Source organism: Mustela nigripes, chromosome 6 (assembly GCF_022355385.1).
Source record: "Mustela nigripes isolate SB6536 chromosome 6, MUSNIG.SB6536, whole genome shotgun sequence".
Lineage (NCBI taxonomy): Eukaryota > Metazoa > Chordata > Mammalia > Carnivora > Mustelidae > Mustela > Mustela nigripes.
This window is the reverse complement of record NC_081562.1, coordinates 130,934,034-131,006,122: the sequence shown is the minus strand read 5'-3', so window position 1 is coordinate 131,006,122 and position 72,089 is coordinate 130,934,034. Positions and strand designations below refer to the sequence as shown.

At 38.3% G+C, this 72,089-nt stretch overlaps 3 protein-coding genes across 4 annotated transcripts in view; 2 read left to right on the top strand and 1 right to left on the bottom strand.

Annotated features, from left to right (window-relative positions):
- Window positions 1-29,217, bottom strand: part of NSUN6 (NOP2/Sun RNA methyltransferase 6) — a 62,333-nt gene extending 33,116 nt beyond the window's left edge. Inside the window, exons 1-5 of the mRNA XM_059405008.1 lie at window positions 28,705-29,217; window positions 26,025-26,180; window positions 24,491-24,570; window positions 9,409-9,518; window positions 7,439-7,592 (exon numbers count right to left, since the gene is read on the bottom strand). Coding sequence (XP_059260991.1) covers window positions 7,439-7,592; window positions 9,409-9,518; window positions 24,491-24,570; window positions 26,025-26,180; window positions 28,705-28,779 — 575 coding nt within the window. The 5' untranslated portion in view covers window positions 28,780-29,217. The remainder of the gene's footprint in view (window positions 1-7,438; window positions 7,593-9,408; window positions 9,519-24,490; window positions 24,571-26,024; window positions 26,181-28,704) is intronic.
- LOC132020901 (glycerol kinase-like) lies at window positions 15,874-17,772 on the top strand. Of its 2 annotated transcripts, XM_059405007.1 has the most exons (2): window positions 15,874-17,473; window positions 17,561-17,772. In XM_059405007.1, the coding sequence occupies exons 1-2, from the start codon at window positions 15,910-15,912 to the stop codon at window positions 17,569-17,571; spliced, it is 1,575 nt and encodes a 524-aa protein (XP_059260990.1). In that variant the 5' UTR covers window positions 15,874-15,909; the 3' UTR covers window positions 17,572-17,772. The 2 variants fall into 2 exon arrangements, with proteins under 2 accessions (XP_059260990.1, XP_059260989.1); XM_059405006.1 differs by having other exon boundaries at window positions 15,874-17,571.
- A 5,507-nt stretch (window positions 29,218-34,724) lies between the features above and the next one.
- ARL5B (ADP ribosylation factor like GTPase 5B) lies at window positions 34,725-65,660 on the top strand. The gene is made up of 6 exons (XM_059404222.1): window positions 34,725-35,057; window positions 50,481-50,541; window positions 52,111-52,258; window positions 55,803-55,886; window positions 57,334-57,485; window positions 59,221-65,660. The coding sequence occupies exons 1-6, from the start codon at window positions 35,009-35,011 to the stop codon at window positions 59,267-59,269; spliced, it is 543 nt and encodes a 180-aa protein (XP_059260205.1). The 5' UTR covers window positions 34,725-35,008; the 3' UTR covers window positions 59,270-65,660.
- The last annotated feature ends 6,429 nt before the right edge of the window (window positions 65,661-72,089 follow it).

The window sequence follows — 72,089 nt, the reverse complement described above, 5'->3', positions numbered from 1 at the left end:
GAGCAGGAAGGGCCTGGACCCAGGAGAACATGGTGGCCAATGATTCATTAGCACAAACATTGCCATCTGGGAGTGGCTATCAGAGACCATCACAGGGAAGAGAAAGCACACAAATACTGTTGGCTTATCAGGCCATGCCACTGAGAGCAAGAAAAAAGGGAAATCAACACCATGTTCCAGGGATTAGAGGGGCATAGAAAAAGTGCATTCTGGTAATAAAGGCAAGATTAAGAATCTGGATTTAAAACCAGGTACAGGAGTACAAGCAAGGAAGAGAGTCTGAACAGGGAGAACAAGAACAAACTCCTCCGGTCCAGTACAGTAGATGAGGTCAGAGCTTCTGAACCAGTGTTCGCAGAGAAGCATCTACATGGATGGTTTGCACTCAGCTTTATGTAGGGAGGTGGGCTCATTTTACCCATAATACTCCTGACACCAAATGTGTGGCATTTTCTCTCACGCCAGCTGGGAGTCCTCCACTCCAGTTCAGTCCTGACACAATCTGCCAGGGGTTACTATGAGATGCCATGGGCTCAACAGTTGGATCCGACACAACGAGTGTCACTCCAGATGCCAGTGGCATGTCTGGGCTGCCGTCTGTACTTTCTCCTCAATGGGCTGCAAATTTGGGGGTTTCCACACTGCCCTCCTCGGGTTTGAAAATTCACTAGAACAACTCACAGAACTCAGAACAACACTTACTAGTACGGTTTACCATGGAGAATACAACTTAGAAATGGCCAAAGGAAAGAGATGCACGGGAGAAGGTAAGGGAGAGGTATATGGGTCACCACTCCCCCCGTGCCTGGATGTGTTCACCAACCTGAACCCCACCATCTAGGAGTCTTTATGGAGGTTTCATGACATAGGCATGATTGATTATTTCACTGACCACTGGATATGAACTCAATTTCCAGGCCCTCTCCCCTCCCTAGAGGTTTGGGGGTAGAGCTACAAGTTCCAACATTCTACATACAAGGTTGGTTCCTCCAGCAAGTGCCTTCCAGAAGCTATCAAGGGACCCCCAGCTACCAGTCACCTCATTAGCATATAAAAGACACTCATCACTGCAGAGATTCCAAGGATTTGAGGAGCTGTGAGCCAGAAACCCAAAGAACAAATTATTATTATGCCACAACAGGATCAGTTTACACTGCTCTTTAGATGAAATGATTTCTGTCGATACTCGTGGACTGCAACTGCAGTGGTTAGGACTACGATGTCCACTCGGTTCTAACATCCTTTGTCATACAATAAATGTTAATTCCTTTCTCCTTCTACCCATCCCTTTTATCCTCACTCGTTTGTTTACCACTTGATATGTCTGAATCTATACTTTTAATCAGACTTAGTTAATCAGTTAGTCTTTGGTCCTTGCTCCAGCCAGGATCAAATCTAAACATTTCCCACAAAGTTCCTGCCCCTGACCAGAAAAAATACAAAGGAACCTTCTGAAAAGTCACAGCCTCACATTCAAAAGTCAGTCGTTTGTTGACACAACAGTGCACTCATCTTGATCAACACCTCAGCCCCAGCCCAGTCTGGACCCACTACTGGACACCTTGAATTCCATGACCTGCTCACTCTTTCATAATTTAAATGACTTTCTGACTTGAGGACACTAGTCCTCAGAAAAATACTCAAACGTTAACATTTATATGTCTGCCTTTCTAATCCAGTTCCTACCTAGCGCTTCAAGTTCTATTTCTTTGAGTACTCCTTCTGACCACCATCACAAGTAGTCCATCTTTCCAGTATTCAACTTAAAACAACAAGGAATAATTTAAACGAATTACTGTTCCAGTATGGGATTGTTTCTTTCTTTTTGACTATTTGGGGGGCGGGGAGAATAGGGCAAATTTTATTTTTTAAAATTTTTAAGGTTTTATTTTTATTTATTTGAGAGAGAGCATGGGCATGGGGACCGTACAGGGAGAGGGAGAAGAAGGCTCCCTGCTGAGCAAGGTGCCCAATGCAGGGCTCTATCCCAGGACCCGGGGATGATGACCCGAGCCAAAGGCAGATGCTTGACCAACTAAGCCACCCAGGCACCCCACAAAAAAATCTTTAATAAAAAATAAAACTGTTTTTGTAATATGTATCTCCATATAATAATGCAAAGCACCAGATCTCACATGATAAAAAGGCTGTTAGTAAATTAATCTACCTCTATGAAGTCTACGACTGAACTCCACTGTAATTTAAGAAAACAGAGTGCAAATTTACTAGTTCAATAACAAAGTACCACTAGTAGACATAGTTCTAAAATTTTATAATAAGAAACATGATATATGCATAGCGTTTCTTTGTTATGGAAGCATGCTCTTCCTCATATAGGCAGAAAAAGAAATCCTAAGAGCATACTGAATGCTGAGTTTAAAAGTTGAGTTAAAAAAAAACTGGGGCACCTAGGTGGCTCAGTGGGTTAAAGCCTCTGCCTTAGGCTCATGTTCCTGGGGTCCTGGGATTGAGCCCCGCACTGGGTGCTCTGCTTAGCGGGGAGCCTATTTCCCCCCCTCTCTCTGCCTACTTGTCATCTCTGTCAAATAAATAAATAAAATCTTTAAAAAAAAAAATCAACAACTTTCTGAAAGATGGCTGTCTGCTACTTCTACCAACAAACAGTACTCAGAAAGGTCTGTCAGCAAAGTTACTGGAACTACTACATTGAATAATATAAGAGAATGAAGAGTGGAAGATGGCAGAATAATAAGGATCTGAGCTCACCTCCTACCCCAAACGTAACAGACTGAACAGGACCTAGAAAATGGGTGAAGAGAGCCCTCACAACAAGGGACAACACCAAGATGAGAAGAAGAGGCAAAAATATAGTCTTGCTAAGGCAAAAACTACAACTCTGGAGCATCATTCCACGGTCAGAACAGACCTTAAAGAAAGGTTACCTCCTTGAGGAGAGATTCAAACTCCACATCTGACAACCCAACCCTTAGATAATGCATTAAGAGATGAGCTTCCAAAACATCTGGCCTTAAAAACCAATACAAAGTATGTCCAGGAAAACTACAAAACTGTAAGGAAAAGAAACCCCACTCATAAAGAGCTTGCACAGAAACTCAACCCAGAAACCAGAACAAATGGTTTCAAATCAGATCAAAACCACATCAAAAAGATCAAAAAAGATCAAAAGCTAGATCAAAAAGCACATAGACCATAGGTGAAGTAGGCCTACTTACTAATCTTGGAGCACCTGATGAAGGGGATGGGGGAGGGGAGCCCTCCTGAGGAGTAAGACACTGCTGACAGCCATTTTTGCTATCTTGTTCTGCCCTGCTGATGCTGGAGATGACAGACACCATTTTGAAATTCTCTCTCTATAATGCTACTGCCAGGGTGTACGCCCCACTGAGAGTCCCATACAACCCTGTGCCTCAGAAAAGCCTCGCAGTCTATAAGACTCCATCCACCAGCACACCTGTATCCATCAAGAAAAGGCCTCCAGCTAACTAGGCAGGGGAGGGAAGCCAGCATCACCCAAGAGTGCACCTGCAGCTGTCAAGGGGCTGCCATAAGAGAAGGACACACACAGCCCACTCAGGAGACACCCCTGAAGCACCTGTGTCTGGGTACCAGGGTAAGAGAATTGCACTACTGGGCCCGACAGGACATCACTTATGTAAAAGCCACTCCTTCAGAGCCAGGAGTTGTAGATGAACTACCTAATACACAGAAACACAGAGTTAGGCATAATGAGGAGACAGAAGAATATGTTCCAAACAAAAGAATAACACAAAACATCAGAGAAAGAACTAAACAGAATGGAAATAAACAATTTATCCAATAGAAAGTCCAAAGTAATCGCCATAAAATTGCTCATCAAACTCGGGACAAAAAAGGATAAACACAGTAAGAAATTCAATAAAAAGAAAAGATTAAAAAGTTCCAATCAGAGCTGAAGAATAACAGAAATAAAAATACACTATAGGGAACAAACAGCAGATTAGTAATATAGAAGAACAGGGCAGTGCTCTGGAAAACAAGTAGTAAAAAAAAAAGATCACCCAAACTGAACAAAAAGAAAAAGGAATTTTAACAATGAGAATAGTTTAAGGGACCTGTGAGCTAACATCAGGTGCACTAACATTCCCTGTATAGGAGTCCCCAAAAGAGGAGAGAGATAGAGAAAGGAGCTGAAATTTTATTTGAGAAATAACAGATGAAAACTTCCATCATCTGGCAAAGGAAACAAATGTCCAGATCTAGGGAAAAGAGTATCCCAAAAATGATGAACCCAAAGAGATCCACATCAAGATACATTATAATTAAAGGGTCAAAAATTTAAAATAATGACAGACCTTTAAAAGCAGCAGGAAAAAAACATAGTTATATACATGGGAACCCCCATAAGGCTATCAGCTGATTTCTCAGCACAAACTTTGCAGGCCAGGAGAGAATGAGCGGCACAACACATTCAGAGTGCTTACAATCAACAATACTAAGCAAGGTCATCATTCACAATTGATGATGGAGATAAAGTTTCCCAGAGAAGCAGAAGTTAAAGGAGTTCATCACCCCTGACCTAGTTTTATAATATTAAACAGACTTCTACAAGGAAAGGCCATAACTAGAAATAAAACACATGAAAGAAAAAAATCTAACTGGTAACTATATCTTAACGGTAGTGGATCTACCACTTACAGAGCTAGTCTGAAGGTTAAAAGATAAGAGTAGTAAAGTCAACTATATCTATAATAATTAGTTAAGGAATGCATAAAATAAAAAGATGTAAAATATAATGGCGGCGAGGAGGGGAAAAACGTTTTGGAATGTGTTCATATTTAAACAACCACACATTAAATGGACAGCTATATACATAGGTTACTACAGACAAATCTCATGGTTACTACAAACTGAAAACCTATAATAGGTACACAAAAAATAAAGAGGAAATAATCCAAGCATAACACTAAAATAACCAAATCCCAAGAGAAGAACAGAGGATTACAAAAACATTCAGAAAGCAAACAACAAAATGGCAATAGGTACACATATATCAGTAATTACTTTAAAGGAAAGTGAACTAAACAATCCAAGCAAAACACAAAGCATGAAGGAATGGACCCATCTATAAGCTGACTACAAGAGATTCAAGTCAGAACCAAAGACAAATACAGACTGAAAGTACAGGGTTACAAAAAAATATTCTATGCGAATGAAAATGAAAAGAAAGCAGGGGTAGCAATACATGCAGGACACAAAACAGACTTTAAAACAAAAGCTGTAATAAGAGACAAAGAGCATTACATAATCATAAAGAGAATCATTAATAATAGTAATGATTATAGTAGGGGACTTTAACACCACATTTACATCAGAGGATAGATCACAAAGACAGAAAATAATGCAATAACAGCAAACAACATATCAAACCACATGGACTTGATACATACAGGATATTCAATCCCCAAACAGCAAACAAACAAACAAAAAACAAATGGCAGAATACACATTCTTCTAAACCGCCCATGTAACATTTTCCTGGATAGATCATGTTATGCCACAAAACAAATACTAATTAAACAAGACTGAAATCATATCAAGCTTCTCTTCCTACCACAACAATACGAAACTAGAAATCAATTTTTTTTAAAGATTTTATTTATTTATCTGACAGAGATCACAAGTAGGCAGAGAGGTAGGCAGAGAGCAAGGGGGCCAGTAGCAGGCTTCCCGCTGGGCCCAATGTGGGGCTCGATCCCAGGACCCTGAGATCATGACCTGAGCCGAAGGCAGAGGCTTAACACACTGAGCCACCCAGACACCCCAGAAACTAGAAATCAATTATAAGAAAGTAGAAATTTTAAAATGTAGAAGTTCTACATTAAAAAATGTAGAATTTCTACATTAAAAAATGTAGAAATCCACCACAGGAAGAAACAAGTCCACAGATAAATGAATGGATTAAGAAAATGTGGTACACACCCACACATACACACACACAAAGGAATATTAGTCATAAGAATAATATTTTGCCAACATGACAACATAGACTGTCCCAGAGAGTATTATGCTAAGTGAAGTAAGTCAGACAAAGACAAATACCATATGATTTCACTTATATGTGGAATCTAAAAAACAAATGAACAAACAAAACAAACAGAAACATAGACACCGAGATCTGATGGGTGCTACAGAGAAGGGTTGGGGTAACGAATAAGGTGAAAAAGACTAACTTTCCAGTTATAAATGAGTTACGGGGACTAAATAAATTATAAACAAGATGAAATAAGTTATCAAGACAACACGGGGATGTAAGGTACATCACAGGAAATATAGTTAATAATATTGTTAACTTTGTATAACCACAGATGGTAATGCCTTATTGTGGTGACCACTTCCTAATGCATATGAATATTGAATCACTGTATTGTACACCTGAAATACAGTATTATATATCAATTATAATTCAGGAAAAAAAAAATCAAGCCAGTCACAAAAAAAGAGAGGGTGAAGAGTGTACCACTAATAGCAGAACCAAAGAAGGAAGTCAAAATGTCAATTTTCTATTACAGACCTAAAGATAAACAGAACATATATAAGCTTTATCTTTATATTCATAAAATCTGAGGAAAATAAAATCTTTGCTCTTGGCCACTTGGAAAGTACTGCTATCCACAGTTAGTTAATCCAATAATCTGTCTCTTCAAAGGAATTAATTTCAACTATAAACCCAGACTGCTGCAACATGAAAACTGTCCCAGGAATCAGGGATGTAGTCCAGTTCTGCACAGATAAATTCAGTTTTCAGCACATCTACATCAGCTGTCAATGGTGGAGTAATGGAGCTGTCCACACAACTCCTTTAACAGACTGAAAATATGAAGCAAAATGACTCTGGATCGCCAACAGATTTAATTTATTTAGAATCAGTAGCAACTCAGGATGATTTAAAACTGTTTTTTAATTTGGTTTGAGTAAATCCAAATGTTCTTTTTTTAAAAAAAAAGATTCGAAAGAGAGCATGTGGGAGCATGAGCCAGGAAGGGGCAGAGAAAGATCTAAAACAGACTCCACACTGAGCGTGGAGCCTGAAATGGGGACCGATCCCACAACCATGAGATCATGACCTGAGCTGAAATCAAGAGTTGGACGCTCAACCGACTGAGCTACCCAGGCACCCCAGATTCATGTATTAATTCTTGACCACAGTAGCCATGTGACTCCTGGCTTTCTGATAAAAAAAATTTTTTTAATAAAAACCTCAATTTGAAATTTAATTTAAAAACTTTAATTTAAACATTTACTTTTACCCAAAAGTAATTTTTCAAAAAAACATGGAAATAGGCATTGAGCAATTATTTTCCAGTCAAATTGATACCAAAAAATTTTATAGTGCAATTAGATATATTTTTACATTGTTTTTATTTTCCTCAAACCACCAGAAAGAATGCATATTTCCCCCAAATATTTGATGACATACTTTAGTTCAGGTACTCCACTGAAGATTTCTTTGCGGCTTAGTTCAGAAATCCCATTTCCAAGAAATACTTTTGTTCCATCAAATTCTTTGGCTCCTTTTTTGCATTTGCCTTTAATATCAGAGTATATAGAAATAACATCTCCAGCTTTCATAACTAAGAAAAAAGAAAAGCGACTTATACTAATTAGACCGTATTTTGGTAGAAGAATAGTGAAAATTCTTTAAGCTAAACTCGGGACGTCTAAGGGCATCAACAGTGGGCATGAAGAGGACTAAACTGGCTCATTATCTCAAAATAACCCCTTATACTTTTAAATGTTCATAATCTATCTAATGGGAGATTATTTTTCTAGGAGAACAAAAAAATACAAGTTTCAAAACATCATATCTAAATTGGAACCCTTTGGCAAAGCAGAAAATGAAGGATATTTAATATTTAAATTGTTTTTTCCAAACCTAACATTCCCTAAACAATTTCATGTAAGTTTTGGTATCTTTGGCTCACTCCTCAAAGTTCTAAGTTTTCTTTAAAAAGATTCATCAAAAATGTACACTAAAATCCCTCAAAGAAAATAACCCTGTTGTTATTTCTCTGGTTTTCTATTATAGAAATTAAGGCAGAGACTTTAATGATAAGTACATTCATATATATGTCTATGTGTATGTATGTATATACATGAGTGTGTGTATACATAGGAACATGTACCTACGTGTGTGTGTATACATATATATATATATATATATATGTATGTACATTACTCAGAACACCTTGAAACTACACAGCATATGGAGTTGATTCTTATGGCTGATTAAGTTTATGTTTTGTATCCATTTCATTAAATGATTTTCAGTAACCAATCCCACTGACTTTAATAATGGGAAACTCAATTCCACTTTCATGTTCTTAGACATAGCCTGTCATAAATTTGTCTAGCCCATTAACTTGGGAACAGTAGTGAGCAATCTGTCAACTAGGGCATTCGAAGGACTCTTCAAATCACATAGATCAAACGTCAATGAACTTTTCCTACAAAGGGCAAGTGAATTCCTTGGGCTTTGTGACCCACATAAGGTCTCTTGGCATATTCTTTGTATTTTTGTAAAACAATCTTTTCAAAATGGAAAACCCATTTTCAGCTGTGAGTCATGCAAAAACAGACATGGGCCAGACTTGGCCAGTAGTTTAGCACAACCTAATATAGGTCAAATTGTTCGTTTCACAGATAAAATAACTTAAGTCCACAGACCGAATAACTTTTGAAAAGATCAAAACCCATGTGGCTTGACTTCAAGCCCAATAAATTAAGACTGAACCACAGTGACTAGCTTATTAAGCACATGTCATCAACTGAGTGAGTAAATTAAGAATACTGGCTTTTATTCCAATATTAAGATCCCAAGTTCTAAAGGTTATCCTCACAAATAACGGAAGTCTGAGGGCAATGGAGTTAAGACTACAAAATAAAATTTCACTGACATCTTACACTCTATTAATCAGTAATGATCCTATAAACATCATCTCACACACTCTTTTATGGAAAAAAAAATGGCAAAAAAACATATACAGATGCCCAATTTGTTAGACCATATCAGATAAATCTCTTTCGAGCTATCCCAAATGTAAAACTTGGAAAATATCTGATAAAAGTAAATTTGAAATGCATCTGAATGATAGTTTCATACGTTTTCCACTTGATAATGTATACAGATTTTAAAGAATCTTTTCTTGTACAGGGAGGCTGAAACACTGCACTTACTTTTTTTTTCTTTTCCTTTAAAGACCCTATTCATTTACTTGACAGACAGAAATCACAAGTAGGCAGAGAGGCAGGCAGAGAGAGAGGAGGAAGCAGGCTCCCTGCTGAGCAGAGAGCCCGAAGCGGGGCTCAATCCCAGGACCCCGGGACCTCGACCTGAGCCGAAGGCAGAGGCTTTAACCCACTGAGCCACCCAGGCGCCCCTGCACTTACATTTTGAAGCTGACACAATTCCTGGAACATAGACGTGGGCTCCTCTTAACACTGCATTGCCACATTGTGCTCCAACAATTGCTTCACAATGTTGTTTTTTTATATTCTTCCTAGAGAAGTAAGATGAGCAATTTTGACAGAGTAATACACCTCCAACCCCCACTGAACTTTTTAATGTTTCAATCTAAACCCTAAATAACCCCTTTACTCCTGACTGTCCCAAGATCATGCCACGAATGAATAAATAAGAAAAAGAAGTTGAAAAAAAGGATAAATATAGAGGAAGTGGTTTAGAGAGGGGAATGGAGCACACTTGAGAAAAGAAAAAGTAGAGCTCTATCTGGTAGAAAGCAATAAAGTATCACCAAAAACTGCTTAATAATTCAAAGAGCACCAGTTTCCATGGTGGATTTAGAAGGGAAAAATAAGGTCCTTATCTTCAAAGACTGAAAGAGACAATATAAACATTTCTAAATGGTATATTGCTGCATGGTCAACTAGTCATTTTTTAAACCAGAGGATTTTATTCTTCCTTTACTGTCCAACTTTTTTGTTTTCCAATTTCTCACCTTCTATTCATTCCATTAGACCACTAACATCTGAGTATTACTTCTAATTCACAGAAAAGATGTTTTCAAAAGTCAGGGGATGCCTACGTGATCAGCCCTGAATAAAGACCTTAAGCACTGAGTCTCTTATGCATGTCCGTGCTGGCAATATTGCACGTGTTGTCACATCTCCTTGCTGCGGCAAAGAAGTGAGTCCTCTCTTTCTTCCATGATCTCCAGATGGTCAAATCTCACAGAGCTTCTCGGTTTTATACCACTTGTTTCTCATGTTCTACCTGCTCATTCCCTATCTACTTCTTAAAGAGGTCCATTCCCCCAAGTTCCAAAACATGCTGCATCTCTTCTCACCTCGGATTCTACTCTCAGCGATCTCAGACTTTCAATAATCACTTACAAAAATGACCTATGTGTTCTCATGCTTGGCCCTTCTAGACTTTGAATTGGTATTTCTAATCACCCACTACCATGTGTATGTGTATGTAGGCTATGTGTATGTAGGTTTCTCGTGGTTACTTCCAACTCAGCAAGTCCTAAACAATGTTACCTTTCCCCTGACCCTCCATCTTTGGCACATCCCAAATCTTTCCATCGTTCCGTTGCCAATCTTGAACTAAGTGTTGTCATCTGCCTCGATAACCAAACTGGAAGCCTCAACGTCTTCCTAAATCCTCAAACGTAATACTTGCAGTGTTACCAAATCACACCACCCCTAATTCTCTGATAGGTCTTCCAGAACCAGCCTCCAACATCAGACATCTATCAGCTTCTAACTTGATCATTGAAATAACTTCTTGCCTTTTTTACCTTTAACAGTTTTCAGATCTTTATGTCTTTGGTGTTCTGCAGTTTCATTCTGAGGTAGACATGGAATTATTTTTACTTTTGGCTTTAGACTCATTATACTTTTTTTTTCTTAAGATTTTATTTATTTTCAAGGGCTGGGGAATAGGAGTATGAGTCAGTCCCAAGCAGACTCAGAGCTAAGCTTAAAGCCCGAACTGGGGCTTGATCCCATGACCTCATGACCGTGACCTAAGCTGAAAACAAGTCAGATGCTCAATCGACTGCACCAACCAGGTGCCCCCAGACTCACTGTACTTCTTAAATCAATTGTGGAAAATTCTTAGTCATTAAATTTCTGAATGCTGTCTCTCATTACTTCTATTCTCTACATTTGCAACCTATTAGAAATATGAAGTATCTTTCCATTCTGTTTTTTACTCGATTCAACTTCACATTTTTATTTATCAATCTCTGCTGCATTCCAGATCATTTCCCATGGGTCTTCTACTTCAATAATTCTCCATCAGTTGGGTCTAAGGTACAATTTAACTCACTGAACAGATTTTTTATTTTAATGATGATATTCTTATTTCTAGACTTTTTTTCAATTCTATTCCTTTCCTCTTGGGATCTTTACACTTTAGATTCTGCTTCTGTTCTTAATCATTTTAAGAAATTTGATTTTAAAGTCTCTACTAGATAGCTCTAATCTGCTAAAGTTTGGGGGGAAATCTGATACTTCAATTTGTGGCTTATGCTCTCACTTATGGTGGTTTGAATCCTCATGTAGCTTTCAACCTCGTGTAGCCTGGATAGAATGTGTGCCTCTCGAAAGCAGTTTTGCCTGGCTTTTGCCAAGCACCTGAGGAACTGGCTTGGGATTAAGTTTTTAAATTAATTTCCCAGATTTTTGGTTTTAAGACCACTTAGGTAGCATGACTTTGAATTCCAAATCTTTATAAAGCATGGAACCATAGTTTCACATTCACAGATCTGTCTTCTTCAACCCAAACCGCAAGACAAGAGAGATCTAAGAGTGCCTGGGTGACTCCATTGGTTAAGCAGCTGCCTTCAGCTCAGGTCATGATCTCGGGGTCCTCAGATCAACTCTATATCAGGCTGCCTGCTCAGCAAGGAGTCTGCTTCTCCCTCTCCCTCTGTCCCCCTCTCTCCCTCTAATAGATAAGTAAACCTGTTTAAAAAGATGAGAGATCTAACTCCTTAATTATTGTCTTGCACTGACTTCTGGATATGTCTCACCTTATCTCCTATATTAAAAGGAAAACCTCTAAATGTAGAAGACCAACCACTTCCTCTCCCCCATCTCCCAAACCCCGAACATTCACTCACAGGCTTACTGTTCTGCTTTCAGTTACTCTTCATTCTAACCCCTGAATATCCACTTACATGGTCAATCACTCAGTTGTGCATTTTATTGCCTTATTTTTTATTTAGTATTCCTAGGTGTATGCAAGTAGAAACATTTTTAGATATCTAGGTTACCAAATTGTTGGAAATAAAACACTCTAAAATGATTTCCTAATTGGTTTCCAGTCTTATAATTTTTCTTTTAAACTTTTTTCACTGTAACCCATAGAAATGCACTTAATATCACAACTCAGGACATATGTGTGTATATATGTATACACATATATATTTATACACATATTTATATCAAACATTTTATGAAACACAATCCGTATATGCAGTACAATAGGATACCTTATGAAATATCCCATTTCTTTTTTAAAATGCTTTAAAAAAAAGGACATTAAATTGATTTTACAACCTTCTAATGGATCATGACCTCCATGTGATTGAAAAAAATAGCTTTATGCTACTATCAGTATTCTTTGGTTCCTATGTTCTAAGCAAAAAACTAAACATTCTTGGGGCACCTGGGTGGCTCAGTGGATTAAAGCCTCTGCCTTCTGCTCAGGTCATGAGCAGATCCCAGGTCCTGGGATCAAGCCCCGCATTGGGCTCTCTGCTCAGTGGGGAGACTGCTTCCTCCTCCCTCTCTCTGCCTGCCTCTCTGCCTACTTGTGATCTCTGTCTGTCAAATAAATAAGGTCTTTAAAAAAAAAATAAAACTAAACATTCCTTAATTAAAAAAAAAGAAAATCTTTTACATTTCACAGCTGGCCTCTCCCAACTTCTTCAACCTCACCGTTTCACCACCCTCTCTGAAAAAGCAACTAAAGAGCCAAACTTGATCACTTTGACACGAGCCAACTTGTATTTTCGGGCGTCGGTACTTCTGCTTTCTCTCCACCTCCCATAACCTTGGCCATCTTACCCCACCAGCCTAATGCCTAAACACGATTCAAGGCTCAAATGAAATAATAACTACTCGAAAATCTTTACCAACTTCCTTTCACTCCATCCTTCCTATTCTGTGCTCTGATACTTTATTAATACCTTCACTGCAGCACTTTTAACAATCCTGATTCATACAAAGGTTTCCTGTTGTTAAACCAATCAACTGCATTTCATTCATCTTTGTAACACCCTTGGGTCTTAGACATAGCACCAATCCGAAAAATGTCTTGGGATATAGAACCTTGCAGTTTTAAGCAGAATGTTTTTATGGGAATAACCATTTCATGGAGATGACAGAAAGACGGGCTACAGAAAAAAAGAGTTAACATAGCAGTCCTGAATTACTGTCCTTTCTTTGGACAGCACTGTCCAAAGGTTGTCCCTGCATTGTATAAGACTGGTCCCTGGCTGCCATCTGGCAACTCAGATTTCAGAAGGATACCCACTATTCACTGATGAGAATAGCTCACTATGCTTAAATCATCTGTACAAATATTACGGTTACAGCCAACAATGACTTTCCTTCTGAGAGGCCAGAATGTGGGCATGTGCCAGGTGTGGAGTGCTTACATGACCAGATGCAAATAAAATCCTGGACGCGAGTTGCTAATGAATTTCCCTGGCTGGCAACATCTTACAGTTTGTCAAGCCTGTTCCTGAGGGAATTAAGTGTTTCCTGTGTGACTCCATCAGAAGAGAATTCTGTAAGCTTTCAACTGGTTCTCCCTGTACTTTTTCCCAGGTGCCCCCTCCCTTTGCTGATTCTGCTTCAGATTACTTCACTGTAATAAATTACAGTCACAAGTACTACTATATGCTGAATCCTATGAGTCGTCCTAGAGTCATCAAGCCAGGGAGTGGTCTTGGGGATCCCTCAACACTAGGACTAATTGTATAAAAACATAAGATCCCAAATATGCAAGTATCAAGGTATAATTCAGCTTTGCTAAAGGGGAAAGTTTGAGGCAGCATAGATAAAGGGAAATGTGAGTTGATGCAGGGCCATAACACATGCTAAAAGTTTATTTTTTTATTGCAATATTTATATATAAAGAAGTAAACATTAAAGAAAGAGGGCCTTCTGATAGTACAGTAATATAGATGGGAGGGAAAAATCATATGAAGGTAGTCAAATTAAGAAAAAAACTAGTAAAATAGCTTTAAAAAATGAGGTGTCTACAAATTAAAGAGTGGGATTATGAGAATGTCCCACTAAAATACATATAAAAATATAAACTTACCCATTTGGCGCTTTTTTTTTTAAGATTTTATTTATTTGAGACAGAGTGTGAGAGAGAAAGCTCTCATTCGAGCACAAGCAGGGGGAGTGGAAGAAGCAGACTCCCCACTAAACAGGGAGCCTGACATGGGGCTCAATCCTGGGACCCTGGGTTCAGGACCTGAACCAAAGGCAGACACATAACCAACCAAGCCACCCAGGCGCCCCTCAATTTGGCATTTTACTGCACATATTGGCAACTCTACACCAATAGGAGATAATGATTATAATTTTAAGATGTTGTATATTATTGCATGCCAACAAATATTTCTTTTTCGGCAGGCCTGCCATCTGTACTAAATCAACCATTTTTGTGCAATTACTTGAACATTCTATTGCATTTACCGTATTATTTCATATACACAAACAGCAATTGAAATATTAAAGTGCTGATACTAGCAAGAATGATGAAAGATGGAAATCAAGCAGGCTCAGAGAGACGAATACAGCCTCATGTGGATCTCAAGAGAATTATGCTACTGGATTAGTTATTCATTGCAAAGGAAAAAAAGAAAATTTTCTGACCTGTTGAAAATATTTTGCTGAGATTTTTGTCAAAAAGGGAGGTACACTAATTTAAAAAAAATGTAGAGATCTTTAAAAATTATGAATTGAATGTTGACCTAAAAAATTCTACTAGTATAAACTCAGTCTTTAGAAAATGAGAAGAGAAGCCTGGCATTCAATTTTCTCCTAAGTTTCTCAAATAATGTTGACATTGATACTGTCAAATTCAACACTACAGCCTTATGTTCAATCTCATGACATTACCAATGATAAAACCTGAAGCAATGTTAAAACAGATTTAATCAGCATATTAAGTATCATATTAAGTAAACTGAGGGAACCAGAATTTATGGTGAGAAATTACTTTTAAAATTATTAATTATCTACAAATACAGTTTCACCTCTATTCGGTATTTTAAATAATTATAGGATATTGAGTATACAGTAAAAGATCAGTAAAAGACAGAGTGTATTTCTTTTTCTCAAGTCTGTACAAAGGAAGAAAGAAACAACGATTTGAGAAGGGCATGCCATTTATAATAAAACTGACCAACACCTATTTTTCCATTGAGGAGGAGTAACTGTCTGACACAGAAATTTGGATCAAACCTAGTTCCTCGACAGGGTATAAATGTCTCTGAAAAAAAAAATCTCACGGAGGCCTAATCAAATATCTATTACTTAGAACCTGGACCGGGGGGGGGGGGGGGAGATTCAGGTTGAGAAATGAGAATCTGAGAAGTTCTTGTTAGTGTCCCGCTCACAGCAGACACACCTGAAAGAGGAACAGAGTCATCAGCACATCTGCGCCTTCCCTGACAAATCTGGATAAACTGCCCGAAAGTAGCTAAGGGAAGAAAAAGCGCAACCAAGTTTAGTGCCCCTCACCAGACTCAACTAAGCAGACGCTATCATTAAATCCCCATGCAAAAAAGTGCCGAGGTTCTGCAGTGCACGCAGCCTCGCCTTCTGGGCTCACCATCTGCCCCTCCCCCGCCCGCCGCCGTCACCGGGGAAACGGGCTGACCCGAAGCTGGTTTCATGGCAGCCGCGAAGAAAGCAGTTTTGGGGCCACTGGTGGGGGCAGTGGACCAGGGCACCAGCTCAACGCGCTTTTTTGTTTTCAATTCAAAAACAGCCGAACTACTTAGTCATCATCAAGTGGAAATAAAACAAGAGTTTCCAAGAGAAGGATGGGTGGAACAAGATCCTAAGGAAATTCTGCAGTCTGTCTACCAGTGTATAGAGAAAACATGTGAGAAACTTGGGCAGCTCAATGTTGATATTTCCAACATAAAAGCTATTGGTGTCAGTAACCAGAGGGAAACCACTGTAGTCTGGGACAAGTTAACCGGAGAGCCTCTCTACAATGCTGTGGTGTGGCTTGACCTAAGAACCCAGTTTACTGTTGAGACTCTTAGTAAAAGAATTCCAGGTAATAATAACTTTGTCAAGTCCAAGACAGGCCTTCCACTTAGCACTTACTTTAGTGCGGTGAAACTTCGTTGGCTCCTTGACAATGAGAGAAAAGTTCAAAGGGCTGTTGAAGAAAATAGAGCTCTTTTTGGGACCATTGATTCATGGCTTATTTGGAGTTTGACAGGAGGGGCCAATGGAGGTGTCCACTGTACGGATGTAACAAATGCAAGTAGGACAATGCTTTTCAACATTCACTCTCTGGAATGGGATAAAGAGCTCTGCGAATTTTTTGAAATTCCGATGAAGATTCTTCCAAATGTCCGGAGTTCTTCTGAGATCTATGGCCTAATGAAAGCTGGGGCCTTGGAAGGTGTGCCAATATCTGGGTGTTTGGGGGACCAGTCTGCTGCACTGGTGGGACAAATGTGCTTCCAGGATGGTCAAGCCAAAAATACATATGGAACAGGCTGTTTCTTACTATGTAATACAGGTCACAAATGTGTGTTTTCTGAGCATGGCCTTCTGACCACAGTGGCTTATAAGCTTGGCAGAGACAAACCAGTGTATTATGCCTTGGAAGGTTCTGTAGCTATAGCTGGTGCTGTTATTCGCTGGCTAAGAGACAATCTTGGAATTATAAAGACCTCAGAGGAAATCGAAAAACTTGCTAAAGAAGTAGGTACCTCTTACGGCTGCTACTTCGTCCCCGCGTTTTCGGGGTTGTATGCGCCTTACTGGGAGCCGAGTGCAAGAGGGATCATCTGTGGGCTTACTCAGTTCACCAATAAATGCCATATTGCTTTTGCTGCATTAGAAGCTGTTTGTTTCCAGACCCGGGAGATTTTGGATGCCATGAACCGCGACTGTGGAATTCCACTCAGTCATTTGCAGGTAGACGGAGGAATGACCAACAACAAAATTCTTATGCAGCTGCAGGCAGACATTCTGTATATCCCAGTAGTGAAGCCTTCAATGCCCGAAACAACTGCCCTCGGGGCGGCCATGGCGGCGGGGGCCGCGGAAGGAGTTGGCGTTTGGAGTCTCGAACCCGAAGATCTGTCAGCGGTCACAATGGAGCGGTTTGAACCACAAATCAATGCTGAAGAAAGTGAAATTCGTTACTCTACATGGAAGAAAGCTGTGATGAAGTCAGTGGGCTGGGTTACAACTCAGTCTTCAGAAAGTGGTGACCCTAGTATCTTCTATAGTCTACCCTTGGGCTTTTTTATAGTGAGTAGCATGGTAATGTTAATCGGAGCAAGGTACATCTCAGGTATCCCATAAATGACACCAACTCACGGATTCCAAAGATGCAAGCTCTTTGCCTAATGAGAGAATCCAGCGATTGTCTCTTAATGTGATGACTCTATTCATAGACTCTGATTTTATTTATAAGCCACTTGCTGCATGACCCTCCAAGTAGACCTGTGACTTGAAATAAAGAAAATGCAGCAGAAAGAATCCTATAGAAACATTTGGTGTGTTTTTTAACATCAGGAGTTAAGATTGGACCAGCCACCTTGGGGGCTGACCCCTCCTTTGCCATCGTGTCCTGCCCCATTCCCTCTGAGATCTAGGAAGAATACAGGTCCTTCATTTCATTGGAATCTTTCATCAAACACACTAAAACGCCAATGATGGTCTAGGATTTGGTTCTCTCCACTACACACACTTGACTAAGGGATGATTACTAACCAGCTAAAAATGAGTGGCTTTTTGTTCTGTTTCTTTTTAACAGACCCTAAAAGTCCTCTTTACTGCATATTAAGGAGGCCACAACATCTTCCCTGAATGTTTAAATGGACACCTCTATGGAATTCTTAAAATGCAAATTGAGTACTCTCATAGCTTAAGACATTTTCCAGAAAGGTATTTGCCAAAACTGAAATTCTTCAGAAACTTTACGTGGTCTCACTCATTCACTGAATTGCTGTCTGGATCTTCTAGGCAAGGACACTTTTTCCTCTCTTTTTTCATCTCTCCTTTGTATATTTTTCATTTTGTATGTATAACATACATGCCTATATATATTTTATATAGTGAGGGCAGTCCATTTATAAATCAAGAGTACATTTTACATGATCTCACTAATACACAGAATATCTGTTTGGATCTTACAGGGAAGAACACTTTTTTCTTTTCATCTCTCCTTTTCATATTTCTTACTTGTATGTCTAACATACATGCCTCTATATTTTATATACAGAGGGTAGCCCATTTATAAATTCAGAGCACATTGTATTCAGTAGGTTATAATGGGGCTGGTCTTAAGTGGACCACTGTGTGTATAAATATTTTGGGGAAATCACTGTATACATTTTTGGGCAACGGTTATACAAATTTAAAAGGAGAAACTTTTTCTTAAGAGAGCCAGCATTTAAAGTTTAAGTATATGTTCTTAGTAAAAGAAAATGTACTTCATCGTGACTTCAGCTATATTTCTTATACCTTTTTATTTAATTTTTTTTAGCTGGATACCTGTCTTTAAAAAAAAAAGGAAAAAACAAAACTGTGGAATACTATGGTAAATACTGTTTTCAAACAAGCACTAGTCCATATCAAGTTATCTTCCTTTGACATAATTTTAGAAATATTTGGGATTGTTTAGAGGGGATAGCAAAAAAGCCTAAACACTGAAGTAGAAGAAAACCTTGGGAATAAAGCCAATAATCTCTTTGTATCCAAATATGTTATTAGTTGCTCGTAAGCAAGTATAATTTCTCTTTGGGATCACAGAGCCTTATCTCCAGTTACTGTCCTAATACAACTGAAGAAAGGTTTGCAATTAGAAATGGCTTCCAAGGGAGCCTGGGTGGCTCAGTGGCGTAAAGCCTCTGCCTTCGTCTCAGGTCGTGGTCCCAGCGTCCTGGGATGGAGCCCTGCATTGGGCTCTCTGCTTAGCGGGGAGCCTGCTTCCTCCTCTCTCTCTGCCTGCTTCTCTGCCTACTTGTGATCTCTGTCAAATAAATAAAATCTTTAAAAAAAAAAAAAAAAAGAAACGGCTTCCAGTGAAATAAAGAATTTCTCAAAATAGTATTACATGTTATAAAAACCTACCTAATCTAGCATCTTAATGTCAATTTTTTAAAATCCTAAAATTAATTTGCTTACTACAAATAAAATACTATCTCCTAATATTTTCTTCAACCAGTGCTGAAAATGGGGAAATATTTATATATTAGTATAAAAGGTCTTGTTTTGTTTGGTGTTAATGGTGGCTTGCATTTGCAGTTGATTATGCTGTTTCTAAATTATTCAATCTACTTGGGTCTTATTGCTGCAGCTGCCACTTGAGTGACAAAAATATTATAGAAAGGTACTGTGAAATTATTACTTTGTGATGAGGGTACTTTTAAACATAATTATGTTTCTACAAAATCAGTTAGTTGTAAATAATTGTTAAATCACTGTTCAGATAATTTTAAGATTCCATTAATTTTCTATAAATTGAAATATTTATAAATGTTTGAAACTGTGCATATTGGTATTTAATGATGAAATGACTTAAAATAAATTGACCCTCATTCTTAAAAAAAAAAAAACAAAAAAGTGCTGAGAGCTGGAACCCTTCACAGAGAACCTCGGTCTTTATCAGCTGTGCTCACCAGGACTAGAACCGTGCCACTAGGGAAAACTCCGTGAAACCATTTTTTAAAAACACATCTGTTTAGCTGTATAGGGATAGAGTTCACACCATTCTGTATCATTTTTGAGCAAACTGCATACTCGAAGAAGCTATATGAATTCAAGTGTTTCCCTCCAGTGAGTTAGAGAAGCAGAAAGGATTCATTCAACTCAGGACCTAGACATATATAGTAGCAAAATGAAACAAAAACAAAAACCCAAAGAAAAAAAATTTCGAATGGGTCATTATATTTTCAAAAACAAACCAAAAGGAATAACTCAAAATGGAATCTAAGAAAAACTAGATAAAATAGTAGTGAACTGGGGGCGCCTGGGTGGCTCAGTGGGTTAAAGCCTCTGCCTTTGGCTCAGATCATGATCCCAGAGTCCTGGGATCGAGCCCCGCATCGGGCTCTCTGCTTAGTGGGGAGTCTACTTCCTCCTCTCTCTATGCCTGCTTCTCTGCCTGCTTGTGATCTCTGTCTGTCAAATAAATAAATAAAATCTTAAAAAAAAAAAAAGTAGTGAACTGGAAAATAAACAGTAAGAAAGTCTCGGAAATAAGAGAGAACACAATAGGCTTGAGACTGCTATTTTTAGAAAGGTCTGCTTGAAAGATCAACCCTTGGCAGGCATCTGCAACTGTGACTGGAAAACCGTTCCCAGGACTAACTGAAAACCTTCTGTAATGATAAGAGTGGATTATTGTTCCTAAATATTTGTACAAGCAATGTGCTTTGTTCTGAACACCTGTTCTCCTTTCCAGAGGCTGAAATTTTGGTATATGCAGGGCAGTGGGTGCCAACATGACCAGCACCCGATAAAACACTTGCTACTGAGTCTCTAATAAGCTTCCCTCCTAGACATCTATTCAACTCTTGTCAAAACTCATTGCTAGAGGAATTATGCATGTCCTAGTAACTCCATTGGACAAAGGTCTCTTGGAAGCTTGTGCCTGGCTTCCTCCAGGCTTTGCCCCATATACCCTTCCCTTTGCAGTTTTTTGTGTCCTTTATTGTAATAAATCTTCACCATGAGCACAACTACATGATGAGTCCTGTGGGTCCTTCTTGCCAATCACCAAACCTGGGGGCTATCTTGGGGTGCCCCAACACAGGGGGTATCTGCAATGGAAATCCAACCTATAGCCCTAGTGGGGTTTTTAAAAATATTTTTATTTATTCATTTGCAAGATAGAGGGCGCACATGAGCAAGCACATGAGCACAGGTGAAGGGAGAAGGAGAAACAGACTGTCCAAACAGCAGGGAATCCTCCAGGGGGTTCATGGGGCTTGATCCCACACATGAGCTGGAAACACTTAACTGACTGAGCCACCCAGGCGCCCCCTTATACAGAATACAGAATAGAGAAAAATATGATACTGAAAGACTCCTAACTAAAGAGTTACACTGTTTCATTAAAAAATAAGAAAGAATGGCACAAAACAAACTAAGGGTGCTGGGGGGAGAGGAGGTATGGAAGGGTGGTTGCATTATGGATACGGGGGAGGGTATGTGCTATGGTGAGTGCTGTGAAATGTGTATGTCTGATGATTCACAGACCTGTACCCCTGAGGCAAATAACACATTGTATGTTAATAAAAATAATTAAAAAACTAAGAAAGAATGGTAAAAAAAAAAAAAAAAAAAAATCAAGCTATCAAGTTTCTAAAGTTTTGGAGAAACTTTAGTTTAGTGATAGAAAACCTGTAGATCTCCAAGCAAAAACTAAGATACTGTTCGCTGGGGCCTCTGATTTTTTTCACAGCAACACTTGATGACATAACATTCCAAAAGCAATGTCTACAAAGGGAATTATATTCCCTTAGCAATGTCTGCTAAGGGAAATAATATAGGACCTGAAAGTACTATAATCAGCCAATCTATTGTTTAAATATAAAGGCAACAGGCAATTCTGAAGCAAGAGTGTAAATACTTTGGAAATGAGAATACTTACTTTGGAGACGGGAAACAGGTGTTGCAGACCTGATAAATGACTAAGGTCACCAACCAAGAGTAATCAAGACAAAGAACTCAGGAATGAACTGTTAGGACTAAAAGTAAGCACAGCATTCATTTGAATTGTGCTTCTAGAATAACAATGTTATAAGCCTGTGCAATGCTTAAAGAACACAGTAAATAAAAATTGGCTGGTGGATGTTTTAGGGGATAAAATTTAAGTGTAAGATTTTTAAAAAACTAAGTATAAGAACTTCCTCATTTTTCATAATGAAAAGGAATATAATAATAATAATATGGATAATGAGTTTTAAAAACAAAAAAGAACTGATTTGCTCCTTTTAGAAGTGAATAGTAGGTATGCAAATCTATAATCCTAAATGATTTTTGAACTTTTCTGTCATAACCCATCATTTATGTCTTATAATTCACTTTTTTTTTTTTTAGATTTTATTTATTTATTTGACAGACGGAGATCACAAGTAGGCAGAGAGGCAGGCAGAGAGAGGAGGAAGCAGGCTCCCTGCCGAGCAGAGAACCCAAGTCAGGGCTTGATCCCAAGACCCTGGGATCATGACCTGAGCCGAAGGCAGAGGCTCTAACCCACTGAGCCACCCAGGTGCCCCTAATTCACTAACGTTCTAATGAGTGTCTAGATCACTACAAAGAATAGGATGAAAGGGTACTAAGTTCAGAAAATAAAGTTAAATCATCTAAATACTTCAAAAGAACTAGCATGGCCAGTATTAGTGAGAATGAAAGATTGATACTCTCTCATATACTGCTAAAAACATTAAATGGTAACTTTATAGAAGGCACTATATCTCAAACTAAAATATGCACAGACCAATGAACCAATGATTCTATGCTGTACCAGTTTATCCTGTAGACCTGCTTACACAAATTTACAAAGAAACATCCTTAGAATATTTACTGTTGGTAATAATGAAAAACAGGAAAAAAATAAATGCCTATCTATATTACAGGGATGAATAAATGTTTTAAAAGTATGCACATATTAAAAAGAATGAAATAGGGCCAACTGGGTGGCTCAGTTGATTAAGTGTCTGCCTTCGGCTCAGGTCATGATCCCAGGCTTCTGGCACGGAGCCCAGAATCCGGCTCCCACTATGGAAAGTCTGCTTCTGCTTCTCCTCTGCCCCACAACCCATTCATGTGCTATCTCACAAATAAATAAAATATTTAAAAAAATAAATAAAGGGGCACCTGAGTGGGTCAAGGCTCTGCCTTCGGCTCAGGTCATGATCTCAGGGTCCTGAGGTCTGCTGAGCAGAGAGCCTGCTTCCCCCTCTCTCTCTCTGCCTGCCTCTCTGCCTACTTGTGATCTCTCCCTGTGTCAAATAAATAAAATCTTTAAAAAACATAAAAATAAAATAAATAAATAAATAAAATTTTAAAAATGAAATGAGTTCTATTAGGGAGAATTATGGACTTCTTTCTACCTTGATTGGGATAGGTCTTGTACACAGCTGTACAAATGTGGAGAAATTCAGCAAACAGTACACTTCATTAAAATCTCTTCATTTCACTGTCTACACAGTTTATCTTAAAAAACAGAATAAGGAACTCACAAAATCTTTTTTTAATTGCCAAAGGAATACATGCTTATAGTAAAAATAACACAGAAATGTCACAAATGAAAATCTCTTACCCCTTCTCTCCCAATCCGAACTCTTCAGAGTTAACCACTCAAAATTAACCTCTATTAATAGCTGGGTATATTAAAGCCTTTGGACCTTTTCCTGTATATAAGTAAATATACATAAATGTGTAGTTGTTTTTTGTAATTGCAAAAAAAAAGTGTAATTATCCCATACATAACAATCTCTTTTTGATACTTAATTGTGCCTATCTTCTCTTACCGGTACATGTAACTCTTCCTTATTAAAGTCCATATTCCACTGCACGATAAACCATAATTTACTGAACCACGGCTTTACTGACCACTAAATTACTTTCAAGCTTTAACAAAATGAACATTTTTCTATTTTCTATTTTATTTCTATTTAATATCTTTCTTAGGGGTATAAAAAATTAAATCATAATTAGGGATTTAAAAATATTCCTTGGAAGTTGAACTCCCATTACTCCCATTAAAATATGAAAGCCCCCCCACCCCCCATTTTCAAACATATGCCTTCCAAATACATAAATGAGAACAATGCCTGTTCTACTCATAGAGCATACATAGTAAATCAAAGTAACTGTGAATTACCGAATAAAATTTTACAAACACATTAACTAGGAAAGCAGGAAAAATGTTATATATTTTAGTGGCAGCTCAAAAAAAGTTTTAAATTAGCCTTGGAACCTCTTAATACATATAAGTAAACAAATGAAGTTTCTTACTAAGTAGGAGGAAAAGTCACCAATCACTGCACCAAATGGACTAAAAGGCATTACTTTCAAGGTATCTGGACCCATTCCTACTCTTTTATAATATCTTCTAAGACAGAATACGAAGTTGCATTTATGAATTTATGAACTGTCTATATGAAATTGCTAATAATAGAGAAATTTAGTATCACCAAACAGTAAGAAAAAAAACCTATGACAAATTTTTAGAAAAATTTCATTTGAAAATAAAATAATTACAAACCTAGGTCCAATAACAGGAATAAGTAAGACATCCTGAAGGTCTGGATGTTGAAGAATAGGAACATTTAATCCATTAAACTGCTGTTAAAAATAAACAAACAGAATTATGGATCCATCAATATAATTGACAGATTTCAATTTACAGTTCTTTTCATTGTCATTACCTAGCAGAGCATGAAGCTTGGTTTAGGATATTCTTACTTTATACCACATAACACTATAAAAGACAAAGACTTCAAAACAATTATGTTTTCTCTGTGTTTTATTCTGAAGTATCTCGATTTCTTTATAAGGTTCAATTTTGTTTATAATTTGGCTTTATAAAGACAACCCATGTTTACCTTAGGTGACTTATTTTGAAAACATATAACCAATACAGAATTACACATCGTACTCTTATTTTATTTTTTTTTTAAGATTTTATTTATTTGACACAGAGAGAGAGATCACGAGTAGGCAGAGAGGCAGGCAGAGAGAAAGGAGGAAGCAGGCTCCCCGCTGAGCAGAGAGCCTGATGTGGGGCTCGATCCTAGGACACCGAGACCATGACCTGAGCCAAGACAGAGGCTTAACCTTACACTGAGCCACCCAGGCGCCCTCATCGTACTCTTTTAAGGAAACATTCTGAATAGGACATTAAGGTTTGAGATTATTAAATACTATTTATTAAACACCACCAATACTGAATGCCATGTCAGTTTTGCTAAGGGAAATAATGCTTTTTGGCAAAAGTTCAGGATTTTCAGTATCCTCTATCATACTTGGTCTTTAAACTGGAAATGGGTGCATGACCAGGAGTGTGGGTGTCAAGGCCAGCTCACACAGTCTCAGGAGAACCAACTATGTGCATGTCTGTCCAATTTCAAGGTCACACTGGTAACTTGAAATTGACAGCAGTGGGAGTATTTACACCACTGAAATCAGCAAATGCTACAAAGGGTTGTTTTTCTCAGAAAGTGGGCTTTTCAATATGTACCAGAACACTACTATTGCAGAAGAAAATAACAGGGCACTGCACTCATCAAAATAAAGAGCAGAATAGTGGAAGGGATATCAAGAATACTACAGTCTTAGGGGAGCTACATGCAAGTATTTCAGAACAAGTCTTGGCCATGAACTTTAAATCGTGAATTTTCACATACTATATGAAAGAATAGTAACAATAATAGGTATTTCCACTGCCCTGTGGCATCCGTATACTACCTAGAAAAACTCTCAAAAATCAATTTATTTCCAAGTTGCTGAGAGAAAAAATTTGTATTTTAGCAATCTATATTTCTACCATATCAAGAACTCTCCTGACTTTTGCTTCTTCCAGGCAAAGGAGATTTCAGACCAACCTTACTTAACAGATGGCTACTAAGAAATCTGAAATGTAGGGGTGCCTAGGTGGCCCAGTCAGTTAAGCGTCCACTCAGGTCATGGTCCTGGAGTCCTGGGATCGGGCTCCATGTTGGAGAACAACACTCTACAACATTCCACAAGACTGTAGAAATGCAATTATGGATATAATGACATAGAAAATTTGCGCATACCTTCTGAAGTTCATCAAACAACAGATCTTTCACATGTTGCACTGAGGCTAGATGTGTATTTACTCTTACTGTTGTGAATGACGGAGGATGTGACAAGCGATTTAACAGAGTTTCAAATTTCCTTTCTGCTTCTTGTTTTCCAAAAGTAGATACAACCTGAAAAGAGGAAAACAACACGTTAATGTTTCAATGTCACTATAAGAATTAACTAAAAATATTAAGTACATTATGCATACCCGACTAATGAAACATCTTTCAGCAATTATGCAGTTCCATTTCATTTTGCTACTTTAGTTGCATGTTAGTTAACACTAACCGAATGTAATACTTCACAGGGTTTTGGGGTTTAATAGTGGTAATAAACACCTAACAAAATGCCCAACATAAAGGTCTTTGAAAAAACTGCCTCAACTTCAAAGCATTATTAACATTTTGAACATATTAATGTCTGCTATGCTTATTCATATAAATTCATGATTTTATTCTATTTATAATATACCAAATATTATATCGTTCTGTAGAGCTATTTACTTGCTGGCCTCATACCTAGAACAAATTCATTAGCAGCCTTTGAAAACACCAGTATTTGAATATTGATACTGATACTGATATTGATACTGTCATCTAAAGGTCATCCACACCAGCTTTCGAATATGGTATTTTTAAATGTAATAAATACCACCCAAAAAGACAGGTAGCAAAGATAACCTGTCAGAAATGGAGGTTTAAAGATAAAAACAAAAACCAAGTCCCCCTGTGATTAACTGAAGCTTTGGGAGACACGTATTTTCCCATTTTTGTCATCTTTAACTGTACTCTGCTTCACAGCATCATCTTAAACTACCTGCCAGAGTACTCATCCACCAGCCTCAAAGTATTAGTACTTTCTCAAGTTTAGTTTGTTTTTATTAAAACTGAATATAACTTTACTTCCAATACTTATACAAAGGAATGTTTTTTTTCTTTTCTTTTTCTTTTTTTTTTTTTTTAAGATTTTATTTGACAGAGATCACAAGCAGACAGAAAGGCAGGCAGAGAGAGAGAGGGGGAAGCAGGCTCCCTGCCGAACAGAGAGCCCGATGCGGGGCTTGATCCCAGGACCTTGGGATCATGACCGGAGTCAAAGGCAGAGGCTTTAACCCACTGAGCCACCCAGGCGCCCAGGAATGGTTTTTTCTAAAATCATTTACAGTTAGCGGGCTTGAAACAGAGATGGTGTCAAAGACAGACATTTGGATCTTCTATAATACAATATTTACCATTTTTAAAATAGTAAAGAAAAACTGCTGAATGCCTCTATTTCTCTTAATATGCTCCTTATATTTTTAGTTCTTTGAAGTCAAGAGAAGGTATTTTCTCTTTCCATACTCTCTAATCCCTTAATCTAATCTTTGGAAATAAAATGCAGAAATCAAATCTAAGAAGTCATTGCTTCAGTAGTATCTTCATACACGAATCACATTTAAGTCTTAGATTTTACTCTGAATAAGAAAAGCAAAAATTTAGAAGATACAAAGTTGCCTAGAGGCACAAAGTAAAATGCAAAGTGCACAAGCCTGACAATCAAAGACAACATTCACTGAGGACTTCTGTGCTAGCTACTGCTCCCACTACATGGAATGAATATTTGTTGAGGACTAATGTGCCAGAACAATACCAGCTGCATTCACTTATGGTTAATATTTTAAAATAACCTTGTAAGGTAAATATTTTTAACATCCTCAGTTTCCACAGAAAAGGATATCAAGGTTAAACGGTATGAAATAATTTACTCAGGGGCGCCTGGGTGGCCCAGTGGGTTAAGCCTCTGCCTTCGGCTCGGGTCATGATCCCAGGGTCCTGGGATCGAGCCCCACATCGGGCTCTCTGCTCAGCGGGGAGCCTGCTTCCTCCTCTCTCTCTGCCTGCCTTTCTGTCTGCTTGTGATCTCTCTCTCTCTGTCAAATAAATAAATAAAATTTAAAAAAAAAAAGAAATAATTTACTCAAAGCACAGGGGCACCCATCAAGGACCTGGGATGCCAAATCTGTATTTTTTTCACTGTATCTGAGCTCTTCAGCTTCAGATTTCAGCCCTATTACTTGATGGCGGTGTCAATCTGGGTCAGCTGCAGGACTCTCGGACCCTCAGCTCTCTCACCTATTAAAATGCAGAAGAAATCTCTTACCCCCCCCAAAAAAAAGAAATTGCTAATATTAAGATGTAAAAGTCTGCATGCAAATCAGCCAGCACAACTAGTGGCATTTAAGAGGCATTGACACATTATCTCTTTCACCTGAGAACCACAGCAAGCGCTATAAGAACACGGGTGTATCTTCTCCACTGGACTTAAATTCTCGAGAACAGGAATCTTTTCCCCTCATTCTTGTAACCCCTTCAGTGCCACGCCTACTGACACGCACATAACCGCTCTCTTCCCTTCCCTTCTGTTCACATTCGTTAAGTGTTGAAACGTAGACCTCATTCACCTCCTATCTCGAAAGCATTAAATGCCCGCAAGAAGGTACTGGCAGTTTTTACATTCCAAAAAGAGTAACAAGAAACAACCGTGTAAAGATTAGGTCTCGCTTTAGGGTTTTTTGGTTTTGTTTTTTTGTTTGTTTTGTTTTTGTTTTTCCTATTTTCCCAGCGTGTGTAAACATGGAATTTTTGCAAGCATCATAAAACAGGTTTGACCTACCTCCTTATTCACAAAACCCTCTTTCAGATACTTTTCAACCTCATGTCTCAACGATATTTTAGGGAACACGGACATTTTCCCTATTGTTTTGTCCTCCAAGAAAAATGTGGGAAAACGGTGACTTTTCTCTTTCCGGATTAACAGTGAGCAGCGTCTTGGCAATGGGTAACCACCCACAGGCGCCGGGACCACCAGCTGGCCGGGAGAACTGCGCCGCTCTTTCCAAGTTCAACTCGGGATTGCGGAGGTACATCCACGCTTTCTCCGGCATTGCCCGTTTAGAGCGGCTTCCTCGCCTCCACCATCGCCGTCTCTGGTGCTTCTTGAGACACGCTCACGGAAATCGCTGTGAGGTCATGTCCCCCGTGCGGCAGAGAATACACAGGTTTAAAAAAAAAAAAGGAAAAAATGACAATCAAATCCGTTGTGAACTGGCCTGGAAAACAGACTGACTTCAGACTTCTGTTCACTCACGTTCAGGGTTCAGACCTCATTTCAAAACCGCGCCCCCAATTTCCCGGCCGAAAGCCGCTTCCGGCTTGCGTCACTTCCGGCGACGCGTCCCACCCTCCCCGGTTCCCCAATCCGCAACCGCGAACCGCCGTACATCTGGTAGGCGGAGTTCCCGAGGTCCGCTGGCTGCAACTCCACGTGCGCGTGGTTTGCCGGACCTCTGAGTGGGGGAGGGAGGCCGCATGGGTGATCTGGCTGATTTAGCGCCTGGGGTGGGTTCCGGGAGAAAGAAGGAAAGGGTGTGGGTAAAATTGAGGTGGCTTGGGGCGCCTGGGTGGCTCAGTGGGTTAAGCCGCTGCCTTCGCTCGGGTCATGATCTCAGGGTCCTGGGATCGAGTCCTGCATCGGGCTCTCTGCTCAGCGGGGAGCCTGCTTCCTCCTCTCTCTCTCTCTCTCTCTGCCTGCCTCTCTGCCTACTTGTGATCTCTCTCTGTCAAATAAATAAATAAAATTAAAAAAAAAATTGAGGTGGCTTGAGTAAACTGGAGGACTAGTTAGTTCACCTGCCTGTTGACCTCCTATGTTAGAAGGAAGCCAGAGTTTATTTGAACGTAAAGCCACCCTTTGCTTCAGACACCTGGCCCTCGGTGGCTACTCATCTGACTTCAGCTGTGAATGATCGCCGTTATTTAAATTTCTGAAAGCTGGGTTAATGGTGTGTTCATACCCATTAATGATCAGTTAAAACTTAAAAAAAAAAAAAAAAACCCGCATATGCAAAATTAGTTGAATGAGGCTAAGGGTTACCTTTATTATAGTTGAGTTGCACTTTAAGGCTCGGAGATGCTTACCCTAATTTATGTATTACAGATGAAGGTAAAGATTCAAAAGAAGATGCATAATGAAATTCAGACATTTTATGATTGAATACGAAACTAAAAATAATTGTCTCTTTGTCCTAGGTTTTTGTTTTTGCAGCTCACCGTGTTAACTGTAGGAAACGGTTTTTTCTAAATCTCACACAGAGGTGTTTAAAAAGTTCAGTTACTTTGTATGATAAGCTGACGAGGTTCTGTATAAAATATTTTAACTTACAGCCACAAAACAACCCTGTAATGTGGTTATATCCCTTTTATGAAAGAGTGAAAAGGCTCCCACAGCTGAAATAAGTCTGTAGCCTCACAGAAAGAAAATAAAGACCACAGCCACCTGCCTTCTAAGTACCAACTCTTTTCACTATGCCATGCTTCTCCAGTAAGTTGATGGGATGCTTCTGTGGCAAAATCATTAAAAGTGATCATCAGGAAGATGTCAAGGGGCCTCTGGATGGGTAGGCTGGTAAGCCTCCGACTCATGGTTTCCACTAAGGTGCTCATCTCACCGTCCAGGTTGAGGTCTGCATTAGAGTCTCTCAGCCCAGAGTCTCCTTAAGACTCCCTTTCCCTCTCCCCCTGCTTCTCCCCACTGTGTGCATGCTTTCTCCCACTCTACAATAAATAAATCTAAAAAACAAACAAACAAAACCGTAATTACAAAAATACCTAGATCAGGCATTTCCAAAAGAATTTTTTTTTAAGATTTTATTTGACAGACAGAGATCACAAGTAGGCAGAGAGACAGGCAGAGAGAGAGGAAAAGAAGCAGGCTTGCAGCTGAGCAAAGAGCCCATTGCAGGGCTCAATCCCAGGACTCTGGGATCATGACCTGAACGGAAGGCAGAGGCTTTAACCCACTGAGCCACCCAGGTGCCCCTCCAAAGGAATTTTTGCAGCCTCAGCATTTTGCCCATGGCACCAATAATGGTTGGAATCTGTATTTAGGAGAAAAGGGAGAAGGAACAAGTTGGACTACATTGTAAATTCCATGAGGGTAGACTTCATCTCATCACTGCATACCCATTGCCTTAACATGTAATAGGCACTTAACTATTAAATGACTAGGTGAACAGATATATGGGTATCTATGTGAACTAGAGAAAGTTCTGATAAAGCATGTATATGCTGGAAATGAGTTCACTAATTAAGCACACATGAAGAGTGCTGAGCACAATTAGCCTATTCTTGTCTAGACGCTATTGCAGTGACAGTTAATGTCGATGAAGAGACCTCTTGGTGTTCCAGGGTTGGGTTCAAGAAAAGTGTATTACAAATCTGAAGTTGGCGTAGTGCAAACTGTCCAAACAAAGGAAGATTTCTATAGGAATACACCCATATAAGGGTCATTTAGGTTGTATATTCTCAGTGGAGCCATATGGCCCCCAATGTGGTGGAGCAAAAAAATCTTAGATATAATCTTAAATCTCAGTTTATGGTGCTCCAAAGTTAACCTTATAAAAAAAATCCAAAATATTTAATTTCATGAAGAAGGTAGGAGAGGATTAGGAAAAAAAAGGTCTAGGAAAGATGGAAACCTTCGATCTCAGCTCATCTGGAGACTAAAGTCAAAGTGGAGATAATCTTAAATGCATAGGAGAGTTGGTTTTAAAGAGTAAATTCAATTCCTAGTTGGCAGAACATGCTGTCCCTAGTTCCCTTGGTTCAAGCCATGCAGGCAATTTATCTTAGCTAACAGTAACAAATTGAATTCAATACCGGCTGTAGGCAATTCTAAGTATTTTCAGAGGTTAATTGATAATTCCTTCTAAGAAATATAGTTTGTTGTTTTTAATTCCCTAGTTCAATGTTTCATTTTTCCTTGAAATTTTAATTTGTTTTGCTCTAAATACATTACACTTTTATCTTTTTTCTTAAAATTTGTTGAATTGGCATTCCATTTTAATTAAAGGAAGTTATTTCCAGTTAACACTTAAGAAAATGAGTCATAATCCTAACACTAGTATTATATTCCTTTTTTATGACTTTTTTTATTTCACAAATTCAAAATATATATTCAAGTAGTAACATTTCAGAGAACTGTGTTTCCTTCTTTGGATCTTTTGAAATTAGTTTTAAATAAATTAAAGGGATATTTTCAGGTAAAAAAAAAGAAGTGTTTTAAGTGCTATATTTAAAAAGTATATTACTCAAAATTCTCTAACATGATTAAATTCTTTTTTTTTTTTTAAAGATTTTATTTATTCTTCAGAGAGAGAGGGAGAGAGAGCGACCACAGGCAGACAGAATAGCAGGCAGAGGCTGAGGGAGAAGCAGGCTCCCTGCTGAGCAAGGAGCCCGATGTGGGACTCCATCCCAGGACACTGGGATCATGACCTGAGCCGAAGGCAGCTGCTTAACCAACTGAGCCACCCAGGCGTCCCAACATGATTAAATTCTTAACAAGTGTTCCTACTATATATAATACAAATGTTCAATATGAACTAAAGTGTATCTTTTCAAAAAATAATTATGGTATATTAGTGTGATTTCTGTTCAGATGATTCACAGCTATATTTTATTATTTTTTTAGTTGTGACTAGTTTTCTTTCCTTCCAGTCAGTAAAAATTTCAAATTCCTAAATGTACAAATAATATTTTCTAATGTGAAAAAATATTTTTAAAATATTACAACAGTCCTGTTGTCAGGTAAATTGTAGAAGAGACAATAAAAATTAGAACAGTTCTTCAACATAAAAGTTTCAAATATTTTGGGGCACCCGGCTGGCTCAGTTGGCAGAGCATACAATTCTTGATCTCGGGATTGTTAGAGCCCCACATTGGGTGTAGAGATTTACTTTAAAAAAAAAAATGTTTCAGACACTTTTGAAAGAGTAGAATCAATAGAAATATTAAATGTCCTGCTCAAATATATTCATTCCACTTAATTAAAAGTGAAACGATGGGGCACTTCGGTGGCTCAGTCGTAAGACATCTGCCTTCGACTCAAGCCCATTGGGCTCTAAGCTCCTCAGGAAGCCTGCTTTTCCCTCTCCCCCTCCCCCTGCTTGTGTTTCCTCTCTTGCTGTGTCTCTTGCTGTCAAATAAGAAAATAAAATCTTTAAAAAACTAAAAGTGAAAAAATAATTCAGATTTACTTTCTAAAGTATCATTAGACCATCATAAAAACATTTAAGAAATATGTAAATTTTTGGCTTCAAAGCTCTGCGAAAAAAAACTGCTTTATTTCAGAAACTGTTTATTGGAAATCTGAAACCCAGAAAAAAATAGAATGTGGTTTATATATATGTCTAACAATTGAAGAAGCTAAGTTACAGAATGTAAAGGGTTTTTTTTATATATAAATAATGAAACTAGGACTAGAAATGTCCCTTCCAGCCTCTGGTTACCCAAGCACAAAATCATCTATATTTGAGCCAATTCATGGTTCTGAAAGATAAACTAATTTTATGTAGTCTCAGCACATACCTTTTCCTCCTTGTGGGAGGTTATAACTTGTCTTTAATAGTCAGAAAATTGGAGCACATTATCCCATATATGTCCTAAAGGTCTTTGAATCATCACCCTGGGAGGACTTCATAAGTCATACACTTCTCTTTGTAAAGGTAATAAAAAAGAGTCTAGCATATCAAAAGGCCGCTCTTGCCTGGGTTAAAATCTACCACTTGACCAAAGTCCATAGCTTTTCAATTAAGTTCTCTCCTGAACTGTGAATTAGGCTTCATCCCAGGCTGTGAAGCTTTTAAAATTTGTTGGTGCTTCAAACTTAACCTTATCAAAAAAACATGGAACCTAACCTGGAAAAGAATTGTGTAATAGCGTTGTCCCATGACAGATGGTGGCCACACCTGCGGTGAGCACGGCAGGATAGGGATGTTGACTCACTACGTTGTCCACCTGAAACCAATGTAACATTGTGTCAACTATCCTCAAATAAAATTAAAAGTTAAATTATAAAGCGGAATGGACACAGGTAGGGGATTAGCTGTTTGATTTAAAAGGTTAGCTGAGTAATAAATCAATTACAGCCGCAGCCAGTTCCTTCTAAGGAATATTAGATACATATTTTCTTAATTGCCTAGTTCGACCTTTTCCCCTGAAATTTCAGTTTCTTTGCTTTAGGTAGAGCATGTTTTCCCCTCTATTTTGTTGAACTCAAGAGATTACTGGGATCCCATTTCAGTTAAAGGAAGTTATTTTATTTCGTGTTATTTGGGCTCCATGAAAATTCGAACGCATGGCCAAACTTGGAGGCTTTCAGTTAATCACATAACTGAACTCCGTGGCTACCGGCATATCATGGCTCGTCCCCCATTAATTCTATTTCGAATCACCGCGGAACCCCAAGCCTGCCTGCCTGCCTGCCCAGGGGTGACAGTTGAAGGAGAAACACCCCTTACTTTCCTGCGGGAACAGGGCAGCGAACGGCGGCTATTCGGTGGGAGGAACTGCAGTTGCCCCTAGGTTTTGAGGGGACAGAGACGCAAGAACCGGAACGTAGCAAACGTTTGCAAACAGTGACCGGTACAAACGCTCACGGAGGGAAACTCCCCGACTCCCACGCCCCGAAACCGCCCACGCAGCGGAGCAGTCTGGAACCCGCCCACCGGAAGTGAAGCCGGAGGAAACGCCACGTCGAAAGCGTGGGTTAACGTAAGCGTGCCGACGTCAGGTCCCGTCCTTCCGGCGATGGGTGGTCGGGACTCGGGAGGGGAGGCGGAGCGGAGGCGGGGCTTGGGGGTGGTTGAAGCTCTGGTGGGTTGGTGGGTTCAGACCGAAGGGACTACGGGTCGGCGTTTGGCTCAGTGGGCTCGAAACAAAGGACTATCCGGTAGGGACTCGGCGCGGTGCCTTCTGACCGGTAGCTGAGCGGCCCATCGAGGTTTCTCGGCCAACCAGTACCCTCACCGCGCGGTCTCAGTAGGCATCTCCTCGGTTCCCTACAGCCAGCGCCGTGGTGGGGGGCCCCGCACAGCGGCACCTGCTGCTGAGGGACCCCGCGGCCCGCCCAGGTGCTCATGATGGGGCTGATCTTCGCTAAACTGTGGAGCCTCTTCTGTAACCAAGGTGAGAAGGATGGAGCTGCGCAACGGCCCGGCTCCGAGGAGGAGAGTCCGGTCGCCTTAGGGGACAGCCAGAGGCAGGGCTGTCGGTGGACGCAAATGTTCTGAGACGCAGAGAAGTGATTTTCTCGAGGGGACGGGTAGAAACTCGGTCATTTCGGCTGGGAGGAGGTGCAGGAGAGACTGGATGTGTGGGAGAAATGAGGAGTGAAAAGAGGAGGCATTCGGGAACCCAGAGTCCGAACTGAGAATTTTTGGATTTTAGCGAAGCAGAGCGGAAAGCACCTAGTGATACCTGGAAGCATTGCGAGGGTCTTTTCGATCTCTAATTAAGTATCCTGTGGCTTTCCCCCAAGATAAGTCCGCCCAGAAACCTATCAACTTTTTTATTATTATTATTATTATTATTATTTTTAGCTTTTTTTTCCCCTACACTGTTCTTGAAGCCATTGCGCCTTCACGTTCCGATTTCGCCTGCTTCCTCGGACTCGGGAATGAGTTGTTCTGTGAGATGCACGGGTTTCCGGAAATCTGCATCCTAACCCCTTTTATTCCTTTCCTAGGTATTATAATGAGAACTAAATGCTTTGGGTTCTGTATAGGAGATTGCGTGTCCGTAATGAGTCTAGAACAGGTTATGAGACATTTTAGAAGTTGGAAGTCCAAAGGGCCAAGAAGTTGTAAAACCTGTTCTGAGTCAGAGAATGAGATGTCATGTCTTCTGAAGAGAGAAAATACACAGACAAAAAAGGGTCTGGCAATAAAGTTTTAGAACTTCTTTGAACAGAATGCTTTCTTAGTAATTAGATCTACTTTTTAAATATAGTTTCGTTTTTCGTTTAACACACTACATAATAAAAACAAGTGTTTTGTAATGACGGCAATTGTAACTGCCAATGTGTTTTTTGTTTTTGCTTTTGTTTTTTGCGGGATTTGAGAAGTGAAGAAAATGAAAGGCTTTAGTTCATTTGTTCCATAGGTCAGAGCACAAAAACCGTCTTTTCCAAACTTATAAACGCAGGTATATGTATATACATATACAAATATGCATGTATATGCAATTATATGTATATATACAGTTACCACATGTATCACGCTTAACGTGATTTCAGAGTTTAACTTCTTAAATATATCTATATATTTAATACATGCTTTTTCAGTTTATATTTTCTAGTCCTCATTACATGAATTCACTAGTATATGTAAAGGAGTATTTTAACATGTTAAAACGTATGAAGATCAACACAGTTATTATCTGCTTATCTTTTCCCATAGTTTAAGAAACAAAACATTACCAAAGTCTGTTTCTCCTTGTGTTACCCATCCAATTCCTCTTTCTCTCGTTTTATTACTGTTGTTTTATTTTCTTGTACTTCTTTTTTTTTCTATTTATTATTATTATTAATAATACTGAGCCTTCCTTAAATCAGACTAGAAGGGAACAGTGGATGTGGGAAATGAAGAAAACATTCATGGGCTGCTTAAAGCCCCATAATTGTTCAGGCCTTTTAAATCCCCATTACTATTTAGAATTTTTCTTTTCCTTTAACTTTCCTGTTGAAAATTTAGACCCAGTGGTTATGCTCTCCTTTTATCCTCATTCATTCATGCAGCTAACATTTAATCAAAGTCCATCACCAATCTTCAGTTAGGCTTGGAGATACAAAGATGAAAAACAAACAGAAAAGATAACAGTTACTCAAAAAGTACTCAAAGATCAGCAAATGAGACCTGTGGGGAGATAAGCAGTGTGGTAACTTTCTTAACAGGTATGTACAAAAGTGTGTTGATGATTACCAAGAAGTGATTAGTTTTTCTCACGTGGTTCTTGGAAGACTTTATGGAAAAAGGTATACTTACACTTGTACTCTGCTGTAAGTGGGAGTTTTCTGGGCATGCTAAGCAGACTGAGTAAAAGGGGCATATTATTCTAGGTTGAAGGACTCCTAATATGCAAATGGGAGAGGAATCAAATACTTGGGTACATTGGAGGAAGCTGAGGATAGTTTAGCTTGGCTGAATCTTAGTTGGCCTGTGGGGGAGTTAGAGGTGTTGAGGTTGGAGAGGTAGCTAGCGCCTGGAACCAGATCACAGAGGGCCTTGTGTGTCAGCCGACTAAGACATTAAACTGTACAGGGCCGTTGAAGAGATTGCTTATTGTATGTTATTTTTTAAGCTGGGGAATAATGCCATCAGACTGTTACTTCAGTCCTGTATTTTTTCCTTTCTATATCAACAAAATTAACTAACATTCTCAGCATTTTCCATTTTCACACTATAATGAAACTAATCCAGAGATACTGATATCACTCAGTCTTGTTTGCATATTAGAATAATAAGCCATGGCCCTATCTCAGACCAATTAGAAATGAATGGGGCAGGGTGGCCTGGGCGTCACTGCCTAGATGATTCAGATTTGGAGTCAGAGTTGAGAACTCCATATTGCTTTACTCTTTCTCCTTATCTGTTTTTCACTATTTGCCTCCCATCTTTTTTTTCCTGTAGCATTTTACAGCACAAAGCATCTTCTTATAAATTTGATACCGGGGCGCCTTGGTGGCTCAGTGGGTTAAGCCGCTGCCTTCGGCTCAGGTCATGATCTCAGAGTCCTGGGATCGAGTCCCGCATCGGGCTCTCTGCTCAGCAGGGAGCCTGCTTCCCCCTCTCTCTCTGCCTGCCTCTCCATCTACTTGTGATTTCTCTCTGTCAAATAAATAAATAAAATCTTTAAAAAAAAATAAAAATAAATTTGATACCTTTCTGAGAATAAGTATGCTAAAGTGTGGTTGTCTAAGTAAAACTATGACAAAGTATACAACCTGAGCAATTTTGTATTACTTCATTATAAGCTAGAAGACATTGCTTGGATGCAGTTATCAATGAAGGAAGTAATTTCCAATCTGATTATCTTTTTTTTTTTTTTTAAGATTTTATTTATTTATTTGACACACAGAGAAATCACAAGTAGGCAGAGAGGCAGGTAGAGAGAGAAGGGGAAGCAGACTCTCTGCTCAGCAGAGAGCCCGACACGGGACTTGATCCCAAGACCCTGAGATCATGACCTGAGCCGAAGGCAGAGGCTCAACCTCCTGAGCCAGCCAGACGCCCCCAATCTGATTATCTTTACAAATTTATGAACATATCTGTTACAGGACATACTTCCATATTTTTTAATTGTATGCATATGTGGACATTTTAAACATTATCATTTGTCTTTTATTGGGATATAATTGACATACAACTATTTGTTTCAGGTGTACTAATCATTTGTCTTAGGGTTAGAAGAGAAATTAGTACTTTTATGCCCTTATCATCCCAAAATACAGTGTTTTGCTTAAACAGTCTTTTCGTTAGTGTGACCGTAAAATTTAGTTACTCCTGTGCCACAGTGTGCTAGAATTATGTTCCCCTTTTTCCTACAATTTTTTCCCCCTAGAGTAAATAATTACAACATCTAATTGCCTTAGTTTTGTTTGTGTGTTTGATTAAGTCATTTCATTCTGTCCCAATACTCTACAAAGTTTCCCCACATCACACTTAATCAGATGTCTTATTCCTTCTCCTGACCCCCTCAGTATTTGCTTCTGTTCTGAACTGAGCTTGCTTCCCTCTGCCTGCTCCACAGCTGTGCCAGACTTGTCTGTGCAGTCATGCCAGGAATTTCCTTTGCTTTTCTGTTTTATTAGAACATATGTCTTTCTTGCTTCACTACTTTTTGTTTGGGTTTTGGGTCTTTTTTTTTTTTTAAGATTTTATATATTTATTTGACAGATCACAAGGAGGCAGAGAGGCAGGCAGAGAGGAAGGGAAGCAGGCTCCCCGCTGAGCAGAGAGCTAGGTGCGGGGGCTCAATCCCAAGACCCTGAGATCGTGACCTGAACTGAAGGCAGAGGCTTTAACCCACTGAGTTACCCAGGTGCCCTGTTTTTTTGAAGCACATTCTACCAAAATTTCCTGCAAAGATGTCCAAAGCGGTAATTTTTTTTTTTCAATTCCAAATGCCTGAAAATGTGTTGGTCTCACTTTGCTTTTGATTTATAATTGGGCTGAATATAAAATTCTGAGTTGGAAAACATTTCTTTCAGCAGGCGTTTAAAGGTATTGTCATGGTCCTCTAGCTTCCAGTGTTGTTAAGACCAGTATCATTCTTATTTTGAGTTTTTCTCTTTTTAGTAGATTTTAGAATTTTTCATTTATTCCTGGGGTTTTTAAATATGCAAGGTGTGTGCCTTGTAATGTGTCTTTTTTTGGTTCATTGTGCTAGGCCTTCCGGAGCTTTTCAACAGAAAGTTGGATGTTTTTTGGTTCTAAGAATTTTTTTAATTAAATTTCGCTTAAGGTGTTTTCCTCTACTTTATCTAAAATCTTATCCGTTGTATTGTGTTGCTTGATTATCTAGCATTTTTCCATTTTACTGTCTTTTTCTCAGTACTTTCTGGGGTATTTCCTTTGTCTTTTAATCTTCTTATTGAATATTTTGATTCCACTATCATATTTATGCCACAGTTTGTTTATTAATTTGCATCATGATGAATTGTAATATGTGAATACTCTCAAGTATGTGAATACTCTTTGTAAACATGTTTTCATTTCTCTTAGATGAGTATCTAGAAGTGCAATTTTTAGATCGTAGACTGAATATATGATTAGTTTAATAAGAAACTATTAGATTGTTTTCCAAATTGTTACACCATTCTCATACTCTCACCAGCAGTGTTGGAGACACCACTTTTTTTTTTTTTTAGATTTTTTTTTTTCAACCTTTACCTTATAGAGAGCGTAGATGCACACACACAAATGGAGAGGGGTGTGGAGTATGGACAGAGGGAGAGAAGCAGACCCCCCTCTGAGTGTGGAACCCAGCACTGAGCTCAGTCCCATGACCAATAAGATCATGACCTGAGCCAAACCAAGAGCCAGCGGCTTAACCGACTTAACCCAGGCACGCCTTAGACTTATGCTTTAACATCCTTACCTACAGATGTCGCCAGTCTTTTTAATTTTAGTTTATTCAGTTAGATGAGTAGCAGTATCTCATTTTGGTTTTAATTTGCATTTTTCTGATGACTTTTGGATGATAAGCACTTTTTCACATGCTGGCTGGCCATTTGTATTTCTTTTGCAGAATGTTCAAATTCTTTTCCTGTTAAATTCTTTTATCTATAAAATTATACATATAATTATTTATATCTTTTGGACTTGAGTCTTTTGTCAGATACGTGTTTTGTGAATATTTTCCTCCAGTCTGTGCTTCCTTATTCATTTTTTTTTTAAAAGATTTTATTTGACAGAGATCACAAGCAGGCAGAGAGAGAGGAGGAAACAGGCTCCCTGCTGAGCACAGAGCCCGATTCGGGGCTCGATCTCAAGACCCTGGGATCATGACCTGAGCTGAAGGCAGAGGCTTTAACCCACTGAGCCACCCAGGTGCCCCCTTATTCATTTTCTGAATGCAGTTTTTGCTGAGTGGAAATTTTAAATTTTGGTGAAGTTCTGGTTTTTCAACTTTTTTTAACAGTTACTGCTTTTTGTGTCCTATTCCTTTCACCTACAAACTTTGGCTTTTATGCTTAGGTCTGTGAGCCATCTCAGATTATTTTGCACTTATGATGTGAGTCAGGGGTTGGGATTCATTATTTATTTGTTTATTTTTACATGGACATCTACTTGTTCTAATAATTTACTGAAGACTTTCCTTTCCCAAGGGATCGCCCTAGAGCCTTTGTTGAAATACCGAGTCTCATCTCTGGACCTTTCTCTTGCATTGTTCTGTATGTCCATCCCAATACCATACTACACTATCTTGATTATTGTACTACTTCCTGATAAATTTTGAAGTCTAATAGTGTCTGTTAGACTATTGGACTAACAGTCAAACATGTCTGGTGATCATTTCAAAGATTTTTGTTTTGTCTGTTTTCTGCTTTTTATTTTACTAATGCCCTGCTGTTTATGTCTTTCCATCTAGTTACTTTGGGCTTACTTGACATCCCCCTCTCCCGTCTTCTCAAGGCTGGGCTGTTCTCAAGGGTGGGGTGCGTGTCATTGTTTTTGTCTCTTATTCCTTTCACATGGAACATTTTAAATCTGAAAGTGTCCCTCCTAAGAATTGTGTTAGCTTCATTCTACAAATTTTAATTTGTTGTATGTCATTCATTCAGTTTGAAATATTTTAATTTTTTTGTGATTTTTTTTTTTTTTTGACCTATGGGTTACTTTTAAGTGTTTAGTTTTCTATTTTTCTAGATAGCTTACTATTCATTCCTAATTTAATTCTATTGTGGTCAGAAATATACTTTAAGATTTTCATCTTTTGGTCAGATTTTTTTTAAGGTTCTTTATTTATTTGACACAGAGACACAGCGATAGAGGGAACACAAACAGGGGGAGTGGGAGAGGGAGAAGCAGGCTTCCCGCTGAGCAGGGAGCCTGATGCAGGGCTCAATCCCAGGACCCTGGGATCATGACCTGAGCCGAAGGCAGACTGAGCCACCCAGGCGTGCTGGTCAGATTAATTGAGGCTTTTTTATAGTCTATCCAAATGGTCCGTTTGGTGCATGTTCCTTTTGTGCTTGACAAAAATGTGTTATCTGCAATTATGTGTAGTACCCTAACCTCTGTAGGTTAAGGTTATGCCACTCTGTTAGTGGTGTTCAGATACTCTGTATCTTAATGTATATCCCTGCTAGAGAGCATACAGTGTGATCTTGTGTTTGTTTGTTTGTTTGATTTTATTTATTTATTTGACAGAGAGAGATCACAAGTAGGCAGAGAGGCAGGCAGGGAGAGAGGGGGGAAGCAGACTCCCTGCTGAGCAGAGAGCCCGATGCGGGGCTCGATCCCAGGACCCTGAGATCATGACCTGGCCCGAGGCAGAGGCTTATCCCACTGAGCCACCCAGGCACCCCTGATCTTGTGTTTCTTAATCTAGTATGAAATTCTCCTTTAACTGTAATGTTTAGTCAAATGTATTGATGCAGTTCAATTTATGATACAGTCAGATATCAAGGTATGCTATTTTATTATTTCCTTTTTGCCCCATCTGCATTTGTTTTGTTTAATTGTTTTCTGTTCCTCCTTTCCCACTTTGCTTTGGGTTGTTTTTTTTTGTTTGTTTTCTTAAAATTCCATTTTATTTACTGGCTACTTTAATGATCCTTTTTCCATTATTTTTATGGTCCTTAGAGATTGCAACATACGCTGTTACCTTTCCTCGGTCTACTTAAGAGTAATGTAACATTTGGAAATTGGAAGAACCTTGAAACTGTGTAGTATACCCTCCCCTCCCTTAGTCTGTTACAACCATGCAGGTTATATGCCATAAGAATTGTATCTACAGGGACACCTGGGTGACTCCCGTGGTTAAGTGTCTGCCTTCAGCTTAGGTCCTGGGGTTGAGCCCCGAATTGGCCTCCTTGCCCATCGGGGAGCCTGCTTCTCCTCTGCCTGCAGCTCCCCCTGCTTGTGCGTGCACACGTTCTCTCTCTCTCTCTCTCTCTGACAAATAAGTATTTAAAAAATTGTATCTATATTAGTTATAAACTGTACAATATAGTTATATTTTTGCTACAAAGATTCACATGTTCCTGAATAAATATAAAGGGTAGAATTTTCTCTTATATTTACTTACATTACTATTTTTGATGTTTTGAGTTTCCATCTAGTATAATTTCCCATGAAGCCAAAGAATTTCAGCATTTTTGTAATGTAGCCCTGTTGGTGATGAATTTTCTTAGTTTTCTTTTATCTGAAAGTGTCTTTATTTTGCCTTCATTCTTGAAGTATATTTTTCCTGAATATAGAATCTTTCCCTCTTTAGTGCTTTAAAGTTGTCATTCCATTGACTTCAGACGTCCCATTTTTTTTCCTTGTGAAAAGTCAACCAACGTTCGTATTTTACTTCCCCTTATATAGCCTGACATTTTTCTCTTACTGCCTTCAAGATTTTCCCTTTATCTTTAGTTTTCAGTTGACCGTGATCTAACCTAGCTTTGCTTTTTTTTTTTTTTTTAATTTATCCTGTTCAGAGTTTGATGAGTTTCTTATATTTGCAAGTTTTGTATATTTTTGCAGTCACCCAGTTCAGTTGTATTTCTCAAATACAATTTTTCCTCGAATTGTCCAGTATAGCCCGTTCTATAGAGTCAATTTAGTGAGGACTGCCATTAAAAGAAGGAATGAGGGGTACCTCGGTGGCTCAGTGGGTTAAAGCCTCTGCCTTCAGCTCATGTCATGATCCCAAGGTCCTGGGATCCAACCCGGGTTCTCTGCTCAGCAGGGAGACTGCTTCCCTTCCCCTCTCTCTGCCTGCCTCTCTGTCTACTTGTGATCCCTTCTTTCAAATAAATAAATAAACTCCTTTAAAAAAAAAAAAAAAGAAGGAATGAACATTCTAAATTTGAAACTATTACAGTGTATCTCAGTTAGTAAAGGTATCATTGTGTGAAACTTCAGTTTCAGTTGTGTGTGTCCTGGGTCATAATGCAAAATGTATTTATATTGTGTATATATATATATAACCTTGGTTATGGTACAAGTTTGAAAACCATGCATTGCCTCTGCCCCTTAACATTTGTTTCCCATTGTAACCTTCCCCTGGGCAACATTTGAATTCTCTAGAGAACTGTGTTGAGTTAAATCAGTTTCAGTATTTCCTGTTGAAGCCTTTTATCATTCTTTTGTTCAATGAGTGTGGTGGGTGCAGGGGTGGTCTTTGGTCTTCACTTCACTCTGGACTGGGATCTTAGAGTAGTCTACCTACTTAGACTCTTTAATCTTCTTCTTCTTTTTTTAAATCTGTATTTTTTCCCTTATCTACCAGAAAAGTGTTTTTGTTCTACCCAATAAGCTGTTCTTATTTGTTATTGTTAGATACTAAGACTTCATTTTGTCATAAAGATGGGGAGGCATCACCCTGGGAGACCATTAGCCAAACTTCCAGCAAGTTATTTAACTTAAGACTCCATTTCCTCCTCAGCAAAATGAAGAATACCACCCCTTTCTCATGGCCTGATTGTGAGCACTAACTTTCACAGTGCACTTAAATTACTCAGATTGAAATTCTGTAATGTTCTTTTTTACCCTTGGCATTTCTCTCCTTCCCTGAGAGCTGGATTCTAAATCTAAATCTCAGTTTTCCTTGAGAATATTGCCATCTGATACTTCCATATCTGTTGCTTTGTACTAATAGTGCTGTACTGTAAGTGCTTATTTCCATAGCCACCTGTAAGATTTTTGAGGGTAGAGAGAGCTTGCCTTGTTTGTCTTAATCACAAATGTTAAAGGCAGGCATAAAATGAACTCAATAAATATTGAATTGTTGAATCCTCAGGTTTACATAGCTGCTCTTAGCAAAATTTAGGTTATCTAGGAATAGGGGACCTGGGGTGGGAGTAGGAGGAGACTGAAGAATTTTGAAGGGGAGTTAATACATTAAAGCAAAAAAGGCAGGAAAATAAATGCAGGTTCTTAGCAGTGTTTAGTAGAACAAATTACTTAATAGGATCTTAATTTCCTAATCTTTTACATAAGCAAGAAAACAACCAGGTCAGTAGTTAGGACCTGAATTTTCTAATCTATAACATAACATGACAGATTTTGACAGATTGTGACATCATATCTTCCAGCTTTTTAATACCTACCCCTTGGAAGAATTCAAACTCATTTTCTATATACACAAAATCCCAAATTTGACAAAGGGCATTTTTGTTAAGTTATGAAGTTGTTTACATACTCTTGTGTTCATATAAGGCTCTCCTCTTATATCTAGAAGGTAACAATCCCTATTTGATGCTGTCTTTGGGCTTTCTTATATTTTAAAATTAAAAGTTGATCATTTTATCACATCTTAACAATATCCAGTTTTAACATGATAACACAGTTTTCCACTTTATTGGCACTATATGTAGTGCTTTTCTAGTATTTTTCTTCTCTTGTGTTTATCAATTTGAATTATTTGGTATTCTGTATAAAAACTACATTTTTTTTAAATTTGGGAATGGGAAAAGGGTTTTCTTTGATTTTTCTTCCACTTTTTTAAAGTTCCTTTTACTATCTTTTTTCTTTTATTTATTTATTTATTTATTTATTACAGATTTTATTTATTTATTTGACAGGCAGCGATCACAATTAGGCAGAGAGGCAGGCAGAGTGAGAGAGAGAGAGAGAGGAAGAGGAAGCAGGCTTCCCGCTTAGCAGAGCCGGATGCGGGCTCAATCCCAGGACCCTGGGACCACGACCTGAGCTGAAGGCAGAGGCTTTAACCCACTGAGCCACCCAGGCGCCCCATCATTTTAGCCATCTTTTACCTGTGCTTGTTCTCATGCAAGTGCTCTTACTAATTTTCTTTTGAAGCCTCATTCTGTATAGGCTTTATGTCTTTATGCCCTTCTTACAAAATAGTATGATCCAACTTTTTTTTTTTTTAATTTTAAAGATTTTATTTATTTGTCAGAGTGAGAGAGAGCACAAGTAGGGGGAGCAGCAGGCCAAGGGGGAGGGAGAAGCAGGCTCCCCGCCAAACAGGGAGCCTAATGTGGAGCTTTATCCTAGGACCCTGAGATCATGACCTGAGGTGAAGGCAGACGCTTAACCGACTGAGCCACCCAGGCGCCCTAGAACCAACTTTTAAGGACATCGAAGAGAGCAAACACCATAGCCAAGAGTGCAGAGAACCTTTTGTGTAAACAGTTGGTCAAAATTAAACAAAAGCTCTGCAGTTGGGCCTTCATTTAGTATAAATAAACATGCTTTGTGTTGACTCTGGAGATGCAGCGATTAGTAACATTGGAAGTGCTCATCTCCCAGACCTGTGTTGTGTGAAGAGGTGGGGCTTGGTTCCTGGAAGAGATTTCTGGTGAAGTGTGATGGCAAGGTGACTGTCTCGTGGTGTGCAGGCACATTTTACAAACATTCAGATTCAGAGTGCCTGTCTGGCTCAGTTGGTGGAGTGTTTGACTCTTACTTGATCTCAGGGTTATGAGTTCAAGCCCCAGGTTGGGTGTAGAGATTACTGAAAAATAAAATACTTAAACGAACAAACAAACCCATTTGGATTCAGTGTAACTCTGCTACTTATGGTAGTGTCTTAACCCAAACTTTACTTGGCTATCCGCGAAAGTTTTGAGTTGTGTACATTCTATCCCCAACATAAACATTTCTGGCCCCAAATATGGGCAGCTTCTACTCTGTCCCCAAACTGATTTTAATAATGCGACTGAAAAAGACAATAAAGAAGGTAAACTTCAATAAGTACATCTGCAAAATTCATTCCAACCAAAGAATTTTGTATCCCTGTTCATAGTTTTCCCTATTTAAGGTTCCATAAGAATGGACTGTGTCTCAGCCTATCAACTAAACATTTCATTTTCATGGAGAGTAATTGGAGGAGTTAGAAGAATCTACAGCTTATGTGTGCGTGTTGAGGACCAGTTGAAGTTGTAAAAGTATACAGTTGTATAGTTTTCCCCTCACACCTTGAGACATTTCAGTGGGTCTGTAAGTAAAAGTGATGTTAAATGGCTAGTACTCATCTGACTGGTAGCAATTCAAAAATCTGACCGTAAGCATCATTCTTTCTTACCTTAACCAAGACTGAATTGAACTATGATCATATATTTTTAATGTTTTTTTTTAACCTATTAGGTAAACAAATAATAAAAATTATTGCTTGGAGATATAAATAGTACAAATTTATAAGCGTCTCCTTATATTTGCTTTCGTTAACTATGACAGGTGAAGGAAACTTTTATCCTGACTGTAGGAAATCACTAATATAGTTCAGTTGATATTTTTCCTTTTCAGTACATAATATTTGTATGTGACCTGTTGATTCTGCCCAATCAAAAAGACAGCGATACAGAACAAGCACCTTAAGTCATGTTTTTAACATCAAACAATATCTTACACCACCACATGATTTGTACTTTATTAATCTAGACACCACTGGTGGTCATTTCAAGCAACACATTAATTTCCTTTTCTGCTTACAACAGGCATGTGTCATTGTCCCTTGTTTTTCTCATTGTCCCTTGAATAGGTAAAAAACTCTATTAACTAGCATTTGGAAACTAAAGTTTTTCGGTCATTGGCGTACTCCAGTTGCAGCTAAGGACAATGGAGGCATTTGAAGGAAGACGGAGGAATTACAGTTATGCCACAGAATACAAACAGCTCTTATTTTGTGCTTGGCGTTTTAGTAAATGCCCTTTGAACTTGATTTCCCTCGTACAGTGCAGATAATGTTTAAGAGATTTTTTTTTCTCTTTTTAATTCAAGGAAAAGATTTAAAATAAATCCTGTTGCTTGATGCTTTTCAAAAGCATTTAGCTTTTTCCTGTTGGTGTTTTGTTATAGAGACTCAGGTTGATGATAATATCAGAAGATGGACCTCGGTTTAACTGAAGGATTGATGTTAATACCTTCATTGCAAGAGTTGAAATTGTGTGTTTTGTTTTCAAGATTTTATTTATTTGAGAGAGAGAGAAAGAGAGAGAAAGCTTGAGAGGGGAGAGATCAGAGGAAGAAGCAGACTCCCCGTCGAGAGGGAGCCTGATATGGGGCTTGATCCTGAGACTCCAGGATCATGACCTGAGCGGAAAGCAGTTGCTTAACCAACTGAGCCACTCAGATGCCCGTGTGTTTTGTCTTAATTCCTAGAATTCCCTGTCACTGAGGGGAGAAAAAGAATCTGAAAAAGACCTTAAGTTAATCATGCAGTTGAAACTGTAACAAAACTCATACTCTATCCCCCTTCAAAGCTTGTCACCTTTGACTTAGTTCACATTGGGCACCAGTCTTTCAAAATGATGAACTGTGTATGAGTTTTGCCATCATATGCCTTAAATATTGTGATCATCATCATAATAGAAAATGTGAAGCAGGGAGCAGGACTCTCTAAAAATGGCCCTAGGTGTTGGTTCACTTCAGTTGCCTCAGCAGTGGACCAGCCACCTGATAATGCTTCTCCCGGCAGAGGTGTCTGCTCCTCAGTGTAGCCTCCTTCCACACTAGTGGCTTCCTTCCTACTCCTGCAGGGACCCCATGGGTTCCAGATGCCAGGCAGGTGGTTTCCAGCTGTCACAAAAATTCAGAATGCTTGTTCTTCCATGAACAAGAGGGTTCTCATTCTTGTACCAGAAGGGAGAAAGATAGGGCGACACTTAAAGCTTGGCTGTGTTAGAAAATAGGGGTTATGAAACAAAAGAGTCAAAAAAGGAGAATGATCGTGAGTTACAATAAGCAAACAAGTTTTGTTCTGTTTTGTTTTTTTGTAGAGCAGTTTCTGCCATAGTGGGAAAAAGCCCTTCCAGAGGACCGTGGCATTAGTCCTGCAGTATTATAGGCAGTACTGAGAGTGTTCAGGTCATTGGAAGGCACAAACATGGTTTGTCACCTAAGAACTTGTCCATGAATTATTGCCCCTCTTTTTGATTGATACAGTCAAAGTAACACTTTAGAGTAGGAATACCAGATGATACTTGATAAAACGTATAATCAAAACTTTGACATTCATCACGGGTTAAGAAGAGCAGGGCTGTGATAGGAAATTTGTCAGATCATTGGCTAAAAATAAATTGATTGTGTTGTGGTTCGAGGTTCACTAGTAGTTTTTTAAGCATTCTGCCCTGGGGACGAGAGGTATCTTCTGTAAAGGTTAACAACTAGAAAAGATGATTCTAGAGTGTTTTCTCACAACTGTGTTCAAAGGAGGTTTCAGAATATGTACCATTTAACAGAATAATTAGGTGGGCTTTAAAATCTGTGAAACAAGTGACTGCTCTGTGCATGACACCAGAAGAAGATGGAAGTTTTTGTTGCATGAAGAGCAGAGATGGTACCTGCTCAAAAGAATTGTAACATCCAGGGCCACCTGGGTGGCTCAGTTGGTTAAACACCTGCCTTTGACTCAGGTCATGATCCCAGGGGGGGAATGTGCTTCTCCCTCTGCTTCTTCCCCTCCCTACCATTGTGCTCTCACTTGCACATACTCTCCTCTCTCTCTCTCTCAAAATAAATAGTAAAATCTTAAAAAAAAAAAAAAAAAAAGTTTGGGGCGCCTGGGTGGCTCAGTGGGTTAAGCCTCTGCCTTCAGCTCTGGTCATGATCCCAGAGTCTTGGGATCAAGCCCCGCATCAGGCTCTCTGCTCAGCGGGGAGCCTGCTTCCTCCTCTCTCTCTGTGATCTCTGTCTGTCAAATAAATAATTTTTTTTTTAACCTTTAAAAAAAAAAACAAGTTGTGGGACGCCTAGGTGGCTCAGTCGGTTAAGTGTCTGCCTTTGGCTCAGGCTATGATCTCAGGGTTCTGGGATTGAGCCCCAGGGGGCAGGCTCCCTGTGGAGAGCCTGCTTCTCCCTCTTCCTCTGCCTACTGCTCCTCCTGCTTGTGCTCTCTCTGTCAAATAAATAAAATCTTCAAAAAAAATTTTGTAAAATCCAGATTAAACAATCATTGTGGACTAAGTAAATGCTTATTTATCTGTTGATTAACAGAAGGAATAAGAAACTGAGAGTATATTGTGTGCCTTGTTAGTGACAGGGAAACCTTTTCAATTTTATGTTTTAAATTGGATTTCTTCATGAAAGGAAGAAAGAAATCTTGGTTATATATAGGTGGGAGAATTTCCAGGTGTAAAAACAACTTGATAAAAAGCTAATTTGAGGGGTGCCTGGGTGGCTCAGTGGGTTAAGCCGCTTCCTTCGGCTCGGGTCATGATTCCAGGGTCCTGGATCGAGCCCCACATCGGGCTCTCTGCTCCGCGGAGAGTGTGCTTCCTCCTCTCTCTCTCTCGCCTGCCTCTCTGCCTACTTGCGATCTGTCAAATAAATAAATAAAATCTTTAAAAAAAAAAAAAGCTAATTTGATTAGCAGGGTTGACAAGCAGATGCGTAAAACAATTTTTTAAAGATTTTATTTAGTTGAGGGGGAGGAGGGCACAGAGGAGCAGAGGGAAAGGAACAAGCAGATTCCCCAGTGAGTGCAGAGCCCAATGCAGAGCGGGATCTCAGGACCCTGAGATGGGGACCTGAGCCAAAATCAAGAGTCTGGTGATTAACCCACTAAGCCACCCAGCTGCCCCAAAACAATTTTTTTTTTTGAACTTATAATTTAAGTCATAATGCCTTGTCAGGACCAGAATTTGTGTTTTTCCTCCCTAACAGTATTGTGAGCAGGTTCTCTTGTACTTCCCTCCTACCCATAGCTCAGTCTCTTACAAGACAACCAGGTGGAGGACATCATCCCAGACTGCCTCACTTAACGCAGGTGACCTTGACACCATGAAGTTCTCTTCACTCTGTATTTTAAGAATCCAGTACTAAGTATCTAGTGAATGATTCTCATTAGAAAGCTAACTAATAATCATTTTGAAAGCATGTAATTGTAGTATGCAGTAGTGTTAAATGTTTACAGTTTGTTTTCTTTTTGTAGAACACAAAGTAATTATAGTGGGACTGGATAATGCAGGGAAAACCACCATTCTTTACCAATTGTAAGTATAGTTATTTACTTAAACAGTTTTCATTATTTTAGTTATTAGAACTAGTTTTATGTAATTAATAAGGTGCCATTGTAATAAAACAGAAGAGCTCCAGCATAAGGTTTTGTATTTTACCAAACATAAAATATGTTTAAAAAGTGAATAAAAACTGCTGTGTGTTTTCTAGAGCCTTCACAAACACTTGTCTTATTCTGGCCTTGAAAGAAAGAATGTTAAACTAAAATGAATAAAGTACATATAATAGTGCTGGAGTGAAGTGGTAAAGTGTTTCATTTAATTCTTCCTGCACTGCGGTTCATGTGAATAGAAGGAAGCTTATTGCTCCTCTCCTGATTGATAGCTCTGAATTGTTGCATGTAGCCAGACTTGTCAAATCCAAAGAAATGAAGATCACCCCGGAAAGTACTGCTTTTCTAGCTTGCAGCAAGGAAAGGCTTGAGACTTCCAGAGAAATACATTAATACTTGCGCGGAGTTATAACATCCCATCAGTCTGCTTGTCAGAGTAGCTCCCGTTACCGTGCCAGTGTTCATGGAACAACCTGCATTAAGCAGTGGAAATGGATCTGTGTCCCAAGCATTTTAACAAGTAGTTATTAGAAAACAGTGCACCGTTGTCAGGTTCTTCTCTCTTTCCACCTCACGCTAAGTGTGTCAGCTGACAACTCTCCAGAAATACTTCACTTACGCAATGCCTGATGTAGTTTTAGCAACTTTGCTAAAAAGCTCCTAACTTGTGGCTTGTTGTTTTAGAGACGAATTAAGTACTTCTTTTCCTTTAAAATACTCAGTGGCCATTATGTATTTTAATATGATTTCGCCTTTAACATCAGATACAAACATCTCAGAAACCTGTCAGTTGTTGAAATAATTTTCCACATAACTTCAAAAATACACATAAAACCCAAGAGACAGTGCAATTATAGGCTTCTTCCAGCACAGTACTGACTTATAGGGAAGTATGTATTTGTTGAACGAACTAATTCTCTTAGCCAAGAATTATAATAATATATGTGGGTATGAGCATTGGTGTTCTAAACATATTTATAGTTACTCTAATTAAAATTTTCATTTGTTTATCGCCTTATCTTTTTAAAGCTGTAGTTTAGGTGGACAGGCCTGAGTCTCAATTTTCTCACCCAAACAATCTTCACAATTATACATAGCATAGCCTACTGGTCATGGTTGCTACTTTGCAAATATTGATGTCACAGTCACCAGGAAACTTGCTCCTTCAGGAAGAGGCACTGGGCACTGCTCTGATAACAGGGCATGGTGGTATTGGAATTTTGGCCACAGAAATACAAATTCACACCATGGTGTTCCTTTCTCCCCCAAACAAGGCTTTAATTTATTCCAGTAAAAGAAAAAAAAAAGGTCGTCTTCAGGAGTTGTTCTTTGTCTAGATACTTGTTTGCACAAATACGCTCTAAGGTTTTGATGTTAATGATTACCATCATCGGTGCAATTCAGAAAGGGTGATTGATTCTCAAAATAGAGATAAAACTTCCTTCAGATTCTCAAGATTTACCAAAGATTTTTTTATGCTGTCTTTCAACAGCTTAATGAATGAAGTGGTTCATACATCCCCAACCATAGGAAGCAACGTCGAAGAAATAGTTGTGAAGAACACTCATTTTCTCATGTGGGATATTGGTGGTCAGGAGTCCCTGCGTTCATCCTGGAACACGTATTACTCAAACACAGAGGTATCTAAGTTGCCTTCTGAATATGAATACAAAGATTCAAAGAGTCAGCACAGAAAAGAGATAGGCTGTCCATGATGGCGAATTGACAGTTGCTTCTCAATAAGATTGTGTTCTGTAAGGAATGTGAGGTTTTCAATTAGAAGAGAAAAGGCCAGTAGAAAGAGTAAATAACTGTTGGTTGTGGGTTTGCTGTATGGCATCTGTGAGTTCCTCTGCACAGCAGTACTGTGACTGTGCTACCGTTGAAGCAAGCAAGGACAGGGATCAATCAGATAATCTGTCTCAAGATCTCACAGCTTGATGAGGCTCTGGTTAGGGGAGGAATAAGATATTTTAAGCATAATTTAACACAGGATTTCCAAAATTCAAATCTTGGGTGAGATTATATTTTAGTTTTAAAAAATGAATTTATAGTCCCTCCCCCAAATTTTCTGTCAGTTATTTCATTATTTGACTATTTCAGACCCAACCTGGGAAACAGTCTGGACTAGCTTCTATTTCTGTTTTTATTTCTTGTTGGAGGTAGATTTTTTTTTAAACCAATGCAGTGCTATTGAGAGATTTATCTTTGAGTACACTAATGTACAGTTGCATCCATAATTTCTCTTTACAAACAGGTACATCTAACCAATTTTTTTTTTTTCTAAAATGAAGCCTATTAAAAATTGAGTGGGTGTTTTGAAGGGGATGTGCTGAGGAGGTGGGAAATGTAAGGAAGCTTTGTTGAATGATTCTTTTTTAACCGAAATCCTTGAGATGATATTGCAATTGCATGAGTATTTGTGTGGATATATTCCAGTCCAGTTTGTGACTGTCAGAACCAAACAGCATATCCTAGATTTTTAGCAGTGGTGGCAGCACTTAATTCTTTTTATTTGCAGGGGAAGATAGGATGGTTAGCAAATATGGTTATAGATTAACTTAATAGACACTTCTTTTTCTTCTAATTTTTTTCAATGTTCTAAGATTCATTGTTTATGCACCACACCCAGTGCTCCATGCAGGACGTGCCCTCCTTAATACCCACCACCAGGCTCACCTCTCCCCCTGCTCCCTCCAAAACCCTCAGTTTGTTTCTCAGAGTCCACAGTCTCTCATGGTTCGTCTCCCCCTCCAACTTAGCCCAATTCACTTTTCCTTTCCTTCTCCTAATGTCCTCCGTGTTACTCCTTATGTGCCACAAGTAATTGAAACCATATGATAATTGACTCTCCGCTTGACTTACGTCACTCAGCATAATCTCCCCCAGTCCCATCCTTGTTGATACAAAAGTTGGGTATTCATGCTTTCTAATGACTGCGTAATATTACATTGAATATATAGACTATATCTTCTTTTTCCATTCGTTTGTTGAAGGGCATCTTGGCTCTTTTCACAGTTTGGCAGTTGTGGCCATTGCTGCTATGAACATTGGGGTAATATGGCCCTTCTTTTCACTACATCTGTATCTTTGGAGTAAATACCCTGTAATGCAATTGCAGGGTTGTAGGGTCGCTCTATTTTTAATTTTTTGAGGAATCTCCACACTGTTTTCCAAAGTGGCTGCACCAACTTGAATTCCCACCAACAGTGTAAGAGGGTTCCCCTTTCTCCACATCCTCTCCAACACACGTTGTTTCCTGTACTGTTAATTTTGGCCATTCTAACTGGCATAAGGTGGTATCTAAATATGGTTTTGATTTGAATCTCCCTGATGGCTAGTGATGATGAACATTTTTTCATGTGTTTGCTAGCCTTTTGTATGTCTTCTTTGGAGAAGTGTCTGTTCATGGAATGTTATTTTATGACAGAAATATGTATTAAGGGGAAAAACATGAGCTTAATACATACTTCTATCATAAAATAACATTCTGAAACGAAAACACATTGGAAAGTAAGAGATCAACAATCTTATGATGACTGCAGTTGCCCCTTGAACAATGCGGGGTTAGGGACACTGACCCACTTGCACAATCCAAAATCCGTGTATGACTTGACTCCCCAAAAACTTGACTGATGGCCTGCGTTGACCAGAAGCCTTACCGATAATATAGAGTGGATGAACACATATTTTTTATGTTGTACAGAGTATATACTGTATTCTGACAATAAAGTAAGCTAGAGAAAAGAATGTTATTAAGAAAATCATAAGAGAAAAGGCGTGTTAAAAAAAAATCTCGTTGAAGGGGATCTGTTCAGTCAGCCCCATGCTGTTGACCTGTGTTTAAGCGCCAGCGCTCAGTGTGTGACTGCAGGAGTGAGAAGGACAGCCGCGGCTCTCATGAGTAGGTTAGAGTTGGTGGTCCAGAAAGAAATATGTTATTAATGACACCACTTGTATGGAATGTTTCTTTAGTAAACTCTGTAAGTATTGCAAAATTGGTACACAAAGACCCCCTGGCCTTTCCCACAGCACGCCAGTGTAGCACCTAGCAGTTGCGATCTTAGATGCCAGGTGGGCATCCTGTCTGTGTGGTGTTGCCCTGCTGGCTTTGTTCACCCTCGTCACCTTTTTAAATTCCTTACCTTGAGACCTCCAAAAGCCGAAGGTCTCCGTCATAATGCAAGGAGTTCAGCTGTTGGCAGATTCCTGACAACTTCTGTCATTAGTGTCACTTCCCCGTATTCTGTCCCTGCTCATTTTGCCATGGTTTTTACATTTCTTCCTTCTAGTCTCTTCCCTTTTATCCCCTGTGAAGCCCTTCACATTGTATATGCAGATCACTCTCCTTGTCTTTCTGAACAATCTGGTGTCACCCTCCCTCTCTCCGTTTATTCTGCGTCATTCCTCTGTTACAACTTAGCTCTGCTTAATCTCACTTCTTAACTTTTTCTTCTGAGATACTCAATTAGGGGCCCCTGGCACTATATCTTCTTATTTTTCTTACCAAAGATCCTTTTACTTCTAATGTGTAAGACCCACCTTTCCTCATAGGCACCGTTACCAGCCGCTTTCTCCAGTGCTCTGTGCTTGCCCCTCTTTAGTTTCAGCTCCATCCCCTCTACCATATTAACCCCTAAATAGGTATGTTTCTATTTAGCACTTTTTTCTGGGGCTCTTATTGTTGATCTTGTATTAAAACGTCTTGTTTATCGGTTGTTGTTTTTTTTGTAAATTTGCTTCTCTTTTTCTTTAAAACTTGTGTGCTCCTTTCTAGTGGGCAGGAGACTGTCTGAAACATAAATAATTACTGATTGCCAAATGAGCAGTCATCGAGTATTTTCAAGTTTTAGTAAAAGTTATTTAAATTACTGTGACTTTCCCTTTGAAATTTATTTTTTGTTACCTGCATTTACAAATAAATCTTTGTGTTACAGAGTTTGATGTTTTAAGAGATCACCTTTTCAAAATAAACTTAGGATATAGCTTTTATCTGTTGAAATTATGAGTTATTTTCTTATTAACATTTGGGTTTTACAGTAGAATATAAACTCCTTATGAAAAAGCAGTAGACCATTTTATGGTAATGATGATGTCTTGTGAAGAAAGTATTCTCACTGAGAGTAGTTTTGCATAAAATTTCGAGGTTTCATTCAATTTTCTTTCTTTTTGGTTGTCTTCTAGTTCATCATTCTTGTTGTTGATAGCATTGACAGGGAGCGACTAGCCATTACAAAAGAAGAACTATACAGAATGTTGGCTCATGAGGTAAATTTTGAAAGCAAACATAAACCATGGAGTAAGGTATCTTGTATACTGGTTGTGCGTTTTTACAAAGATTATGGGCTTTGTTGTTGGTTATTTCATCATTAACAGAATTTTATATTTTGATGAAAGTCTTAAAGTCAAAAAGTTTCATAGTTTCATTACATTTTCAAGCTTGGAAAAGCTCAATACATTAATTTGTAGACTGTTACTGTTACTGACAAGATTTTTCAAAGTTTAAACCACTTATTAATGCCTTAAAGAGCCTGATAAATCAAAGCAAGAAAGACAAAAATTTAATTTTTTCCCCCAAGAGTTTATGACTGAAAAGCCTTTAGTGAATAGTCTGAGTTCACTTAATTCTATTTCAGATACACAAAAGACTTAGAAAATAAAACACATCTGTCCATCAGGCATTAAGTGTTAAGATATGAAATATCTTATGTGACCCACCAATCTCATTTTCTTCATTTCTGTCAAAGAATTCTGAGAGAATTACATTATCTTAAAAGTAGTGATTATCAATCCCATGTATATTTTTATACTTTCCCTGCATTTTTATTTGTCAATTGTACAAAATATTACATTTCATTGTTCATAAAATCTTATATAATGATCAAGAGTATTTTTTTCCCCATAACTCAGTTTGGGGTTTTTTGGGACAATATTGTGATTATCCATGTCCATACATAGAGCTTTTAGTTCATTCTTTCTGACAACTCTGTAGAGTCCTAGTATATGATTAAACCATAGTTGATCGATCTTCTTCTCCCTTTTTTTTTTGTCTGTTCTTCTATTAATGAACATTTAGGTTATTTCTACATTTTGATAGTTTGAACAGTTCTACAATGAACATTAATGAAATACAATTAGTCTATTCCAATATTAGTAAGATAAGCATTACCCAGCTCTTACCTTCAGTCCTCCTCTTTAAATTTGGAGAAATTCTGTAGTATTTGGTAACATATTACCATATTTGCCCATTAGAGTATCATTGCTCATAGAGTTTTAAATCAGTGTTTAAGATGCATGTTTATTTTACTTTTGGCCCAACAATATAAAATAACTTTTGATTATCTAACTTATAGTTAATAAGCCTATCTTTGTCAGAGTCAATCATTAAATTACTGTTACTTGAGGAAATTTATTTTCATTTCAGTACAACTTTTATTTATTTATTTATTAGTTTTTATTTTTTAAGTAAGCTTTAGGCCCACTGTGGGGCTTAATAAACTCACAATCCCAAGATCAAGAGCTGTGTGGTCTACCGACTTAGCCAGCCAGGTGCCTATCAATAAAATTTTAAAATTTAAATATTACTGCCTAATAATTTTAAAGTAGAAGGATTTCATTATCACTGTCCAGTTAGGCATATCTGACCTTCCTCATGCATTAGTTTAATTTGAATTGTGGTCTTTCATGTATTAGAAATATTTCATATTGATTGCAGGATTTACGGAAGGCTGCAGTCCTTATCTTTGCAAATAAACAAGATATGAAAGGGTGCATGACAGCAGCTGAAATCTCTAAATACCTCACCCTTAGTTCAATTAAGGATCACCCCTGGCACATTCAGTCCTGCTGTGCTTTAACAGGAGAAGGGTAAGTGCTAAACGGTATGAGGGGAGCTATGACTTCTTTCAAATTTCTGTCAACTTTTCTTCTTTGATCCTATTCCCTTTTTTTTGTTCTTAAAGATAGTTTTCATATTGTATTTCAATTATTTAAGGTAGAAATAATTTTAGTCCGTTACTGTTGTTAAGGTACACTTTAGCAGAGTTACTGACACATTTTTTGTAATTTTTATTTTTTTTTAATTTTTTAAATTTTTTTAATTTTTTTTAATTTTTTTTTAGAAGTGCTTTTATTTTTTTTTTAAGATTTTTATTTATTTATTTGACAGAGAGAGGTTACAAGTAGGCAGAGAGGCAGGCAGAGAGAGAGAGGAGGAAGCAGGCTCCCTGCTGAGCAGAGAGCCCGATGCGGGACTCCATCCCAGGACCCTGAGATCATGACCTGAGCCGAAGGCAGCGGCTTAACCCACTGAGCCACCCAGGCGCCCCATTTTTTGTAGTTTTTAATATAAACAGTATTTTAGCAAAGAAGTCAGTAACAAATGTCTGGATGAAGTTGTCACAATCCAGATTTTTAGTTGCTGTTTCGTTTCTTGCATACAGCATTACAGTTAACCTGAATTAAAGAGGAAGCTTCAAAGCAATTTCAGATTTTCTGTAAAGCCTTAATAAAGCATGAGCTCTCAGCTTTCCACAAGAGTACATCTCCTTTCTAATCAGGAATCCTTTCAGGGGACATACTTCGAGAGAGGAAACGTTTGAGATAACTGCTTCCTATAGCTTATTCTTTTTTCCTGAGAACTTGAATTTGGATGGAGTAGGCTAAAGAGAACCCAGCGTGTTACACGTGACTTATCTAGTTGATTTCCAGGAGCTTATTTGTCCTTTGATCAACCTGACCTTCTTTGTTATGCTCCTATTGGAAATAGCTTGTAATAAAATAGCTCCATGTAGACTTTTTGACCTATCCTAAGACTGGGCCATAAGCATTCCATTCTTTAGAATTTAGGTGCATAGGGGAGAGTTTCTGTAGTGGTTTCAGTTTTAATCTTAAAATTAGGGGGAGAGGACTATTTGCAGTCTTGATTGTAGAGCTGGGTTATCTTCAAGATGAGACTGAAACCATTTCCCAATTACTCAACTAATCTGGTCCCATCATTTTGTCTAAGTGAATCTTCCACTTAAAAATTGCACTTTTGGGGTGCCTGGGTGGCTCAGTGGGTTAAAGCCTCTGCCTTCCGCTCAGGTCGTGGTCCCAGGGTCCTGGGATCGAGCCCCACATCAGGCTCTCTGCTCAGCAGGGAGCCTGCTTCCTCCCCCCCCCCCCCTGCCTGCCTCTCCACCTACTTGTGTCTCTGCCTGTTAAATAAATAAATAAAATCTTAAAAAAAAAAAAATTGCACTTCTGGGGGCACCTGGGTGGCTCAGTGGGTTAAAGCCTCTGTCTTCGGCTCAGGTCATGATCCCAGGATTCTGGGATCAAGCCCCACATCGGGCTCTCTGCTCAGCAGGGAGCCTGCTTCCTCTTCTCTCTCTCTGCCTGCTTCTCTATTTGTGATCTCTGTCTGTCAAATGCATAAATAAATAAAATCTTTTTTAAACAAAAATGGCTAAAAATTGCACTTCTGGTGTTATCTACATATTTTACTTGCCTATATAAATCATTACTGCAGTATCAACATTTGGGTAAGACTTAAAAATAATAAGTATGCTTTCAATTGTAAGTATTTCCATTTTGAAAATACTTCTGTCTTTTGTTTCAGGTTATGCCAAGGTCTAGAGTGGATGACCTCCCGGATCGGTGTGAGATAACTTTTTGCTTGAAAAGAGACTGCTCTATTTATTCTGTGACATGAACATTTTCTTAGTACCTTTGGCTGCTAAGGCAGCAGCATGTTTAATTTATAACAACACAAACCTCTATGAGCAACACTTGAATCAAGTGCAGCTGAACTGGAACATAAAAGATTTTTTCTTAACTTTTTTTTAATGCACTAATCTTCAGTTGGATGAACATAATGTGTAACTATGTTTTCAGCAACATAATTCTTCTGACTGCTGATTCTAACTATTCAATGACTGCCTTGTAAGAAATGTTTGTCATATGTTTAATGTTTTCGGAAGTATTGTAATACCTTTAATGACCAATTTCTTTCATTTCTTGACCACCCCCTTTCCCTACCAGATAATTACTGGTTTGACATGATAGTAGTGGAAATCATCAGGTTCTGCTTGCAAACTTAACTAGTACTAAATGTTTGCTTCCTCTTCAAACCACTTACCTTTTGAACAGAACTTACTATAGAGAAAGAAATCTACCTAGAAGATACTTATATATAAGGAAGACTGACCATCATGAGACCTGCCTTTAAGTTAATTTCTCCCACATTGCAAGTCATCGATAATTTTAACTTACTATTAGCTTGGAAATTAAGTAGACTGTTTATCTAAAAGAATTAAATTCACTTTTCTGCCTCTAACACGAGATTAGTTTTGACTGAAAACTAATCAAGGAAAAATATTTGAAAGCCCAACTTTGATGGTAAATATTTTGATAAATCTGATATTTTAAAAATGTCATATTATTCAACACATACATTAACTACCGGAAATTATTAAAGCGTACCAGCACTAGTATCAAAACAAGACACTTGGAATATATTTTACTATCAATTATAAGCAACTTTTATTATCAGCAGAAAGTTCAACTATTCCATTTGCAAGGGAGAGCACATCTGCTTTGGCAATAGCTGAAGCGGAGTATAAATATTTCATTTCTTAAAAATTTGAAATTGTGTGTGAATTTGAAGTGTTTCTACCACCAGCAGTATATTATACCTAGAAAACCATATGACTTTCCCTTAAATCTATCTGAGGTTATAGTGTGATAGGCTTAAAACAGTTGCCCTCTTTACAGAACCAGATGTTCTAAAGTCTTTTGCTGGGTTACAGGAAACTGCTGAATTTAATCCTAGCTTTTAAAGTATTACTAGGAGACTGAAAGTCAACACTAACATAAATTTTAAAATAGGAAGAAAAAGTCATATGCTATCAGAAGTTTATTACATATCATTGAAAAGTTTCAAGGCAGTTGTCTAATATGAACAGTAATATAAATAGTGCATACTTTAGAGGGAGGACAAATATTATAATTTTGATCCTTTATTTCAAATGTGTGATTTTGCTATAATGAAAGGGATAAAATGCATACTTAGAGAATAATAATTCATTTTTCCAGTATTTTTTTCATTTGGGTCAAAAATAGGATTCAGTGTTCATAAGAATATCAAAATACCTGTTCAAAAGTGGTATTTTAATTTTAATATTTTTATTGTAAATTGGTTTTACTTTTGCTCTGTTTTCAGGTATACTTGATTTATTATATTTAGTCTAATTGAATGTGGTAACAGTTTCTTTCTATTTAGCGGTAGCACATGCTAGAACTGAAAAATGGCCAGAGGAAAGCTTTCTGGACTTTGGGAACTAGTGGTCTATTAACCTTGTTTTGAACCTTTTTCTTAGTGATTCTGTACCAGGTAGAGGGTAAATTTTGTTTTTAATAAAATCCATAATCTAGAATGTGAGAGAAAGAGCAAACATAAATCAATATGGATGCTTCGTGTTATGTGCTTGGGGGCAGGGAGCAGGAAGAATTATGAAGACAACCATTTACCTAAAGCACACTTTGCCAGAATTTCTGTCTTGGTTGTAGAGTTCAGCCATAAATACTGAGGATAATTCTCTTAGCGCCATCCTGAGAAAATGTATTTATACCCTCGTATCCATCCCTATTATGAAATTTATCTTATATCTAGTAAGATTGGCTGGCTCCGTTTTCTTCTATCAAATTATACGGTTACTTTTTTATATTACCACATCAGCATTATATTGAAAGTGTTTTTAATAGTTGATTGTATTTTGTCAAACAACTACTAGTATAGATTCAAGTTTGCTATTTAATTTTTTAAAATACAATTTATTTTATTTTCTAAATTTTTTTAAAAAGCGTTTTGTTAGTTTGGGATTAGAAATGGTTTATGTTAGCTGCGTTGATAATGAAATCGATATCCCACTAATTTTTGTGGCAGTGATTGGGAAAAGTTTAAATAGAAAATTCATGTAAGACTTTTTAAAGGTTTTTTATAAGTTCTCATTAGAGATTTCCTGTTACATTGATAAGAAAACTGATTATCCTTTACTCCAAGAGAATGTTTTGTTTGACCCAAGCGGGTACCTCATACTAAAGCATTGATTAGGACATTCGTTGTCAATCAACTATAAAATATTGTTTGATGAAAAATGTAAATTTGTAATTAGTGCCTTTATTCACATTTTGAGATGAATTCTCAGTTTTGTACTATACCTGTTCTCTAGAAGTCAGATTAACAGCTGATTAACTTGACAATGAAATAATTCAAGATTCACCTCCCCACCAACCCTTCAGTTGCCTAGCAAAATGCAAAGCATGGGACCCACCCACATTACTTTTGGGATATTATTCTAGATTTTATTTTTATTTTGAGGATGAAGCAATGAAAGTTTAAATATTTTATTAGAACTGAAATGTAACTGCCACCCAAATACGGTATTTTTCTCCATTTTGAACATGTTACATTCTTCATGTTTAAACCCACTGTTGTTATTGCAGCGCATTTGGGAACTCTTAGAATTAACAGGCCCTTTTATATGGGAATATGCTACATAATTTGTATTCTTAGTGTAATTTAATTCCTTAAAATCTGAAATAATATATATATAATCTATTGGAAAACTCATGGTTAAATATGTAATTTTTGCTTTTAGGTTCTGTGTTAGGTGTGCTTCGAGGTATAATTTTATTCTATATTCCTTAGAAGAAAGATAATAGATTCAAGTTTTACTGTTAAAAAAATTTTTTTAAATGGGCACTTACTTACCTTTATAGCCAAAGTCCTTTTGTTTAAGCATAAATTAACTTTTATTTTCTATAGCATAAAGAGAAAATTATTTTCCTATGAAATGGTGAGTGATACAGGCAGTGCTGTAAACAATAGTCTCTGAAGAACTATGGGGAGTCAGCAAAGAAAATTTTAAAGAAATCAATAAATCTTTATATTTTTAAAAAATCTTTTTTTTTTTTTTTTTGTAGTATCTTAGGACAAATTTAGACATGGGATTGCTTGTCACTAGCACTCATTTAATTCTTAGCTATGGAAAACTATATCAGTAGATAAATGTAGTGGTATTATGCCTGTGGATGGGTAAATTCCATTGACATTTATGTTTGAAGACCAACTTCCTGAGTCTAAAGTTTTCTCTGTGGCTTTGGATCTAAAATATTTCATATTCAGTTCAATTCCAAAAGAGGATCTTTTATGTTTTGTTGGGATAAAGTCCCTTCAAGATGTAGTCTATTAACTTGTATCTAATAGAATACTGTGCTGGCTCTCCAAAGAGGTGGATTTGAATCTTAATTTGGCCATTAATTGTCTAGTTGACCTTAGATGGTTACTGTTCACAGACTTTTTGTTTTCTCCCATATTGAGACACTTAAGCCAGCTAGAACTCCATTATCTTGGTTTTAAAGTCCTAATTCCTTACATACTATATTAAAGTCCAAAAGTTAAAATACCAGGAAGGGACATGTGATATGAAATTAAATTCACTTTTGTCTGTTCTTTGATTCCCACCTCATTTTCATTTCATTTAGTTCATGAATACAATCTAATAAGAAAAAGTATCAACTAGTAACTGCTACTCAGCTTAAATTGAGCTAAGAGCTAATGATAATGCAGAAGAGAAAATAAGCCATATTGCTAAGAAAATTATTTTAAGCTGCTGATAATAAAACACCAGTGTTGTGTTTAAAGTACTGTCTTTCAGAGAATATCTTGCTTATTTTCCTGGCTTTTATCAATTAGAAGTGGTCAGTTTGTTCAGAGTCTGTTGGTGTTAGATGCTTCCCCAAACTCCCAGTTCTGTTTGACTTTTCAGTATTGAAAGGAGCGTGTAGCCAGGCTGTCAATATTTTACTAAACGTCTCTGTAAATCTGAGAGTAGTTTACATTCAAGGTTGGTTCCTTCAGTAATGTCTCGTCCTTACTCATTTAGCATTACTGTGAAACCTGAAATACAAGGTTCCCAGAAAGTATTTTTGAAAGAATTCCAGGTAGCCAAAAGTAAATAGAGAAGATCGATTTAAAAAAAAATTTTTTTCTCCATTTTTTTTTTAATTCTCCATTTAAAGTAGAAAAAATATTGTGTTCAACAGATCCAAAATCACCTTTAAGTGTATATGATTTGGTAAAATGTTTGGTAAAGGTTAATTTGGGGTATAGAGCGTCGTACCTAGAAATGAAGTAGAAGCATTTGGTAGTAAAGATAAACATGAGGTTTCATATCGTAATATCCCTTCAAAAGGATATTAAGAGAAAATGTGAATGAAAACAGTGAATTTCCCTCTAAGGCACTAAAATTGCTAAAAAGCATAGTCTCTTTACTGTAGAGCTAGATATCTTACTTTTAAAGTGGCCAAACGACCAAAGACTGATCAGGTTTTTAGAATTTGTTAGTGTTGTCAGTCACATCTTTTTAATTTTTTTCTTAAATTGGTAATCTGCATTGTCTCCTAGAAATGGAGAAACAATAAAATGTGTCGTACATATCTTTTGGAATAGATGACAGAGTTCTAGAAGAATGGAAATGTGTTCTCTTGCACAAACTTATAAAATCTTAATTAAGAAGTTACCTCATTTTTCAGTCCATAAGGTGCTTTGTTGAAGCTTGTGGGATGTTAGGCCCATAAATACTCCCCCTTCACGCCAACTATATTTGAAATATGCAAAATTCACATGTAAGGGATAGCATTCTTGGGAGATTCTATTTCGTTTTATTCTTGGTTGCAGCGGGCAGGGCTGGCATGGTATAGCAGATTCACGTACTGTCTTCATTAAAGCACACAGGCAAGTGCTCAGTCAATTCTTAATTCATTTCATTAAAAATCAAATAAGGGCAAGGAAGAACCCTCAAAGTTGATCAATTATACTGTGACCATATTTCATTACGTGTTGGGAGGATGTCAGATGACTATCATTTGATCTTGGTTGTGCCTAATTTCTTTGCATATTTTGTCCCTATTCCTAAGTGATTATTTTAATCCTCTTATGTTTTCCCTCAGGAAGTTCAGGGACTCGACAAGTCCCTCTTTTATTCTCTTGGAGTAAACTGTTCAGTGTAGTTATGAGATTTTTAATTTCAATTTAAAAAAAGTTTAGCTGCTATTTCTTTAAAAGCGTGAATTATAAAATGATGGTTATGATTTTTTTCCAATTATGTGATAGTATTACATTTTACCCTATTTATCTGTTGCACAGAGTATGGTTTTTAAAAAGAAAAGAAACAAAAACTAAAAGCTATTACAGCCTTGTCCCTGGATTTCTCCTAAGCAGAATATAATGGTTATAATCACACATTGCCATCTTCATATAAATTGGTGCTTTAGAGCATTAACGAGGAAACAGCAGGCCCTGTAAAATATACTTCTTGCCTCAGAATGTAAAACTACTTTAAAGTGTATATTTATGTTCATTTCTTAAGGCTTAAATACAAATTGTTGTTATCCATCAAGCTTTAGGCTTTCTACAAAAGCTGTAACAGTATCTTTGCTAATCAGCTTGGTCAAAATAGATGGTGTTAATACGGACAAAATTAGGAATTGGATCTCTCTATGGGTCCCTTGGTATTTCATAGGAGGGAAAAAAAGAATGTTTTTCATGCCACGAACTGTGCTTCTTAATCCCAACCAAGCAACTGAAATGTGTGCTATTGGTCTAATATATAGCATTAATAAAATAAAAAGAGCAAACCAATTAGTGCATTTACATCATCACTTCTTGAAAATGGTTCAAAGCATGTTCTACTAATGGTGGGGCTGTTTAAAGACATGTTTTAAATTTTTTAATAGCTTTGTTACTGTCATAAAATGCTTCTTTTATATGTTTAGGTTGCTGGTACTTAATGGATTTTTTTTATTTCTGCAATTATGTTATAATGAGTTGCTTGCATGCCTACTCACACAAGTAAAAAGGATGCTGTTTGCTCTGGAATGTTCATTTTTTAGACAGGTTTTGGCTCATTTGCAATCATGGTGCAATACAGTGTAACATTCATTTGTTTTCAGTCAACGGTTTTATTTTTGTCATAATAAATAATTACTTTTCCAATATGACATGAACCCAGTGGTTTCCTTTGAAGATAAAAATCTGTCTTAAAAATCTGTTGCAAGTAATAGAAACCTACCTAAGCTAACAGAGTGATGGGAATTTATTACAAGATTAAGGTCCTATTGTGGGTTCTAATGGAACCTAAGGAAGTCAGGGATACAACTGGGTTTTGGGGATAGACTAGGGCCAGAGACCCAGACTCCGGGATGCTGAGGAGAAACCAAAAAGCTCTTTTTCGCACCCATCTCTTTTTCACTTGTTTCCTAGGAACTCCACATGGCAGATAATGTCCAAACCAAATAGTTACCATAGTTTTATCTTTGTACGAATAAGAAATCAGATCCTCATTAGGTTCTTAGTTATGGTGTCAGAAACCAACCTCCGTGTTTTGGAGTCAAAATAGAATGCATAGACGGAGTTTAGGATAAACAGGAACAATAATGATGTAGGAAAAGATGTTAGGGTTTGAAGCCCACGGCCAAGAAGAGAATTCTTTTTTTTTTTTTTTTTTTAATTTATTTGCAGCGTAGCAGTATTCATTGTTTTTGCACCACACCCAGTGCTCTATGCAATCCGTGCCCTCTCCAATACCCACCACCTGGTTCCCCCAACCTCCCACCACCCCCCCTTCAAAACCCTCAGATTGTTTTTCAGAGTCCATAGTCTCTCATGGGTCACTTCCCCTTCCAATTTCCCTCAAGAAGAGAATTCTTAAGACAACTTAGTGCTAAAAGGTGGTTTTATTAAAGCACAGGGACGGGATGCATGGGGGAGGCTGGGGTGGGGGGAGGCTATCGTGAGGAGTGGCCCATTATATACTTTCAAGTTAAGAGGGGATTAGGGAGAGCCTAAGCCACCCAGGTATTTTGGAAACAAGGTTTCCAGGACCCTGCGGGAACTAGCTATCATTAGGAAAAGGTCCTTTATTACTGTTTAGTGAAAACTCAGTCAGGAGACTCTTCAGATTATATCAATAGGTGGGTCATATGCTTGGGGGATGATGGCCAGCATGTGTCTTGGGGACTAGAGATAAAGGAAGTTTCCAAAGGAATGTTTTTTTATGTTAAGGAAGATTTACAGGATTCTAGGGGTCTGGCTAAGATTACCTACTGCCAGCCTTGTTGGTCAGGTTTTCAGGGTGGTTCAGGTTTCCTGAGACAAAGGCCAAGAAGGGAGTAGAGGAGGAGTGTGGAAGAGAGGAAAAGGTAACTTTGTTTAAAATTGAGCCTTGCCCGTGGCCTTAATATGGCCATTAAAAAAAATTTTTTTTTCAGCTTTATGCTTTTAATTGGTTTCAGTTACAGTTTCATATTCCCCAAGAACATTGTTCATTTCCCTGCAGTGGGTCGGTTTCTCTTTCTGGTCTGAACAGCTGGGGTTTGGAGGAAGGTCCACTTACCAGAGAAGGGGAATCCCTGGACTATAGGCAAGCCATCCAAGGGGGAGGGGGGGTTATAAAAGGAAATATATTCAGTCTTTGAAACCTGGTCCTGAGACAAAGCTCCTCAAACCGTTGGAATTTCCTGAATGATTGGAGTGTCTTTTGTCATTCATAAGAAGGCTCTTTAGCTCCTGTAAATGAGGTGACTCAGTGGGCTTCTTGACAAACTCAGAGTGGAGCTGCTCTGCAGGTATACCAAATGATGAGAAGGTTGGAGCTTTCAGTTCTGCCTGCCTCTGGAAGGGGAAGATGGAGGAGGAGTGCTGCTGGTCAACCTCTGTGAAAGCTTTTTTTTTTTTTTTTTTTTAAGATTTTATTTATTTATTTATTTGACAGACAGAGATCACAAGCAGGCAGTGAGAGAGGAGGAAGCAGGCTCCCTGCTGAGCAGAGAGCCCGATGTGGGGCTGATCCCAGGACCCCGGGATCATGACCTGAGCCAAAGGCAGAGGCTTTAACCCACTGAGCCACCCCCGCCCCCCCCCCCCGCTCTTTTTTTAAATCTCTATACCCAGCTTGGGGCTTGAACTCACAACCCTGAGATCCAGTGCCCCATGCATCACTGACTGAGCCAGCCAGGCACCCTTCTGAAAACTCTTGGACAAGACTGATAAGCTGAACACATTCAGATGCTGGGTTGGTGGTATACCTCGGTTCCATGGGGAGCCTTTCAGACTTTGCCCTATGTACCTCTTCATCCGGCTGTTCTGTATCCTTTATAGTAAACTGGTAAATAGAAGTAAAGGTTGAGTTCTGTGAGCCACTCTAGCAAATCAATTAAACCCAAGAAAGAGATTGCAGGAACCTCGTGTCTAGAGCCAGTCAGAGATATAGGTGACAATCTGGACCTGGCATCTGAAGCAGAATGGGAAGGGGGGCAGATTTGGGAGTGAGCCATTAATCTGTGGGGTCTGCCTCATTCTCCAAGTGCATAGTGTCAGAATTGAGCTAAATTTTAGGACAGCTAAGTCAGTGTCTGCTGAGAATTGGAATTGCGTGGTGGTGCTGGAAAAACACACCTGCTTGTGTACTCCACTGTGAAGCGTAATTGGGATCTTCTACGCATTGTGTGTTCTTATTTTTTTAAAAAGTTGAGATTATCTCAACTTGAATAAGATCTTAAGTTTTCATTATATTCATAACTTTTCATTATATTCATTAATTCAATTTCATTATATTAATTATATTCATTCCTCGAAAGTAGACTCCCTCCTTATTTCAAAGCCTTCTTTGAGAACATGGTTCAAGATGTCTACATTGAAAAATTAAACATACATACTGATATAAAATCTTGGGGTCCAGTCAAGAAAGAATTCTTGAGACGTCTTCAGTGGGAAACAAGATGGTTTTGTAAAGCACACGGACAGGACCCATGGGCAAAAAGAGCTGCACTGGTGTTGTGACAGGTGACTAATTACATGCTTTCAAGACTTTCAAGAAGTCTCTAAGGAATTTGGAAGCAAGTTTTCCAGAACCTTAAGGTGTCATTTAATACTGTCTAGTAAAACCTTAGTCATGAGACCCTTCAGATGTCTATCAATGGGCCATATGCTTGGAGGATGATTCCAACATATGGGGGGGGGGGGGTAGAGATAAAAGGAAGTTTCCAGAAGGATTTTTATATGTTAAGGAAGATTTACAGCATCCTGGAGGTCAGGCTAATGTCAAGCTAAGGTTGCCTTTTGCCTTTAGCCAAGTATTAACATTGAAGCAGTTTAATTCCTGGAGGTAGTTCATCCTGCTTATCTTAAGTACTTACCAATAGCTGCAAAGGAAATTTAATTTTTTTCTTTTGCCTCTGTTCTCCAAAGTTACAAATTTTGTATAGGTTGGGAACATAGGATGCCTTAGTTTAAGAGTTCTGCTACTCTATACGACTTCATTAGCCAAACATTCCAATTTCTACTGAGAAACACCCAAATTCAGTAGCCTATTTATTAACAGCTTTACGTAGGTACAATGAACACATAAACTGTGTAGGTATAGGGTGCACGATTTGAAAAGCTGATGTGTGTACACTCAGAACACCACCCCCACAATCAAGATAATGAATTATCTTGGTTATCACTCCAATATTCCTACTGCCTTTTGTAATTCCTCCCTTCTGCTCAAATCCCAACCTCTGAGTTTGCTTTGTGTTGGTTTCATAGAATTTTATACCATCACAGCACAATTACTTTGAGATTTACTCATTTTATTGTATATATCAGTGGTTCATTCATTTTTCTGCTGAGAAATATTTCATTGTGTCAATATATATCCCAGTTTGTCCTCTCCCTGTTAGGGACATCTGGGTGCGTCTAGTCTTTCACTATTACAAATGAAGCTAGCTGCAAGACTGCTAGAACATTCATGATCAGTCTTTGTAGAAACATTTGCTTTCATTTCTCCCGGGTAAAGCACAAAAACTAAGAATGGAGGGACGCCTGGGTGGCTCAGTTGGTTAAGCAGCTGCCTTCGGTTCAGGTCATGATCCCAGTGTCCTGGGATCGAGTCCCACATCGGGCTCCTTGCTCCGCAGGGAGCCTGCTTCTCCCTCTAACTCTGTCTTTCACTCTGTCTGCCTGTACTCGCTCTCGCTCGCTCTCTCTGACAAATAAATAAATAAAATCTTTAAAAAAAAAAAAAAAAAACTAAGAATGGAATGGCAGGGTCGAATGGTAAGTACATTGCACTTTCTAGGAAACAACCACACTTTCAGAGTCCTCGTCCCTTTGATCACATCCCCACTCTTGGTGTATGACAATCACAGTTACTTCTCATTCATGCCAGCTCATGGCCTGGTCACGGATTTTAGACATTCTCGCTGTCTCATTGTGAGTTTAATTTGCATTTCCCTAATGACTGCTGACGAACATCTTTCATGTGCTTGTCTGCCATCCCTATATCTTGGTGAAGTTTTGGTTCAAATCTTCATTTTTAATTGCATTTTCTTATGATTGAGTTTCAAGAGTTGTTTAGTTTGCCTATAAATCATTTATTAGATATGTTATTTAAAGTTACCTCTCCCCAAAAAATAAATAAATAAAAAATAAAGTTACCTCCCAGTCTAAGCTTGCCTTTTCATCCTCTTCACAATATCTTTTAAAAACACTCTGTTTGTAATGCTATTCCTCATATATATTATATATATATATATATATATATACACATATATACACACGTGATGTATATATATACACATCACCAAACACACACACACAGACACACACACACACATATGTGTGTGTTTGTAGTTTTGTTTTTAAGATTTTATTTGACAGGGGCACCTGGGTGGCTCAGTGTGTTAAAGCCTCTGCCTTAGGCTCAGGTCATGTTCTCAGGGTCCTGGGATGGAGCCCTGCATCGGGCTCTCTGCTCAGTGGGGAGCCTGCTTCTCTGCCTGCTTGTGATCTCTGTCTGTCAAATAAATGAATAGAATCTTAAAAAAAAAAAAAAAAAAAAAAAAAAAAAAGATTTTATTTGACAGAGCAGCAGAGGGAGTGGGAGAAGCAGACTCCCCGCTGAGCAGGAAGACTGATGTGAACTTGATCCAAGGACCCTGGGATCATGACCTGAGCCAAAGGCAGATGCTTAATGGACTGAACCACCTAGGCACCCAACTATTCCTCATTTATAGATGAGCCAAATACAGGGGCATCAATAAGAGAGTTCAGATTAATCACATGGTTAAACTGACTTAACAATCCTCTATAGCTTCCATGTACAATTTATATGTAGTTATCTTAATGTCCATGTCATTTTCTCATCCCTAGCCTAAGCTTGCTTGGCACATCCTTCATGGGAGTGGAGTTTTTTGTTTGTTTTCTAAACCAAAAAAGTCTGATGTCGAAGTATATTTTTTAAAGTACAAAACTCTCTTGTAAACTATAAAGTGAGCACTTGTCAAAGATTTATTTAAGTTGGTAATTAAGGAAACAGCAGGCTATAAATCTGATTCAAAGGATTACACATCAGAAGAATTTACACTGGCTACATCTTTCCAACTAACTTTATATAGAGTCTGGGTCCTAACTGTTAGTAACTAGGAGATCAAACAGAGCTACATCACCTCGTAGAAAGTCAGATGGTCCCCCAGAGACTTTCAGACAATGCCCTAGTAAGACTTTGAAAGAGCATAGTAATCTTTCTGCCTTATTTCTGAGTTTTGGATTTTTAAAAAAAAAATTTTTTTTTCTATTTTTTAAAACCCTGGCCTATTGAAATATGGAATACAAAGTTGGCTGTGGGGAAGGGAATCAGCCAACCAAGGGACAGAATGTTTTTGGTGAAAAGGGTGAAAAGCAGTATAAATATCCAGCTAGTGCAAAACAAGCTCTCAAAACCCAGGATGGCTCAAGCCAGACCAACGATGCCCACAATCTTCAGCAACCCACAGCTACTGGGAAACCAAACGAGAGCGCTCCCTGGGCAGTGGTTTGGTAGCTCCCCAGAACTTGCCCCATACTACAGTTTGAAATCGGAAACTGCCATGTGTCAGCATCAGAGACTGTTTTGGGTTAGGACACCTTTCGCTCAGGAAGCTGAGAAAGGCAGAGAAGAAGATTGTCCCCAGAATCCGTCATGTAAAATGCAGCCCCGCTGGCAATTGGATTTTAAACTGTAGTTCTGGAATACATTTTTCTTCTTTTAAGCCACTAAATCCGTGATAATTGGTTACAGCAGCAGGAGGAAATGATGACAGGACCATATGTGTTTTCACAAACTATTAAAGATCAGGAAACTAGAGAAAATCTAGCAGAGATTTTACTTGAGAGACTCAGTGTGTGTGGTTTGCGTGGCTCTTCCAGACAGAAAAAAATCTATTAAGGTATTCTATGAGTCGAGCTTTATCAATTCTAAAACCTAATTTTTCCTTACTTTTTTTAAGAGATTTTATTTATTTATTTGACAGAGAGAGAGAGAGCGCACGAGTAGGCAGAGCAGCAGGCAAAAGGAGAGGGAGAAGCAGTCTACCTTCCGAGCAGAGAGCCCGATGTAGGGCTCGATC

What these genes read in the sequence shown, in the direction of transcription:
- ARL5B (XM_059404222.1), top strand. Translation starts at nt 35,009, where the DNA reads ATGATGGGGCTGATCTTCGCTAAACTGTGGAGCCTCTTCTGTAACCAA. An exon ending in ACCACCATTCTTTACCAATT is followed by an intron (nt 50,542 to 52,110) that starts GTAAGTATAGTT and finishes GTCTTTCAACAG; the next exon opens with CTTAATGAATGAAGTGGTTC. An exon ending in TGTGCTTTAACAGGAGAAGG is followed by an intron (nt 57,486 to 59,220) that starts GTAAGTGCTAAA and finishes CTTTTGTTTCAG; the next exon opens with GTTATGCCAAGGTCTAGAGT.
- LOC132020901 (XM_059405006.1), top strand. Translation starts at nt 15,910, where the DNA reads ATGGCAGCCGCGAAGAAAGCAGTTTTGGGGCCACTGGTGGGGGCAGTG.